Here is a 70,266-nt window from a genome sequence, read left to right on the forward strand (position 1 = left end):
AAGTAAACCAGTCAGCCTGACTCCCTATGGAGAGCTTTACCTATTCGGGGACTGGGCTGCAGTTCAGTGGTAGATGACTTGTTTAGGATTAGTTTGAACCTGAGGGGTGGGAAAGCTGTGTAGTTAGCAGCTAGCTAGCTAGCTTGCTTGCTTGTTGCTTGCTTGCTTGCTTGCTTGCTTGCTTGCTTGCTTGCTTGTTAGCATGCTTGCTGGCTTGCTTCACATGCATGACACCTAAATCCCATTCCAAGTACTAGGCAAAGCAAAGCAGTACAGTCCACCCCTGGAAAAGATACATCTGGCCGATGAGCCCCACTTTGACAAGCCTGTCTCCTGAAGCCAGGCTTCATCTGGGACCAGTTCCTGTCTCTGCAGTGTGGGGAGTATGGGCTGCTGCAGAACAAAAAGAAGGAAATGGTGTCTCAGAGCCAGCAAGCCTGCTGTGCTCTCTTGCCTTCTTGGTCTTGGGGGGAGCTTAACATGGATTTTGGAGTCAGAATCATTCAAACCACAGCACCACCCCAAGGGTGAAGGAGCTAACATTAGGAGCCCTGTCCAACTTAGCTGAGCTCCTGGCTGGCCATGGCTAAGGCTGGCTGCCTCTGCCAGACAGGCCTTGATGACTTGAGGAAAAACAAACAAACGTTTACTTCTTCATCTACAGAATGGAAGTCACAGCAATGCCTGCCTCTTAGGGGTGTTCTCAGGAGGACTTCGTGCACTCAAATATGTTAAGCAGAGTGATTCTATTTAAAAGATTTTACAGTGTGTCCATCGTCTTCAAGCCAATGACTCTGGAGACTGTCTATTGGCTGATGTTATGTCATGTGCTCGATTCTCCCCTCTGCCCTGAGGTGGACATGTGACCAGTACTTAAACCAGCCAGCTCTCTACCCAAGACTGGCTCAAGATGGAATGCAGGGAATATAAGCAGGCCGTGCTCTGCTTAAGAGTGTGGGACAAACCCTCTCTCTTGTCCCAGTGGGATATGTACAAAGAAGCCTCAACACCCCCTGAAGATGCTAATGCTGGCTCACAGCAAGGGCTGACCCTTGGCGAACACAGTAGAGAAACAGAAAAGGGGTCTTGATGGTATTCTTTGATTTCTGAAGGAAGCCTCCCTGTGGATTTGCCTGGGCCCCACAGTCTTGCTGCTAATTTAAGGTAATTATGCTGTTATTATCTGAAGCCACGTCTCTTGAAGCACAAAAGGAATCTGGGAGTAGCCAGAAGCACTCTCGGTCCCGGGGAGGTCATGGGTGAAGTGTAGGGTATCAGAATTGAGTATTGCGTACCCTCTGCCCTTCCCCAGTCCAGCTGCAGTACTGACCTGGGCAGCTCCAGCTACCCGGCTCCTCCAGGAGTTCCAGAACGAACAGCCCTGTAGAGTAGTTCCAGGTTGAACCAAGAAGCATGGAGCTTTGACTCTTGTGCCATCACTTGGAGACAGAGGTGGCATACTTTGGGAGATTGGTTCTTAACAGATGAGGGACTGCAGTATACTGCTGTGAATAGCTCTGTACATAGCCTGAGATCGGGCCATATCCCTGTGTGTTTGAGGAAGGAGCAAGGCAATGCCAGAAGAGAAATGGCCATCAACCCCGGAGATCCAGAAAGCTCACAGGTGAAGGAATCCCAAGGAGTCTCTCTTCTGCTTTGGGCACTGGCCCCAACTGCTCTAGGCTCCCAACTGGTAGGGACGCTAAGCTCCCACTGGACCAGGGGGAAGCCATGGAGATGAGGGGAGGCAGCTACAGCACTTCTCCTGGATGCCATCAGCACAGCAGTCTAACCCTGATCCTAAGTCAAAGGCTACTGCCATGACATATCCAGGAAAACCTATGGGAGCCCCATAGACTAGCACCAAGCAAATACAAACACAGCTTTATTGGCACCAAGGAACAAGCAGGCTGGACTGGGAACTCCTGCCTAGTCCAAGCAGCAAGGGAGAGGGGTAGAAGAGAGGGCTGTGGGTCAGATTTGTAACAGAGGTACCATCTTGTAAGTCACCAGCTGAAACCCCCAGTGCTGGGAAGAGAGGAGGGAGAAGAGGGGGCAACACTGCCGTCTAGAAGGGGAATGACTCCTGCACAGGAATGTTGAGCTCAACAGCCATGTCTGGGGTGCACCTGGCAGGAAGCAGAAAAGAAGACTGTGAGGGGTCAACCAGGGACACCAGGATTAGGGGCAGAGGGGACACACCTCCAGTTTCATTACAATACTGGTGTTGCCGGGTGTGGTGGCGCACGCCTTTAATCCCAGCACTTGGGAGGCAGAGGCAGGTGGATTTCTGAGTTCGAGGCCAGCCTGGTCTACAAAGTGAGTTCCAGGACAGCCAGGGCTATACAGAGAAACCCTGTCTCGAAAAACAAAACAAAACAAACAAAAAAAAAAAAAAACAATACTGGTGTTTACTAGGGAGGCATCATTCTAAAACACAGCCTGCAGCCACCTGGACAAACATGTGCAGGTGTGCACACACACGCGCACACATGCACACACACACACAAACATAAACACAGACGCATACACACATGCACGCACACACACACAGACACATACACACACACATGCACACACATAAACACACATATACACACACAGAGGTCAAAATAGGAAGGGAACTTGACAAAAAGAGGGAACAGGAACTCATGTCAATGTCACGTCCTCAGGGAGTTGGTCCTTCTTGACTGCCCCTACCCACTGCCCTGGAACAGGCTCTTCTGGACTCATGGGCCTCTCAGCAGCTCCATGCTCAGAACTCAGTATCTCCTACTATCTTCTCCTCCTCTTGGCTCCGTGGTGACAGAGTCGAGGGTCGCTCTCACTCATGGGCTCCCTGGTATTTCATAAACTCAAAAGGAAAAGGAAGAGGAAAGAAGAAGGGAGGCGGGAAAGGGTGCCATGGAAACAGCCAACCAGCAAGGAGCACTGGGCACAGGTCCAGGACCATCCTCTAAGCCAAGCTGCCACCATCTTCTTCTGTTTGACTGTGCTGGCCTGTAGACACCAGCACCTCTGTGGACTGATGATGTCGACCGATGACATTCCCTCAGAGAACGAGGGAGGTGGGAGGGTCATGGGGCCGACAATTGAGTACCTGGCCACTCCTCCCAACCAGTCACATATGTCTTAGGGAGAAGCCAGACTTCATAGATTGAGGAAGACTAGAGAAAGAGGGCCTTATCGACACACCACACCCACGGCAAGCTATCACCCACTCTGCATGCAGGCTTTCCAGTGTGGCTACTTTGGGTTCACACATAATCCTGTCAGTGACCCCTCATCCAGGCTCTGTGAGGAAGCCCAATCAACCCATTGGTTTCCTGGGAGGAACTTTGGTGGAATCAAACATCAGTTTGCTTAACACCCCCTCCCTCCTGGAAGGAAAGTCTCTAAACACATGGTAATCCCAGCGCTCAGGAGACCTAAGCAGGAGGATCAATAATTGAAGCCAGTCTAGGCTACAAAGCATGACTCTGTCTCAAAGTACAAAGTGAGGATAGGACACAAGAGAAGGCCTGGGAGACAGGGAGACAAACGGGAAAAAGTCTATAGTTTGCAAATGCTGGGCTCTGCCACCATACAAGGTCCTGAGGCAGCAACGTGAAGAGCCTAGCCTGTTCCCACCTTACCATCTGGCCCTACCACAGAGCCATTAATCCTGGGGAAAGCAGGCCAAGTTAATTTTGAAAGGAAAGACACTCTTCCTTTGGGGCACAGAAACCTGCCAGGCAGAAAAGATGCCCTTTTCCACCCCTGCCCCTGTGTCTTCCCTGGACCTAACCACCTGGTTCAGCTACACCAGAAATGGGAGGAAAGCTACATCTAGGCTAGCGGTAGAGCGTGGCATACCCAGGCCTCCTCCCCAAATTGGCATTCTTAGGCCCTGGTCTGCTCAGCCCAGCACGGCAGCCTAAGCTACATACTTGGGTCTCTGAAGCAGAACATCCTTATAGACGGCCTCTCTCGGGTTCCAGAGCTCTGCACACATCTGCTCCACCTCTGAGAGTAGGATGGGAATCTCTTCTTTCATCTGTTCAATAAGCTGAGGGAAAGACACAGAAAGGAAGTATGAATCGAAGCCTGGGGAAGATGGGACACCACTGTGGAAGGAGGGTGTCTGGGGAGATGGGATGTGTCCTGTTACTAAAATGCACTGCAGCAAGAGTGAACACACACACACACACACACACACACACACACGTATAGTGAGGGGAATGCGCCTCTCAGATGAGAGGAAGGAACAGTGAAGAATGGAGACCAGTTACAAAAGGGTAGGACACACATTGAGAGAAACAAGGTGACACAGATGGGGACTTAGACTTGAAAACTGGCAATGGTGCCAAGACAATGCCATTCACTCCACAAAGGGTGGGACCTTGTCCCCTAACTCTGATCATGGTGAAGTGTAGCATGTAGTTTTGTGTATACTGCTTTGAGTTCCTGGTGAGTCACATGCACATACCTGCCCAGGGGCTATCTCAGATCCACAGATAAAAGACACACACACACACACACACACACACACACGTTCGCTCATTTTGAACCTGCCTTATGGCTCAGTGGCTGAGCTCTTCTAAGCCTCCCAAGGCTAATGTGTCCTTCCCTCTACTCAGCACCCTAAATCTCCCCTTAGCTTAGTTGTGTTTCTGATCTCCAGCATGCTACGCCAGGCCCAATCAGGGAAGCAGCCAATGGCCACTCCACCCAATATCTCACATGGCTGGTGGCTCTCTCTCCTTCCAACGCATCTCCTCTCCTCCCACTCCTCCTGCAGAAACCTGGAAGTCCCCACCTCTTCTGCCTAACCACTGGCATCTTTATTGATCGATCAAAAACCAATTGGGGATCAGTATGTTCAGCGTTTACATGAAGAGTCTAGATTAGGTCAAAGCATTAGGAGGAAAGGATCAAAGATTAGAGCAAAGTGGAGGGCAGTGGTTAGCGCAGAGGATGATGCTAATGGGTCATGGCCAGCAGTGGTGGCCACGAGGAAGGGCGGGACCGGCATGCATCCCCTTTGAGGTGAATTATGAGTGACAGCAACGGCTCAGTCAAGGAAGCAGGCCAATGCTGGAGAAAGGCCCCTCCTGAGGACCAGGTCAGCAGAAGGCAAGGCCCACCTGCTCAGTCCCAGAGGCCGTGACCTTCCTGCTGTCCTCACCTCTCTGAACAAGACCATGCACCTCTGCAGTCGCCGGCCGTCCCGGGTCTTCAGCAGCAGTATGTTCTCATGGGGTTTCTGGGTATTCTATGGAAAAAAGAGAAGTCAGTGTCTAAGTACACTAGGCAGGGGTGCATAGGAGATTGACGGGGCACCAGAAGCAGAGGACAGGGAAGCTAGGAGGGCCAGGCTAGCACTCACCACGACCAGACACTTCAGGATTTTCTTCTTCTTCTCTTGAATTAGGTTGGAAAAAAGTGCCAGGATGGTTTCCCGCATCTCCCTAAGGTTGTCCAGCTCGTCCTGGGGGCAGCAGAAAGGACTCGTCTACCACTCTACCTTCCATGTAGTTCAGGTATCAGGGCCAAGGACTCCCTTACCTGCTGGTTGTCCTTTGCCTGCTGCACCTGGCGTATGTGGCTGGAGATCTGAACCAACCTGACGGGATACTCGTGATCCATGTAGGTGCTCAGGAAATTCACCTCCTCGCTGGCCTTCTGGATCTCGGAGTTCAGCTGATCCACCTCCCTCTGAAGGCCTGGGGAGAGACAGTATGGGGGAAAGAGGCAGTTAAAAGGGCAGATGTCTGGGGCTTCTTTCAGAGAACCTTTCCAGGAGACCCCAAAAACCCAGCCTCCCCTGACCAATGGGCTGGGATCAGGGCTGAGGTATGCCCACATGAGTTAGGAGGTGGTGAAAACTGAAGCTGCTAGTGTCTGAGGCCTCAGAAAAGAGAAACAAAAAGGTGTAAAATCCCTGGACCAGGCCAGCTCTGCTGACTGCTAAGTGGTCCTCACCAAGAGCATCCCTAACTAGCTCTCAGCATCTTCAGACACGTGCTCCTGAGGAAGCAAGACCAGAGACAACACTGGTCTCTGATCAACACGTGATCCTTGGCAGGATTAAGACAAAATCTAGCAGATATGATGGTTCATACCTATAATCCCAGCACCAAAGAGGCTAAAAGAGACTGCTGAGAATTCAAGGCAAACCTGGGCTACAAAGTGAGTTGCAAGTCAGCCTGAGCTGATTTTTTATTTTTGTCTCAAAAATGCAAACAAATAAAAGATAATATCTAGTCTTCCTTCCTCCATGGAGGGGATCCCCAGTGTCTTAGACTGCCTGGCACAAGCCCTCTGACATACACACACACACACACACACATACACACACACACACACATACACACACACACACACACACACACACTCACTATCCATCCTGCTCAGGGAAGGGGAAAAAAAACCCATTCTAGAGCAATGGAAGCCAGAAAACCTGGGTGCCAGTTGCCCCCTCCAGACAAACCTGATGGGAAGCCAGACTTGGCCTAGATTCCAACTCCTAGCCACAAAGCCTACAGCAGGTACTTCCTCTCACTCAGCTTCAAGACTTCTCATCAGTAAAGTGTGAGAAAAGTCCCCGCACCCCAGGTGAGTGTACAGTCGCAGTGCGTGAACACAGGTCTGGGAAACACTGGGTGCTCTTTTTTTTTTTTTTTTTTTTTTTTTTTTGTACTCGCTCTAAATCTCAACAACAGGCTCTGCCTAAAAGGCAGCACAGGAACTTAGTAGCGCCAGGAAGGTGGTAGAAGGAGCTGCCCCACCCCGAAGCTCACGGGTGAGGCCCAGGAGGTCCCCCTTACTGTTTGTCTTGCTCTCCTCCTTCTCTTTCCACTCCTGGAGCTCAGACCTCAGCTGCTGCACCCGCTTCTTGTTTGAATATTCCAAGATGTCGATGATATTCTACGGGAGGGTACAGTCAGCTCACCCCCAGCCTCTGCTGGCTCTCCAGCTCACAGTGCACTTCCACATCCGCACTCCCAGGTCCAGCCATCTATCACCTCCTATTCCAATTGTCAGTGGACCCCTTACCATGGCTGAAGGACCTTTTACTCTCTGGCCTGAGGCAGACTTATGTTCCCGGTCCCTCATCACACCTTGCTGTCTAACCCTCTATAGCAACTGTAGCTTCCTTATGTCTCCTTCACTCCTTCATACCCCATGTCCGGGGCACCTGTTTCCACTGCCTGCAGTACCTACCCATCCAACCTCTACCAGGTCACACCTCTGCAGACTTCAGCTCAAGCATGGCTTTCCCCAGGAAGTCTTCCTGGTGCTCCCATGTCTGAGTCAGAGGTCCCCTTGGGGATCCCCAAATCTCCTCATCTCCAGTACTGCACATGCCCAATACTAGCTGCAACTTACTGTGACCCCACTAGAGGGAAGGCTTCATGTAGACAAGGTGTCACATAATGGCTGTTCCCAAGGGCCCATAGGTGTGCCCAGGACAGTCTAATCCCCAGTACCCATGGCACAAAGCCTGGAGAGATGTTGTGGGTTTATAATTCCAGTACTGGGGATGTAGAACAGGCAGATCCCTGAAGCACACTAGCCAGCCAACCTAGCATAATATGCAAACCTTGGGTTCCAGGGAGAGACAGACAAGTCCTGATGAACACCACTACCTAATGGCTTCCACATGCAAGAGGGTGTGAGTGTGTATGTACAAGAAGTTTCCATGAAAGCCAGGCAGTGGTGCCGCACGCCTTTAATCCCAGCACTTGGGAGGCAGAGGCAGGCGGATTTCTGAGTTTGAGGCCAGCCTGGTCTACAGAGTGAGTTCCAGGACAGCCAGGACTACACAGAAAAACCCTGTCTCGAAAAACAAACAAAAAGAAGAAGGAGGAGGAGGAGGAGGAGGAGGAGGAGGAGAAGGAGAAGAAGAAGAAGAAGAAGAAGAAGAAGAAGAAGAAGAAGAAGAAGAAGAAGAAGAAGAAGAAGTAGTAGTAGTAGTTTCCATGAGTTAAAGAACTGTGTGGCTTTGGTCTCTATTAAAAATGGACTGTGGGGCTGGTGAGATGGCTCAGTGGGTAAGAGCACCCGACTGCTCTTCCGAAGGTCCAGAGTTCAAATCCCAGCAACCACATTGTGGCTCACAACCATCCGCAACGATATCTGGCGCCCTCTTCTGGAATGTCTGAAGACAGCTACAGTGTACTTACATATAATAAATAAATAAATAAATCTTTAAAAAAAAATAAAAAATAAAAATGGACTGTGTCCACCAAAGCTTCTTAGGTGTAACTGCTTTCTGGAGCTAGGGACCGTCCCCTTAGGGAGGCAAATAAGAGGTGACAGGACAGGACCTTAGCCTCTCGAGAGGACCGACGTGCCCCCACAAGACAGCATTACTCTCCATGCACACAGAGAAAAGGCACATAAGGACAGGGGAAGAAGATGGCCATCTTCAAAACAGGAGAACTTCATATTAGCAGAGCAGTCTCTAGACAGTGCCCTAGGTACTCCCCCAGCAAGGCAACAGTGGATTCAATCAACTGTGCTTCCTAAAAACAAATGATACCAAGGCAAGAAAGCAGAAAACCTGGGGAAAGACTGTCTGGGCTCAAGTCCCAACTCTTGCTCTCTGTGTGGCCTGGAGCAAGTTCCCTGGCCTTCTGCTTTCTGTTTCTTAATCTGTAAAATGAGGGCAAGAATAGTGCCGGCCCTGTCAGGCTGTTGTGAGATATACATACATATGCATATGGACACACAGGACCATACAAAAACATTTGGTGTCTCACTATGGACACCTGGCAGGCAGTGGTGGTGGTAGTGACAGTATCAAATATTTTCTACTGCACAAGTGTCAGCTATGACGGCTACAACTTCCCTTCTGAGGTGAGTGTTACTGTGACTCGCTCCACCAAGCTCCAATACACAGGAAAGCCCTGGTAAGCCCGAGAAAGGAGATATGGCATTCTCTCAGATGAGGCAGAGAGTGCAGAGGTTGAAAGAAGCCAGCAGAGGGCGCGCCTGCGCAGGAAGAAGGCGGGCAGAAGGGCTGCGACAGCTTACCCCGAGGATGCTCTGCTGCTGTAGCATTTCACGCACGCTCAAGGCCACGCTCTCCTCAGTGTCCAGGATGGCTTTGGTCAGCTCCTTGTTGAGCTTGGTGAGGTAGCCTTCGTGGCTGTAGAGCTCCTGGAGCGAGGTCCGCTGGTTTCGAAGCATCGACTACGGATACAGGGCAAGGGCAGGGAGTAAAGTCACCCAAACCTGCTGGGGACTAAAGATCCTTGGGGAGGGTGGGGGGGACCGGGGCCCTACGACCTCCCATAGTAAATGTTGCCTAGGGGGCGGCTCTTCCCCATCTGTAAGTCAGAGCACCTAAATTTGGAGCTGCTATTACCTTTGACCCACTAAGCTTCTACACACCCTCACCCTCCCCACTCCATGTCATATCATTGAGATGAGAATGCTTCCTACAGTTGGTGGCTCATCACCACCTAATTAACTGACAGTCAGTAGAAAAGGATATGCCCAATCTCCAAAGACCTCTTAGAATCAATGAAAACCACAAGAAAATATACAAGATAATGGTCCAGTTTAGGTAAGAAGCCAGCAGAGGTAGCAGGCTAGGTCTGGGCTAGAAGCAGGGAAGGGGAGAGGGGAGAACACCCACAATTTCTTATCATATTTAGCCCCAGGGAAAGTGAGTCCTAAGGAGCAAATGAAATCTTGCCCAAGGTTACCCCCAGTGGGACATAAGATCATTCATGTTAATAGTTAATATTGAATAATAGTAATAACAACAAATAGCCTACTGGACATGAGGGCGGGCAAGTGCTGTGATGTGCTCTTCAGAGGACACATGGAGTCAGAGAGGTTAGACAGCACGGTTCAGCATTAACCTGAACAAGTTAATTAGCATCCAGTAACTCATTGGTACTCATTCAAAGCAGCTAATAGCTAATTGCTGCTTCAGAGAGCTGCCACTTAGAAATAAGATAAAATCTTAACACAGCCACCGGGGCAATGCTGGCAAGCTCGGCGAGTACCCAGCGAGCAGCAGCTGAGGTTGCTTTCTTTGGCTCTAGCCCCCTACCCCCATTTCCATCCTGCATGCTCTCTTCTCTCTTCCTCTGGTCACCTGATTCCTACATCTGCCCTGGCCTTCAGCTCCCGTATTCTGTACTTGATAACAAGACCTGTGCAAGTGCATTGTGGCTGCTGTGTGCTGGCGCCGTGACCTGCACTTGCATTACCTCATAGCATCCAGGGAGACAGGAACTATTATTAGTCTCACTTTATACAAGTTCAGCTTCCATAGCAGACGCAAGGTCATGCAGAGCAGAGCTGTTGTCTGTGGCACTAGACACTCTAGGTTTTGTCCCCACATTTCCAGACCCCTGAATACAGAAATACCTTGTTTTAAAAACAAATGCCACTCTCACATCCCTGGGGACACTAAGTCTGAACACACATTGTCACCCTACACACACACACACACATCACTCCTAGTGACTCTGAGAAATAGGATTTTATGACCTCTGCTCTAGAAATTGACTTGTCTACTGGCAGATCTAAAGTGTCTCCTGCCTGACCATGACCTCAATATGTAACCATGCAATTACAACGTGTAGCTGTGTCTCCTTTCCCGACCTACTTCCCTTTAGGACTCCCATCCCACAGGAGGCCCTTCCCTATCAACTTGCTAGTCTCCTTCCAGCAGCAAATCACAGCAGGAGGGCAGACTGCTTCTGTGCTCTCATGTGGTGTCACTGGCACAGGGACAGCCTGTGGAGCTCTGAGAGTAGATGCTAGATCAATTAAGATTCTTCTATGGGAGCTTTTAATTCACCGTTCTGTGTCTCAAGTGAAGTTCAAGCCCTGTATCTATTTGTACCCTGTCCATGGCTGCATATCCACCACCCCATACATACCATCCACTGCCCTGCACCACGCACAAACAAGTTGTTAACCCCACTCCCACAGCTGTCTCCCACCCTATGTCTTCACTCCTTGGCCGGCCTATCTAAAATGGCCTCCTGCACTTCCCCCTGGGCCCCTTCAGCCTCCCAACCTTCCTCTTGGTCTCCTCATACCTTTATTATCGGGCGCTCCCTTGATATTGCTATTATAATCTTGGGGGCGTGTTTGATTTGGTTTGCGGTTGTTGTTGTTTGAGACAGGTTCTCATTCTGTAATCTAAGCCAGCCTTGAACTCACTATGCTGTGAGGCTGTCCTCCTGCCTCCAAAAGCTGGGATTACAAGCATGAGCCACCACAGCCTCTGGCTTATCACTTCACACTTTATCTATAATCACTTGTCTCCCCCAGGCCAGATCCCAGCCCTATTTATCTCTCAGAACAGGGCCTGACACTTAGCAGGTGTTCAGTCAGGACCTGCTGACTGACTGAACGCTTACAAAAGACAGCCGGAAGAACTGCCGAGGGGTGCGGTTTACTGCCACAATGCTCATGTCCACAAGTGTATCAAACAATGCCACAGAAACTCTCCTACAGTCAGGATAAAACAAATATCAGAAACAGGTCTTTCCACAGATGACCGACCCATTGAAACCACCTGGCGAAATGATGGGTTAAAGAGAAAAGCAATTTCAAAGCAAAGATGTTTTCCCTCTTTATTTTCTTTTTACATTTTATTTATTTATTTATTTATTTATTTATTTATTTATTTATTTATTTATTGTGTATGAGTACAGTATAGCTGTCTTCAGACATACCAGCTGTCTTCATTCCATTACCAACGGTTGTGAGCCACCATGTGGTTGCTGGGAGTTGAACTCAGGACCTCAGAAGAGCAGCCAATGCTCTTAACTGCTGAACCATCTCTCCGGCCCCTTCTGTATTTTTATTTTTGAGACAGATTCTCATCATTTGACCCTTCCTGGTCTGGAACTCACTATGTCACCCTCTACTATCTATATAGTTAGTTAAGGCAAGGTAGGCTTCACGAGACTAGTTTGGTTTTTTGTTTGTTTAGTTGGTTGGTTGGTTTTTTTTTTTTTTAACCTTTAAAATGTGGTTCAAATGATTACAGAAGCCATAAAAACAATGTATAAGAAGGCTGGGCATAGTGGCACACACCTGCACTCCAGCACTCTGGAGGCAGAGATAGGAGGACTGTTGAGTTCAAGGCCAGCCTGGGTTACTCAGTGAGACCTGGCCTCAGTAAGTTAGATAGATAAATAAATAAATAAATAAATAAATAAATAAATAAATAAAAGCATAAGAACTTAGAGTTGGCTACAGTGGTATCACTGGCGTGGAGGTTTTGAAGCAAGCTTCCCAGGCACTGCCCCCAAACGAGTGGGGCTCCTTGAGAGACAAAGCACTGCCAGCACTAAGACAAGCTCCAGAGAAGAAGGAAAGTCTAATTCTTTCGTCTAAACACAACAGCCCAAACTTAACTGCTTTGACCCCCACACCACTGATTTCTGGATGTGTGACCTGGGTCAAGTGATTTCTTTCCCAAAATAAGAATGGTTAAGTGTGTCCGTGGGCTGGCTGTATGGCGGGAATAGACTGGTGCTACCCTCAGTGGTGCCTCAGTCAGCGAAGCTGCGGACTGTCTCCTGTCCCGTGCTTCTTACCCTCATCAGCCGGACCTTGGCCTGCACTTTCCCGTGGTGCGTTTGGTCCCTTCTTCGAAGTCCTCCTGAAATCTTTGTTGAGTTTGCCATCTCTACAGAGACCTGGGACTGTACTGCTGAGGACACAGGGGAAAGGGTAGAAAGCAGGTGAGGGTGGATACAGGCCTGGGGCCAGGGCCCAGAGAGGCCCCCTCATTACAGATTTACCATGTGACCCTGACAAAGGATGAAACTGCTGCCCTCAAAGAAACCCCTAGCCACAGTCTGGGCCTCCAGACAGGGAAGGACAAGGCCAGGAAGGCAGTGATGTGGAGAAGTGACAGGGAGGGCCAGCAAGGGCAGACAGATGGCCAGGAACGGGACTTCTCCCCCAGGCCAACCACTCTCTCAACCATAAAGGAAGTCAAGAACACTACAGCCGCCATCATCCCAACCATAGCCAGGCATGGTAGTACTTTCCTTTAATCCCACCTGGGAGGCAGAGACAGGAAGACCTCTGTGAGTCGAGGGCAGTCGGGACTAGGAAGAGAGACCAATAAAATAAAGACCACCACTCCCACCATTCTCCCAGCCTCATACCATGGATAGGGGCGGCAAGAGCAAGTGGAGGATAGGGTGTCAGATAAACCCAGATGCTTGCTCTCCCCACCTGGCTGGCGGAAAGATCAAGGTGAGGCGAGAAGGAAGGACTTTCTAGTAGCTCTGTCATCTGGAAGGCAGTCTCCTGTCCCTTAGTCTCTCCTATAGGATGTGACAGTCATGCCTGCCTCATAAGTGGGTCATGAAGGTTGGGTGTCACTTTGCCCTAAGGTGCCTGACATGGGACCTGCCATGCCTTCAAGGCTGGATACGTACTCCTAGTTACTATGACAGCGAGTGACCACTACAGCTATGCAGAACTCCAACCAGCCATCTCTGTGATACTACAGAGGCATTTCAGACAGGGGGGAGAGCAGAGGCTCATTAGAACCTTGCTGGGGATATAGCTCAATTGGTGCAGTGCTGGCTCGGTGCACACAGAGCCATGAATTTAATCCTTAGTACTGTATAAACTGGGCATGGTGGTCCCAGCGCTCAGGTGGTAGAGGCTGGAGGATCAACAAATTAAAGGACAACTTAGGCTGCAAAGTAAGGAAGGGAGGGAGTGGGGGAGGGAGAAACCACGCTTCCTTTCAGAAGGCCGACTCTGTACCAACCGCAGCCAACTGCTTGTCTCCAGCCTCAGTCAACAGACACCATCCCTACTCCATATGCAACCGTACTAAGTTTTTAACAGATCAAGATCCTTAATTCTGGGAGATTTTAGTATTAAGTGCTGAAAGATATGAGATAATAATATTATATATATGCTAACTACAGGAATTGTTTTCCTTTCTTTCTGTGTGTGTGTGTGTGTGTGTGTGTGTGTGTGTGTGTGTGTGTGTGCACGCGCGCGTGTGTGTAGATTTTTGAGACAGGGTCTTGGACAAGCTACATAGCAATACATAACTTTCTCCTAATCCCCTGGCAGGATTAGGATCTGCCTCTCAAGTACTGGGATTACAGACATGTGTTAAACTAAACTATTGGGACTTTAGAAGAATACACAATTACTCACATGTACAAGTCTGGTGTCAGATACTCAGAATTATTGCATTTTTGTTTTGTACTTTTTCGGATTTTTTTTTTCATGTGCAGCTGTGTTGGCATGTGTGGGGGTGGGTGTATGTGCAGGTGCATGTGTGTGAGCATGCATGAAGAGGCCGAGGTTGACATCAAGTGTTATCCTCATTAGCTTCCCCACCTTATTATAGTGAGACACATCCTCTCAGCTGAACCCAGAGCTCACCAATCCAGCCAGTCTAGCTAGCCAGCTACAGAGATAGGCAGACCACTGGGGCTCGCTGGCTTCCAGCCTAGTTGAGAAAACTTGTTCCCCAGGTTCAAGGAGAGACCCTGCTTCAGAGGAGTGGGCGGAGTGTGATAGAGGACACTTAGCACACACTTCTCCATGTTTGCACACAGCTGTACGCATCTGCCCACACATTCATGCACAAAAAAAATATTAAATCATCTTCTGTAGGGAAAGACACTGAGTTGTGTGGGAGCGTCACATGTAAATCATCATTTGAGTGAGATGTCGTCTTTCTAAAAACCACCAGCAATGTATGGCTGTCCCAGTTTTTCTTTACCAGCATTGGGTGTTGTAGGACTCTCCCTTGGGGCATATGAACAAACAGCTATTCATCCCACATAGGCACGGACGGCAAACCAAAGGAATGATTCTGCCCAATTCTAGCTGAGGAACCAGTGAGTTTCTTGGGGCCACTTACAGGAGTGTGGGGATGGGGGTCACAGGAACATAACTCAAAGCCCACCCCAGCGTGGGTGACAGCTCATGAACGCTGCATACCATAGCCTATGTGTGAGGTCAGGGGACCCTGACAACCGTCTGAAGATGCTTCTCTCCTTGTACCACGTTGGGCTGAGGGACGGAACTCAGGTCACCAAGCTTCTTAGCAAGCACCTCGACTGGTTGAGCCGTCTCGCTAGGCGCCCCCCGCCCCAGATTGTTTTATTTTAATGGATTCTGTTATACCTATTTTTCCTCCCTGGATTGAGCTGATGGCGTAACATGTAACAAATTCCACACTTAGTCATAGGCCTTGTGGTGGTTTGAATCTGCTTGCCCCATGAGAGGTGGCACTGTTAGGAAGTGTGTTCCTGTATAGGTGGGTTTTGAGGTTTCCTGGTGGCCCAGCTCTATCCAGGATGGAAGAGAGTCTCCTCTGAGGAAGACAGCCTCCTCCTGGCTGCTTTCAGATCAAGATGTAGAACTCTCAGCTCTTCCAGCTCCAAGTCTGCCTGCACGGTGCCATGCTTCCCACTATGACGATAATGGACTGGACCTCTGAAACTGTAAGCCAGATCCAATTAAAAGTTTGCCTTTATAAGAGTTGCCTTGGTCACGATGTCTCTTCACAGCAATGGAAACCCTAACCAAGACAGGCCCCAAAGATATTTTTCTATTCTGCCTTTTTCTAAAAGTTGTACGAATTTGTGTTTCATTTTCTCTCACTTTATGCTTTTATTTTTAGTTAATTTTTCTTCATTTATATTACTTGTATGTGTGTGTGCCTGATTATCTGTCTTTGTACCACACATATGCCATGTATCAGGAGGCCAGAAGATAGTGTCAGATACCCTGGAACTAAAGTTACAACTGAAGTTACAAGTGGCTGTGAGTTGTCTATTGTGTGTGCTGGGAACCAGGTCCAGGCCCTCTGGAAGAGCAGCAAATGTTCTTAACCGCTGGGACACCTCTTTGGCCTCTCTCTCTTTGCTTTGTATTTTAAGATTGAGTCTTGCTAAGTTGCCCTGGAAAGCCTAACTGACTGTCTTCCTACAAATTCTCAGGTAGTTAGGATTAGAGGGCTGTGCCACAGTCTAGCTTGGGCTACTGACTTTTTAAATATACATTTAATATTTCTCATCTACTCTGAGAAATGCATAATGTGTTTCTATCATGTCCACTCCCTCCTCCTCCCCACAACTGCTTCCAGATACTTTCTATGTCCTCCCAACTTCAACTTCATGTCTTTATAATTACTAATTACTGCTACCCATATATGCATGGGTGTGGGCCCATCCACTGAGGCACAAACAACCTCCAAGGGTACCAGGCATGCAAGTGGTCCATAGACAGACATGCAGGCAAAACATCAATACACATACAATAAAAATAATAAAAAAAAAAAAATCAAAGAGATGGTATGGGATGTAGCTCGGTATCTATCGACCTATGTTACCATGCCCATTTTCATATGGGTACTGGTGATCTGACCTCAGGTCCTAATGCTTCCATAGCAAATACAAAACCCACTCACCCCACTCCGACCCCAGCACTTCTTCAAATAAGGAATTTTCCAATATCTGTTATTTCGTCTAGACTTGGTGTCAGAGGAAGGAGGATTTCTCTGAGTTTGAGACCAGCTTGAGGCTTTTCCTCTGTGTGTGTGTGTGTGTGTGTGTGTGTGTGTGTGTATGTGTGTGTGGTACTTGGGGCAGACAGGGTATAGTATGACTTTTCCTAGGGAGGTGTGAACATTTAGACAGGTCACCAAGCAACAAACCAGACACATTATTCCAACCAAGTCTAGCCACTAAACCAATGTTTTCTAGGGTTACTTGAAGGAGTAGTAGTTAAGGGTTACTTACAGTGGCATAGATGGCATAGATGACGCATAGGCAGCTGTATCCCCCAAAGCCTACCCAAGCGTGAGTGAAAATTCACAAAAGCTGTGTTCCTGGAGCTCCTTGTTTGCAAACAGCTCTTCCATTTCACTGGGAAGCCAGAGGAGGGAGGGCCTGACAGCTTGTGTTTAGGGGAGATCCTGAGCCTGAGAACTCCTCTCCTTCCTGAGCCCTGTGACTTTCCTTTCCTTCTCCCTCCCTGCTTCTATTAGAAGGAAACAGCTACACAACCCAGAGCTTTGAAGCTCAAGCTGCCCCCTTCAACTCATTATCTACTGCCTCAGCCCCTTGAATCCTAGAAGGATTACACATGTGCACCACCTTGCCTAGCCCACAGTTCTTTTTCACAGTGAAGATGTTTAAGGCTCAGAAAGATGAAGGACTTTTCCAAAAGTGAGTGAGCAGCACTGCCAAGATGCAAACCTACATTTGCCTGAGCTAAGACCTCAGAATTTCCCTGGAAAGGTTAAAAATGATGTGCTAAAGATGATTCTATACATTCCCCCAGACTGTTTGCTCCCCTCCTGGACATAGAGCCAGACAGTTCCCAGCTTCCCAGTCAAGGATGGTCATGTGATGGGAGTTACAGCTCCTGGAAGGAATACAAGTGGTGTCACTTCAGGTCTGGATCCTCTTGTCCTTGCTTTCTCTTCCATCTCTGCCAGCAGAGGACCTCAAGGACTTACCAAACATTAGATCTATGGGGTGCAAGGAGCCTACATTCCTAAATCACTGAATAAAGCAGACCACACTTCTACAAAGGCATTGCTGGGAAATGAATTTCCATATACTGATACCTGAAAATTGAAGGCTATTTGTCATAGCAGTAAGCCTACCGTAATATGAATGGTGTGCCAAGGGCCAAAAGCAGCCACTATAGCTTATCCCCAGCATCCACAAACTCTCCCAAGAGCTCTGCCCACCTGGCTGGATTTTACTCAGGTTCTTCGTCTTGCTTTTGTTGCGGCCTCTGACTTGTCGGAGGGGAGGCAGGGTAGATGGCTTCAAGTTCTTCTCTGGTCCCTGGCAGGGAACACAGTGCCACCATACATAATGCAGTGAGTCACAGGGTTGATGGGTTCAGCTCTGACTTGCCCTTTCAGGGGATCTGTATCCTAAAGTGACCTGAACTCTAATGTGAACCTCCTAACACAACCTAACTCCCTGAGTTGGTGCAAGAATTCTGAGAAGGATTTGTAAAGGCTTCAGTGGTCTGTGAGTACTAACCATCACTTTTGTCTGTTTTTATCAGCCAGTCAGAACCAAGGCTGCAAGGCACTAAAGAAGCTGAAGAAACAGAAAGCAAGAACCACCCTTCTGCAACCTGAGTCACAGTGAGCAAGCAGCCTGATTGACCCTTATGTTCTGATCAGGGAAGGAGTGGCCTTAAGTGAGGCTCGATGGGCTTGGCATTCAATCCCAGAGTGCATCATGCAGTTATCACCATGGGAGTTGAAGGCAGGTAGAACATAGGGTCGTGGAGACCCTCAACCACCACCACTCACCCACCCAAACAACAGTCTGTTCTAACCTTTCCCGAACTCACCAATCTCACAGGTACTTGAAACTTGTTCCCTGAGAATTGAGGTCTCGAGGTTTGTCTGGAAAGAGTTGAGGGTGGGTGGGAGAACTTCCATTATTCCCCAGCCCAAGCAGGGATCCAGCAGCCCCACTTTACCAAAGCACACCAGGAGCTGGAGCCTGGAAAGCAACGGTTGAGGGATGGAGCCCACACATGCGCTCCCCCCTCCTTAACCCCCATGCTCTCTGCATACTTCTGTGCCATTGGGGAAAAGAATCCAGGTCCTCTGGGTATAGACTGTCTCCAGATACCGCTGAGGCTTCTGCCACCTCTTGTCTAAGAACGGATCCCAGGGAGACTACACGCACTTTCCGCTGGCAGCGCCTGGTCTCCAAGGAAACGGCAACCTTGGAACGCAGAGAGAGACTAACCTAGCCAGGCAAAACTGCAGAGGCCCCACGGAGTTCCAACATATTTTCAAACGTCTTCTCTTTACCTCCACTTTCATTCAACTTCCATCACTTGTTTCTCGTCCTCACTCCTGACTTTGCTTCCTATTTCATCGAATATATCCTGGAGATTAGAAAACATGACATGTTCGGCTCAGGAACACCCCCCCCCCCATCCTCCGTCCCCACCCCCACCCCGACGACTCTCCCACATACACTTGTATCATGGTATCCATAGATCACTCACCACACAGGACCAGTTCCTAAACTTCCACTCCAAATCCCATACACTCCCACTCTCTCAAAGATATCAGGATTTATACTGAATTGTCATCAATCAGTCCTACCAGATGGATTTCAGCATTTAAACCTGGAGACTTTTCGTGTCTTAAATTAGGATGTTTGTCCAGTAATAAAATATAGAACCTAAAAAATTTAAAAAAAAAGATATCTGACCAGAACGAAATCAAGTTAGCCCACTTTCCATCATGGATTGCAGGGGAGATCCCAGAGTGAAGGGAGGAGATGGAAGGGAGAGGTGGGGGTACATATATATGATCTCGGTACATTCTGTGCATCTATGAAGCCTCAAAGGATAAATTTGGGAGGGGGGAACTACACACACACACACACATATATATATATATATAGAAAGAGAGACAGAGACAGACAGACAGAGACAGACAGACAGACAGATAGAGATAGTAGGGTTCTTACTGTGTAACTCTGGCTTATTTGAAACTCACTGTGTTAGGGTTGCCTAGAACTCACAAAGATCCTCTGCCCTGCTATTATTATAGGCTATGGTCCAACTAATTCAACAATACCTGGTGCGAGCAAAAAGTCCATGAATCTAGAAGTTGCTGGGTCCATAATGTTGGATGTCTCAGCTGGTGCTAGAATCCCACCAGCATTATTGCCAGTGAAAGAAGGAACAGACTTGCTAGCAAGGGGCCAGCAAGCAATGAGCAAAGGCTCCCTCCTCCTCTGGGCTGCCGGCAGAAGGGGTGGCCCAGATTAAAGGTGTGTCTTCTTCCCTCCTCAAAACCCAGAGTAGACCTGGATCTTGCTACTTCAAATTAAGAAAAGGGGAAAGAAAAAAAAAAGGAAAGAAAAAGAAAAATCCTCACTGGTGTGTCCTCCATTTTTGGATTTTAGTTAATTTTAGATGTAATCAAACTCAGAAAAACAATTTTAAAACAACTATAAAAGAACAAATGAGCCGGGCGTGGTGGCGCACGCCTTTAATCCCAGCACTCGGGAGGCAGAGGCAGGCGGATATCTGAGTTTGAGGCCAGCCTGGTCTACAAAGTGAGTGCCAGGACAGCCAGGGCTACACAGAGAAACCCTGTCTCGAAAAACCAAAAAAAAAAAAAAAGAACAAATGATATAAAAATCTCCAAAACGCCAACAGAAGGACGTTACTGTAGAACACTAGGGGAAAGCTCCTAACTCTTTCCACCCTCTGTACATCATAGGTGCTAGCCGGACTGTTGGGGTCTGGGAGTTGCTACACAAACCATGCATACATCAATCTCAAAGAAGAATAATTTGTTGAATACACACCATAATACTGGACATCCAGGCCCACAAGAAGGGAAAACCCTAATTGTGCACCAACCTGTCCTCGGGGCACGCTTTTTATATGAAAAACCAGGTGCAAAAGTTCCGAGGCAAGCCGTGAAGTGGTACAACATTTTTGTCTATCTAGACAAGTATTATCAGCTAACCTTTAAGCTGATTGGTCCTGTGTAAGGTACAAGGGATGGTGGACAGTTGGTAAACGGGGATTTCAGAACACTGAGATAACAGTAGTACGAGGGATTCAACCATGATTTTTGGCTTATTAGTAGCATTCTTCAGTATCAGCTTTTGATAATTACTTCTGGGAAGTGGAGTCTAAGAGCCTGAACTTAATTTTGCCTCATGAGCCAAATGGAGACTGAATATAAACTGGCTGCAGTTATGTTAAAAGGAGCAGGTCTCAACAAGGCCATGGCAGCACTCGCCTGTAGCCCCAGCACTCCACAGAGAGGGGCAGGTAACCCCAGCACTCCACAGAGAGGGGCAGGTAACCCCAGCACTCCACAGAGAGGGGCAGGAGGATTAAGGAGTTTAAGATCATCTTTATCTACAGAGCTGAGCTATGTGACCAAGTGAGATCCAGTCTCAGAGGGAAGAGAGAGAGAATGTTTTCAATGGCATACTCACCATGGTAGACAAAAGATACTGTTAGAGACAGTGGGAAAAAAATGAACCTGGTGTCCTAAATATCAAGGTATGCCTCAGAGCTCCTAGAGAAATTAAGGGATCACTATGCCAAGTGTATCCGTTCCATTTATAAGGCCTACTGTACCACAGGAGCTCACCAGTGCAAATAAGTTACTATCTAATAAACCAGACAAGAGGCTGGTGCAGTCTGCAGTCTGTAAAGTTGCTTGTCATCAAGTCTGACGACCTGAGTTCTATCCCAGGACTCATAAGGTAGAATGAGAAAACCAACTCCCAGAAGTTGTCCTCTGACCATCACATATGTAAAGTCACACACACACACACACACACACACACACACACACACTGGCCAAGGAGAAAAGATCTATTTATAGTTAAGGGAAAAGCTGTAAACACTTTTTTGAAAAAAACATTATAGAACAAGCACAGTCATACATACCTGTGATTTCAGTGGTTAGACAGCTGTGACAGGTGCCAAGTTGTAGTGGGACACACCCTTAAATCCCAGCAGAGGGCTGGCAAGATGGCTCAGCTGTAAGAGCACCAACTGCTCTTCCGAAGGTCCTGAGTTCAAATCCCAGCAACCACATGGTGGCTCACAACCATCTGTAATGGGGTCTGACACCCTCTTCTGGTGCATCTGAAGACAGCTACAGTGTATTTATGTATAATAATAAATAAATCTTAAAAAAAAAAAAATTCCCAGCAGAGGCAGTTAGATCTTTGAGTTCGAGGCCAGCCTGATCTACAGAGTGAGTTCCAGGACAGCTAGGGCTACACAGAGAAACACTGTCTTGAAAACAAACAGAGCTAAGAAAAAAAGCAAAAGAAAGCTGAGGCAGGAAGCTAGAGATGGCTCCAGGCCTCTTGCAGAGGACTCGGGTTTGATTTCCAGCATCCACATAGTGAGTAACAACAATCTTTAATCCTAGAATTCCTGTCCCAGGAGACATCATCTGACCTCTGCAAGTACAAGCATGCACATGATGCCCATACTTACACACCAGCAAAACACCTATATACATAAAATAAAAACAAATATTTAAGAGAGAAAGAAAGCTGAAGCAGGAGAATGAAGTTTCAGGCCGGCCTCAAAAAAAATAAAATAAAATAAAATAAATCAAAATAAATAGCTATGCATGGTGAAGAATGCCTGTAAGTTCCAAAACGTGGGAGGCAAATGAAGGAAGGAGGGTTAGGAGTTCAAAATCACCCTGAACTATAAGAGAATTTGAGACCACCATGGGACTCTGTGTGTGTGTGTGTGTGTGTGTGTGTGTGTGTGTGTGTGTGTGTATGTATGTGTGTGTGTGTATATATATATATATATATATATATATATATATATAATTAATACATTTTAAAATCTACTGCAGAGGGTAGGGGTAGACCAGTGCCCTAATATACACAGACCCTGATCTCAATCTTTAAGCATTACAAAAATGAAAAAAACAAAACAGCCGGGCATGGTGGCACAAGCCTTTAATCCCAGCACTCGGGAGGCAGAGGCAGGTGGATTTCTGAATTCAAGGCCAGCCTGGTCTACAGAGTGAGTTCCAGGACAGCCAGGGCTATAAAGAGAAACCCTGTAAAAACAAAACAAGAAAAAAGAAACAAAAAACAAAACAAAACAAAACAAAAGAACGCAGAACATTTCCATGTTGTCAGGAACAGAGGAAGTCTCAAGTGCCTATGTGTCCCAGGCTGGCCTAGAACTCAAGAGATCTGCTTGCCTCAATCTCCTGGGATTAAAAGCTATGACTTCCAGCCTCAAGATCTGCACCACAGATGTGCCCTCCATTTCTGGAATGTAGTTAATTCCAGATATAGTCAAGTTGACAACCATGGAGAGCCATCACATCCATGTAAGTGGCAAATGTATGTACAAGACAGTCAAACAATAGTACAACAAGCTTAAATTTCTATCAATACTCAATAATTAAACAAAAACCTTACATTTCTATCAGTATACAATAATTAAGCAAAACTACTTTAAATCTGTTGTTTTGGTTTTTGAGACAGGGATTCTCTGTGTGGCCCAGGCTGGCCTCAAACTCAGAAATCTGCCTGCCTCTGCCTCCCGAGTGCTGGGATTAAAGGCATGTGCCACCACTGCCCAGTGACTTTAATTTTTTGTTGTTTTGTTTTGTTTTTCGAGACAGGGTTCCTCTGTATAGCCCTGGCTGTCCTGGAACTCACTTTGTAGACCAGGTTGGCCTTGATCTGCCTCCTGAGTGCTGGGATCAAGGGCATGTGATACCACTGCCTGGTGACTTTAAATTTTTATCAGTCCCTGAACATGACCAATAACAGTCTTCCACTCTAGATGATAACAACCATTAACAGATCAAGTGCCAAATTTACCCACCCCAACTTAAGGGATCAGGACAATGCTCTTCTTCTAGAGTCTTACAGCACAGGTGAATTCCATGAGCTGGTAAACTCATATCTGTTGAGTCTCCAGCTGATCTTGTACCAGTTGTTCAAGTGCCTGCAATTTTTCTTTTACTATTGGCCACTGCTCTTGCCATACAGGTCTGTAAGATAACCATTTTAGGGGCAAGGATGTTGGTATGTCAGCAGTGCCCCCTTTTAAAATGTGGAATTCAATCCCTGTGGTGTCCTGTTTTGGACCATGGACACATGCAGTAGTTTGAATATGCTTTGGCCATGGGAGTCTCTTCACAACAATGGAAACCCTGAAACAGAAGTTGGCACCATAATACTGGGGTATTGCTGTGAGAGGCCTGGTTATGGTTTTGTTTGGAGGAATGTGGATTTGGGAAGCAGGAGAATCCTTTACGTGGGAATGGGCCATCTTCGTAGGAATATGGAAGGCAGTGGTGCTGAGGGTGATTTGAACTGTGCAGACCTGGTCCAAGAGGGTTCAGTGGAAAACAGTGTTAGTGTGTGACTGAGAGTTTCTTGTGATATTTTGGTGAAAAAAAATATGACTACTTTTTGCCATTGTTCAAAGAGTCTGCTTGAGGCTAAGGTAAAGAGGTTTAGATTAATTGCTTTGACAAAGGAAGTCTCAAAACAGCCTGCTATAAACGTTATTGTATGTTGGAGATGGGGTCGAAGGAATGGGATGAGGGAACTGTCAGAGGGTGGACTGTAAAAAAAAGATGAAATAATAATAATAATAATCATGATTTTTGTATTGTGGTTACTAAAGTTCACTCTTTATGAAGAACATTTTAATGAAAAAGCAAGCTAAAAAAGGAAAAATACAAAATGTGTGACTATTCCTGGTTATCAAACTTGACTACATCTGGAGTGAACTACAATCCAGAAATGGAGGGCACACCTGTGATCCAGATCTTGAAGCTGGAAGACACAGGCTTCTGACCAGAATCTTGACATGGACATCTTGAGTCATAATGGCCATGAAAAGCTTAGGCCCAGGCAAGGTAGTACATACCTGGACCGCCTCCTGCTCTCTCCATCCCTGACCTGACAGAGAAAGTCTGTGGAGCCAGGCAGGGTGGTAGTTTACCATCCAGCCTAGTTTGCTTCCTTCCCTCCATCATGCAGTGAATTCCTGGTCTCCGACACTAAGCCTGAATGAACCCTGTTGTTCTCACACTGGCTCTCTTTGCTTCCCAAGCACTTCAACCTCTCATACTCTCTGTGTGCAGAGCCAACTCTGCAGTCCTTTCTAACACAAGAAAATTGCGTGAACCTTCTGAGTTTTCAGCTTTCACCCCATTCTTTTTCAAAATGGTATGCATGAAGACTACAAAACAAAACCAGACATCTCCCTCCAGGGACAAGGTAGGAAGCCACGCAGACGCAGTGGCTGTTTTGCCAACTTTCTCAAACAACATGCTAACCCCTCACAATTTGCCTTTTTGTCTACTACATTAGAAGCAGAGATATCCATCTTGCCTAAGCCACATTGGGCACCACCTATAGGCTTAGTTTTGTTTTTTGTTTTTTTTTCAAAACCTACTTTTAATGGGTTCTTTAATGCTTCAACCTCCCTTCTAACCTCCCACACCAACCAGAGGTAGTACAAAATAAACCTTAAAAGGGAAAAAGGAGCATGTGGACCTGTTTAGAAATAGTTCTTTGGGGTGGTTCCAATCATCTTTGTCCGTTTATCAGTAGTTCAGTCCACTAACAAACCACCACACATGAATCAGCAGCAGCAGTGCAGCCCACTGGATGAACACCACACATGAATCAGCAGCAGCAGTGCAGCCCACTGGATGAACACCACACATGAATCAGTAGCAGCAGCTCAAACCTCAAGGCTCCACCGAATCAGCACAAGCTACAATGGTTCCTCCAAACCAGGCTGCTAATTTAGTCCTCTTAAGGTACATGTGGGTCTTGTCTGTGAAGTTGACTCTAAATTACAGAGTCCGATTCTTCAGCCCGCTATGTTTTCCACATGGCCCTGGCTCTTGCAACATAACCCCCACCCCCAAACACACACACACACACACACACACACACACACACTCCTCCTTTCAGCTTGCCTGAGCCCCTGTGAAGCACCAGCACCCCACCCCCATCCTGCTAACCTCCCTTGTCTCTTCGCCCACCAGGCAAGGCCATGCTCACTCCCATGTCAACCCAGCCTACTCTGCACAGTCCAGCCTGGCCTGGCAGGGAGGCCTCAATGCCCATGTACTGAGCACATCAGCCTCTCCACCACTCCTTGACAACTGTCACTCTTGTCCCTCTAAACCATCCCACTGCAAACCCTCTCCCCCACAAGACCCCTCACCCTTCCCACCCCAACCCCCCCGTTGCTGCCATGGTTCCCCAAACTTTTTTTTTTTTTAAGTTTTATTTATTGAATGTATGTGAGTACTCAGTACACTGTCACTTTCTTCAGACACACCAGAAGAGGGCGTCGGATCCCATTACAGATGGTTGTGAGCCACCATGTGGTTGCTGGGAATTGAGCTCAGGTCCTCTGGAAGAGCAGTCAGTGCTCTTAACTGCTGAGCCATCTCTCCAGCCCCCATGGGTCCCAGACCTTGTTCCAACTGTACCATGCCAACAACCCCACCTCTTCCTCACTGATATGGCTCCAAAAAAGCCCAATGCATTGTTCCCCTCCCTTCCTAGAGCTAAATTCTACATTGGTGATAACCAAATAAGCTTCAGTACAATTTATGACCTGTGATAACAGTTCCCTCAGCCAAGGTTCCCTTAGCCTAAAAGCCAAAAAAATTGTCATTTTCCCAACCTATTAACCCTTTCCTGTCCTAACACTACCTTCAGCTTAAATATATCATATAAACACTTATCATAAACTGTTAAACATAACTAAAACTTACAATTAATGATTACCTCATAATTATATTCTTTAATATGTTCCTAACTATACTTATAGTCATGATTATTTACCAAAATAAGCTTTATTTAGCCTCCTATATATGTTTTCAAAGTTAAACAAAAACTAAAGAGCCAAAAACCAAATAACATTGTTATATATACTGTAGATAAATGGTCCTCAAACATGTCAAAGATTTACAGACTATGGGGCTGGTGAGATGGCTCAGTAGGTAGGAGCACCCGACTGCTCTTCCGAAGGTCTGAAGTTCAAATCCCAGCAACCACATGGTGGCTCACAACCACCCGTAATGAGATCTGATGCCCTCTTCTGGTACATCTGAAGACAGCTACAGTGTACTTACATATAATAAATAAAATAAATCTTTAAAAAAAAAAAAAAAAGATTTACAGACTATGACATTGATAATGTTTAATAAAAAAGCTTTTTGTAATAGAGACACACTGGCTCCTGACAGAATTCCTGATTTCCTCCAAAGAAGATGGACACAGAAGCGCCTTCACTAAAGCTTCCTTAAATGTGGCAAAGCTGGAGTCTGGGCTATAAACTGCCCTTTGCCTCAAATGTGTCTGACAGCACACTGTCCAAACTGTGGATGGGCAAAACACTGGGAAGTTGACTGACTGGCGTTCGTTCCCTAATAAGGTAAGACAGTCCTTCACAGTCCTGCTTCACAGAAAAGTCTGGAAGATCTTCTGGGCCCGATGGCCACCAGGGATGCCCCACCGACCAGAGGAACCTTGGATGATTGACTCTCCAGGTAGCTGGCAAGTCCGTGCCATTTTTAATAGACTTGGAAGCTACTTGCTCTGCACCTGCTGCTTACTCAGATAAAATTTATCCTTCTAGGGGTTCTGACAGGTTTGAGGATCAGCTTAACAACAAAAACCAAGGCTTCCGTTGCCTTCTCAGTCTTCTTCATGTGTAAAAGTCAGGCCTCACGCCTCTCCCTCCTAGAGCTGCTAGTACTAGGTTTACACACAATTTTCCTCACTATTAGATTAAAAAACATTCTATAGAACTTTTTTTTTTTAAAGATTTATTTATTATATGTAAGTACACTGTAGCTGTCTTCAGACACTCTAGAAGAGGGAGTCAGATCTTGTTATGGATGGTTGTGAGCCACCATGTGGTTACTGGGATTTGAACTCCTGACCTTTGGAAGAGCAGTCGGGTGCTCTTACCCACTGAGCCATCTCACCAGCCCTCTATAGAACTTCTTGATATTTCTTTATCTAAAAGAATATACTTTGCAATAACTGCTCTCAATGATCAGCCATCTATGTCTCATAAATAGCTGGATTAAAAGAGATGAAATTTATATGGGGTCTGAGGATATATAAAAGCTTAAATTCTAAGTATCTAAACAAAAGCTGTTTTAGAGTCTTAGGGTTTTACTACTGTGAACAGACACCACAACCAAAGCAACACTTAATTGAGGCTGGCTTACAGGTTCAGAGGTTCAGTCCATTATCATCAAGGCAGGAACATAGGATCCTCTAGACAGGAGTGCTGCAAGAGGAACAGAGGTTCTACATCTTTGTCTGAAGGCTACTAGCAGAATACTGACTTCCAGCCAGCTAGGATGAGGATCTTAAGCCCATGCCCACAGTGACACAGCTACTCCAGTAGGGACACAGCTCCAAATAGTGCCAATCCCTGGGCCAAGCATATTCAAACCATGACAGAGTCTAAAAAGATGTTTTAAAGTTGATATATACAAATTATAAAAGTTAAAAGATGTAAAAGCTTAAATGAAAAAAAATATTTAGGGGCTGGTGAGATGGCTCAGCAGGTAAGAGCACCCGACTGCTCTTCCAAATGTCCTTAGTTCAAATCCCAGCAACCACATGGTGGCTCACAACCATCCTTAACAAGATCTGACTCCCTCTTCTGGTGTGTCTGAAGACAGCTGCAGTGTACTTACATGTAATGAATAAATAAATCTTTAAAAAAAAAAAAAAGAAAAAAAATATTTAAAAATGTTTCAGATTCTCCCTCTTGCTGTGTAACTATTGTATGAAAACTTCAAAGTTAGCCGGGCATGGTGGTGCATGCCTTTAATTCCAGCACTCAGGAGGCAGGGGCAGGTGGATTTCTGAGTTTGAGGCCAGCCTGGTCTGCTGAGTGAGTTCCAGGACAGCCAGAGATACACAGAGAAACCCTGTCTCGGAAAAAACAAACAAACAAACAAACAAAAACAGTTCAGAGCTTTAGTACTAATCAGATTTTAATTGTTTTCCGAGTATAAGTCTACTACCTTTTCTACAATATGGGTTTCAGTACAAATTACAACAATAGTGCTAACTGAATAAGATTCTTTTAGTTTCAATGGCCCTACAAAACTAGAGGGCCCTTAACATCCTCATGACTAGTGAGGGTGACACCTGCACGTTCCTGGGGAAAAGGATGCTACTATTAATTACATCAATGAGTTTGGCCTGGTGAAGACCCAGATCTAGTCACTCCATAAATGGTCTAAAGAACTGTGTCAATACAACCAGGACACACCTCCATTCTTTCTAACACATTCCATTCTTTCTAACAGTCTTCTGCCAAGGACCAGCCTCAGCTTGCATAGGGGGTCCAGAGGAAGGGGTATTTGGGAGGAGCAGAAGGAAGGACTCCGCGTCAGTGATGGGTGCAAGCTGGTAGCTCTGTAGTTGGCTTGAGATAGCTCTCTGCTTAAGACAGCTCTTGGGTTTTCTGACTTTGGTCAGAAAACCTGCTAGAAACAATTCAAAAAGAGCTGCAATAGCTCTCCAGATAGCTTTGGGTTTCCTGACAGAAGACAGAAAACCACCAAAAAAAAAAAAAAACAAAAAAAAAAAAAACAAAAAAACGCCGGGCGTGGTGGCACACGCCTTTAATCCCAGCACTCGGGAGGCAGAGGCAGGCGGATTTCTGAGTTCGAGGCCAGCCTGGTCTACAAAGTGAGTTCCAGGACAGCCAGGGCTATACAGAGAAACCCTGTCTCGAAAAACCAAAAAAAAAAAAAAAAAAAAAAAGAAGACAGAAAACCTGTTAGAAAACATTGCCAGAGAGCTGTAACAGCTCTCTCAGTAGCTTTCCCTTGCAGACCAAAGCCCAGTATTTTATTTGCATATTGATTCAATCATTTACCACAGGTTCCCTTTTCATTATCCCACAAATCAGCATTTTATGACTCTTAGGAATATAGAATACATTCAAGACAAATGAACCAGACAACTTTGTTTAACATAGCTAGTCCTGTGCAAGTCACTGGGTATAGTACTTGTGGTTGAATTATCTAGACATAGAGGCTATTTTTTTTTTAAAGATTTACTTATTTATATGTGTGAGTGCATTGTCACTGTCTTCAGACACACCAGAAGAAGGCATAAAATCCCATTACAGATGGCTCAGAACCACCATGTGGTTGGTGGGAATTGAACTCAGGACCTTTGGAAGAGCAGTCAGTACCCAATCACTGAAACATCTCTCCAGCCCCATAAAGGCTATTTTAGGTGAGAAAGTTAGCTTTTTGTTTTCCAGTTCCTTCAATGCCTAAATTTGGCTGTCCTGGAACTTGCTCTGTAAACAGACCTTGAGCTCAGAGATCAACCTGCCTTTGTAAACACAAACAATAAGCTTAGCTGGGTGGGATCCTGCCCTGAGATCACCACTCTTTACTCCCTGCTTCCTCTACCATTCATTTCCCATTACTGACTCATTAGGGCAGTTGGCCCTGTTCTTTCAGGTCCGTGAAGCCCCTCGTACAATTCATATTGCATCCTTTTTTTTTTTTTTTTTTTTGCATAGTTGAAAAATCCTGTTGATGTATTCTTGAACTCGTGTTCTCAGAGTTCTTTCCCACAGCTTCAAGGGCTGTCCAGAAGGTCTCAGCATTTACCATTTTTGTTGAGGAACACAGAATATAGTCTCTCCTCTTGGACTCATACTGTTTCTAACTATCACAGTCATTACCCTTAGCAGGGAGAGCGTTTCCCCTAAAGGGGGACATGAAAACATGTAATTATTATACAAAGAAGCCTCCCACCTGCACCAACTGTCAACACTTGTGAAGGCCCACACCCTGCTGGCTCCACTCCTGGAGTGGAAACCCTGTCCTACCGTCCCTTCTGAAGCTAGTCTTCACTCTTCACATGGCTACCAGCCCTGTTCATAGGGCAAATGATACTAATTTTGTTTTTTTTCTGTTAGCACCATTTTTTTTCCTCTTCCTCCAGGAAGAGATTCATAGAATTTCCCAAGTAACAGTCAACCAAATGTTCCCACACTCTTACCTCCCCATGAGTAGGACCCCACCGACGCTGGACTCTCCCACCCCAGGCTGCCCCTTTTCAGCAGGAAGTAGCCAGATCTGAATCGTTGCCCCTATACTCAAAGAGGTCGGGATGTTAGGCTGGAACCCCTCATTTCCTGAGCAAGCAGGAAAACTCAGTCTGCCCTCCTTCTTCCAACCTCTCCTCCCTTGAAGAAAACTCCTGCTAACATATCACTCTTCTTCCCAGCTATCATTCTTCTCCCAGCAACCCACCCAAAAGTGCCTGGCCAGGGACTTAGTTTTTGACCATGTATGGATACCATTCTGGCTCCTAGTTGGGACTTCATCATTCCTCCCCTAAACTCTATAAAACCCCCTTGCTTTAGCCCAGATGTGTGACTTCGCTGACCTCCACCTGTGAGATCGGTGAACCCACGTGAGAACTGTCTCCAAATAAACCTGCCTTTACCTACTTTTAATCGGGTCTAATCTGGCTTATTATGTGTGCCGCTAAGAGGGAGAAAATGCCTATCATGTACATTGGAAAGTGTTGATAACCTAAAATTAGTGGGTTAAAAAAATGTGATGAGATCTGGGGGGCCGCCATTTCTTTTGCTATTTCACAGAAGGCCACTCAAAAGAGGAGCGAGATTGTAGCGGAGCCCTCACAGTGCGCGCAGAAAGCACTGCTCCTGGAATGCAGTTGAAGCCTGCTTGAGAAATGCCAAACCCTCGAGAGCGGTAGGGCGGGCGCCGCCATCCGCAGAGGGGAGGCGAGCCGGGGCCAAGGCGAGCCGTCTCCGGCCGGCACGAATTCCGGCACGCAAGACTTCCAAGAGGGCGGAAGCCAGAAGCGTCGGGTTTCAGAGCGGGGGCGGGGAGTCGCCCACGCCGCCCGCGGCCCTCATCCCTCATCCCTCATCCCGAGCGGGAGCGCGCCATGAGCACCTCGGACCGCGGGAACGAGTGGAGGATGCTGGGAAAGAGGTAACATGGCCACCGGCAGCGGAGCGGAGGAGGAGTCACAGCGGGGCCGGCCTCAGCTCCCGCTCCCCGCGCGCCCCGTGGCCCGCGTCGAGGAACCCGAGGGCGTCCGCGAGAAGATGGGCTGGGCCCAGGTGGTCAAGAACCTGGCGGAGAAGAAGGGCGACTTCCGCGAGCCGCGGCGGCGCGACGAAGCTGGCAGCGGTGTGAGTAGCGGGCTCGGCAGCTCCGGGGGCCTGGCCGCCCCGAACCCCGGCGACTTCCCACCCGCCGCTCGCGGGGACCCAAAGGGCCGCCGCAGAGACCCTACGGGTGAGGCGTCAGACGCTTACAGGAAGAAGGGCGCGAGCGGCGCGGGAGACCCGAGTAGAAGGAAGAAGGCCGAGGTGACGGCGGCCATGGCGACCCCCGCCAGGCCCGGCACGACCGAAGATGCCACCGAGCGACCGCTCCAGGACGAACCACCGGCTGCGGGCCCGGGTAAGGGCCGCTTCCTCGTGCGCATCTGTTTCCAGGGAGACGAAAGTGCCTGTCCGACCCGGGACTTCGTGGTGGGCGCGCTCATCCTGCGCTCCATCGGCATGGACCCTGACGACATCTACGCGGTCATTCAGATCCCCGGCAGCCGCGAGTTCGACGTGAGTTTCCGATCCGCCGAAAAGCTAGCCCTGTTTCTCCGCGTCTACGAGGAGAAGCGAGAGCTGGAGGACTGCTGGGAGAACTTTGTGGTTTTGGGGCGGAGCAGGTCCAGCTTGAAGACCCTCTTCATCCTCTTCCGGAACGAGACCGTGGACGTGGAGGACATCGTGACCTGGCTCAAGCGCCACTGCGACGTGCTGGCCGTGCCCGTGAAAGTGACCGACAGGTTCGGGATCTGGACCGGGGAGTACAAGTGCGAGATCGAGCTGCGCCAGGGGGAGGGGGGAGTGAGGCACCTGCCCGGGGCCTTCTTCTTGGGAGCGGAGAGGGGCTACAGCTGGTACAAGGGGCAGCCCAAGACGTGCTTTAAGTGTGGTTCGCGGACCCACATGAGCGGCACCTGCACGCAGGACAGGTGTTTCAGGTGCGGGGAAGAGGGGCACCTGAGCCCTTACTGCCGGAAGGTCATCGTGTGCAACCTCTGTGGCAAAAGAGGACACGCCTTTGCCCAGTGTCCCAAAGCAGTTCACAATTCCGTGACAGCTCAGCTCACCAGCGTGGCGGGGCACTGAAGGCGCGACTGCCTGCCAGGGTGAACACACTGCCAGCTTACCCCTCCCTTAAGTGCCAAAACTTTTTTTTTTTAACCATTTTTTAATCGTTTTGGATGGAGATATTTCTAAAACCTACCAGAGACGTTCTCTCTATGCCTTTTTTAAACCGCGTGTGCTCCTTTTTGGCATGTTTGAAATGGTGAATTTTTGCCAGTAAGAACTATTCAGAACCATTGCATACAGATATATTTTTTTTCTCTCATTTTGTATTTTTTTTTTTTTTGGTACTTTCGTCTACTCCCCTCCCCCCTTTACTTTTTATTTTACTACCTCCCTCCTCGTACATTTACTCCTTAAAAGGTTTTTGCCCTTTGAGCCGCCTTGGTCATCATTATGCCTCCAGCCCAGGGTACTGGGCCCAACGCGGGATAGACACTCTTACCAAGTCTTTCGTTGAAACAAAACGGTATCGACTGGCTTCTGTCGAGTGTCTACGTTTTGCATCTCTCTGCTGGGCCCTTTTCATTTGCTGCTTCTGTGTGGTATCAGACTTTGTGAAAACAGTGTTGCTAGAAGTGTGTACTCTGAATAAGCTCTGAATGGTGGCCAAGGGCCTCTCAAAAAAAAAAGTCCCTCCATTGTGACAGCTCCATGTGGTGGCTAAGAAGCCGCGTTTCTACAGGATCACGGAGCCTAGGCTTCCCTGCTGGAAAAGACCCAAGAGGTGGTTTTGAGTTTGGGAGGGGTGTTGCTTTCGGTTCTGTGTTTTGAGACAGGGTCTCAGTGCGTCTCCCATTGGCCGGCTTGGACCGGCTGCATTCAGAGAACAGGCTAGCTGCAAACGTGCAGTAACCCTCCCAACTCTTGCCTTTGCTTCCCCGGACGGTGTTTTAAACTAACCTTTTGGTTTTCCAGCAGATAAAGTGAACCCAGAGAAGTTAAATTACTGGGACAAAGTACACAGCGCGGTGCCTCAGATAGCCCACAGTAGAGTCCCCTGACCCCAAGCCCGGTGCTCATCCCACTACCTCTCACACTTCACAACAATCTCCACACTGGTGGGCCCAAAGTCCGCTCTCCACCGTGAGGAGCCCAGCAGTGTCGAGATATCATCCCGAAAGAGCCGAGAAAGCTCGCCCTGCTGCTTGGGAGCTAGGGAAGGAAGGGGCCAGGAGCACTCCAGGCTGTTTGCATCAGCCCTTGGAGTACCACATCTTGAATGTTCCGGGGCCATCCCTTTCCACTATCACTGTCACCAGTGAGAAACGGTTCCCCTCAGTAAAGAAACTTACCAGACGTTTACATTTGCACCTCTGCCTCAGCCACTAGGAACCCTAGAGAAGCTCATCCACAGCCTTTAACCTCTGACCCTCAGGAGAAAGGTGGTTCTAACTCAGAATCACGAGTGAGCTGCAAACCAGAAAGTGTTCTTGGGGAAAACAGACCAGGACAGGGTCTGGGTCAATGAAATGTCACCAAGTTAGCTTGAGAAACGGTAAACTGCTTTTCTTCAGCTGTTGTCTTCTCTTTGCTGTTTTGCTATTTCCTCGTGGCTTAGAATGTAAAATCAATTGTTAAGATTTGTTCTGAATAAATATTTATCTTTCGTATTACTGTGTATTTTTTTTCTCTGAAGTGTTAGATGAAGTTGCAGACCTCGAGTTCAAAACCCTTCCCTACTTGCTATTTCTCTAACCTGCAGGCCTTCTACAGTTAGTTAAACCCAGCGCAGTGCTCACTCAGCTCACTAGTCTCACTAGTTTGTGTGCTTTTCAGGTTTGGGGGTGGGGGGGGGTGGGGCTTTGTTTATTTGAGCCAGGGTTTCTGTGGAGTCCTGGCTGGCCTGGAACTCTCAGTCCAGCCTAGACCTCCCGGGTGCGCTGAGATTATTGGGGACAGATGTGTGTCTTTGTGTGCACGCAGAACACAACTGGAAATACGTGAGGGTGAGGTTGGCATGTAGGCAAAGTAGATGCTAGGTCTCTGGACCCATATCTGGTTCCCTGCTGCTGCTAAAGGCTTGGAGGACTTCCACCATTTAGGTGTTCTGAAGATCTGATGCTAGAAGGATAAAGTTTCCAGCGTAGGAGTCTCAAGACTTGACGACGATGGTTTTGCAGAACTGACCAAAAGCAGGGGCCTGGGAAATCCTTGGGAACGTGCTTTCTTAACCAGCTCAAATGCTTCTCCTTCCTCGGATGGAAAGCCATCAGATTCACCCCTCTAGAGTAACTCCCTCCCCTTCTTTCTCTTCCCTGTATTCTTCCCTCTGACAAGGCTAGCGGCCTCCCAGAGAAAGCGGGCTTTCAGCACGCTCCCCACCCCCTTCCTCCCAGCAGGCTGTGTGCCTAGGAGCTGGTGTTTGAAGGAGTCTTCGCTCTCGACGCCCCTCCCCCACCCCTGGAACCCCGAGAAAGAAACAGCTTCTCTACCCATCCCCCTCGGAATGCACGCCAGGGCCTCCAGCGGGCGGTCCAGGCTCAGGCTGGAACACACCAAACCTCCCCCCCAGCTTCCTCTCCCGGTCAGAGCGCAGCCCCCGAACTGCAATTCCTCTGGGAGGCTGCCTGACCAGTGAATTTATTTGTTCAGCTTTCCAGAGGCTGTCCCTGCAGCAAACAGGCCTAGCGTGGCATTCTGTAGAGCCGCCATCTGCTAGATAGGGCTACGGTGGAGATGGGCACAGGTAACCAAGCCAACAGGCAGCTCGAACAGTCGCATCCAGTATCTTAAGATACTTCATGTGGCAATCAAAACAAACCCACCTCCCCAGAACTATCTAAAGCAAGGGTCTTTCCTAGAAGAGGCAAGGTCTTGTCTGAGACCCACCATACAAGGAAGACAAGGGCTTGGGAAGCAGACATCTTAGGAGCAGAGAGCACACAGTTCAAGATAGAGTGCCTGCCTACCACAATATACCCGAGGTACAGAATGGATTCAGGCCAGCTGAGGGTTGCATATGTGGCTAGAGACAAGGCTAGGAGATGATGGGGCTAGAAGGCCATATCTAAGGACAATGCTTTTTGTTTCAGAGCTTCCGGTCAGACCTCTGTCCTGTCCACTTCAACATTTGTAAAGCAAGGGCTTTTTGAAAGCATTTGGAACTCAGCAGTAATCCAGTCACACATACATGCAAGGGTGAAGTCTCTAGATCAAGGAAAGCTGGTTCAGACTCCGGTCAGAGAAAGCTTCCCACAGAAAATACCTGAAGTAGGCTGTGGTAGGGGCCCATATCTTTAATCCCAGCACTTGGGGAAACAGGCCATCCTGGTCTACACATAGTGAGTTCCAGGACAGCAAGACTACATGTGAGACACTGTCATCAAAACAAAGCAAAACCCTTACCTGACTTGGAAAGGACAAGAAGGGAGGGAGGTGTACTGTGAGAAAGCAAGAGTACAGCTGACCTAGGCAAATCAGAGAGCAAGGTTCTAGAAACTTCTGTGAAACCCTGTGCACTGGCTCAGGTGTGTGTACACGCCGCTCTAGGTATTAAAAATGGATGGACTCTGAGCTGGGTGGTTGACAGTGCCTTCTAGATCACCACAGAGCTGAGCTGCCAGGACTGCTACCAGTTCTCAAGAGACAGGCAGCCACCCCTGGAAGTCTGAGGTCACACTGCTGAAGCTAATGCTCAAGGAAGGACAGGCGGCTGCGATGAAGCACCCACTGCCAATACCACCGGTAAGATGTCGGAAGTGTGGCTCCATCTTTGTCACATGTGAGGGTCAGAGCCTGAGCCCTGGAGCCTAGAACAAGCCAGGGTCAGCCAAAAATCCATCGTAGGGCAGTTTAACAAACAACAGTGAAAAGCAGAGAGAAGAGATATATTCAATGTGGCCACTCTGGGAAGAGAACCTCTGTAGGTCAGATCCATCTTTGGGGTCCTAACAAGTTCAAATAGAGGTGAACATAACCGAGCAGTCCTAGCCACACTGTGCTGTCACAGTGCTCCAACAGGTCTCATGAGATGCTCCGGGGAGTCATTGGGACTTCGAGGTCTCTGTCCTGAAGACAAGCTCCCCTTCTGGCTGGCATGACTGGCTGGCCAATCATTTCCTTTTCCCAGCATGAGACTCCTGAGGACTTCTTGGGTTTCACCATATAGATAACCTCCTAGCCGAAGGAAGATCACAAGTATCGAAGGGAGATCACAAGTATTTCTTTAGGAGACCTTTATTCCCACCAGGTGGGGTCCCAGGTGTCATGGTCCAGGTGATGCACACCTGGAATCCTAGCACTTGCACCTGGGAGGCTGTGGCAGGAAAACTGCACATTTGAGGCTAACCTCAAAATTTTTATACATAATGAGATCAAGCCCAGCCTGGGCAACAGAGCCAATATCAAGGTGGCTCATGCCTGTCATTCTAGCAGCCCCACCCTTGCCCTCCAACCCCACTAAGCTAAAGTGAGAGGATGGCAAGTTTTAAGGGGGCCTGAGCTACATACAAAGCAAGACCAGCGAGAGAGGCAGGAGGAGGAGGAGAGGGAGAACGAACAGAACAAATCTACGTCTAAAAATGATGCATCAGTCACAGGAGAATTTTTAAGAAGGGAAATAATGTAATATATGGTACCTTCTTTTTTTAAGATTTTTAAAAGATTTATTTATTTATGTATATGAGTACACTATAGCTATATTCAGACACATCAGAAGAGGGCATCAGACCTTTGGTGAGCCACCATGTGGTTACTGGGAATTGAACTCAGGAGCCCTGGAAGAGCAGTCAAGTGCTCTTAACCACTTAGCCATCTCTCCAGCCCCCATAGGGTACATTCTTGTTTGGGATATTTTTATTTAGAGTCTTGAGGCTTGAACATACAGATAAAGCAGGCCCTCCACCTCTGTACTGGCTGGTTTTGTGTCAAACTGACACAGACTGGAGTTATCACAGAGAAAGGAGCTTCAGTTGGGGAAAGGCCTCCATGAGATCCAGCTGTAAGGCATTTTCTCTCTCTCTCTCTCTCTCTTTTTTTTTTTTTTTTTTTGGTTTTTCGAAACAGGGTTTCTCTTTATAGCCCTGGCTGTCCTGGAACTCACTTTGTAGACCAGGCTGGCCTTGAACTCAGAAATCCCCCTGCCTCTGCCTCCCGATTGCTGGGATTAAAGGCATTCGCCACCAGCCAGGCTAAGGCATTTTCTCATTAGTGATCAAGGGGGGAGATCCCCTTGTGGGTGGTGCCATCTCTGGGCTGGTAGTCTTGGGTTCTATAAGAGAGCAGGCTGAGCAAGCCAGGGGAAGCAAGCCAGTAAAGAGCATCCCTCCATGGCTCTGCATCAGCTCCTGCTTCCTGGCCTGCTTGACTTCCAGTCCTGGTGATGAACAGCAGTATGGAAGTGTAAACCGAATAAACCCTTTCCTCCCCATCTTGCTTCTTGGTCATGATGTTTGTGCAAGAATAGAAACCCTGACTAAGACAACCTCTGAGCTACAACTCCAAACCCAGCGATGAGTTTCTAAGGTATCTAGTAAAGAGAAGAAAAGAAAGAAAAAAAAAAAAAAAAGAAAGAAAAGGAAAGAAAGAAAGATCCCAACTAGAAGCTGCACACAGTCCACCTGGTGGGAAACAGTGCCTTGAATCTGGAAGGAGGGGGTAAACAGAGAGCAGCAAGGTTAAAAAGTGCTTGCCATACAAGCATAACAACCTGCATCCCATCAGCAGGGCCCGTGTAAAATATAAAATAGCCAAGTATGGTGCCCAGCACTGGGGAGGGGGAGACAGGCAGATGCCCGAGGTGCAGAGCCAGCCAGGAGTAAATACTTAACCAATCTGGTAAGCTGTGAGCAGTAGGCCAGTGAGAATGACACTGTCTCAAAATCAAACCTCAGATCTAGGATCAAAACCCAGTGTTATACTACAGCTTCCATGCGACTGTACATGCACATCCACAGTCAAGAGAGATTAGGAACCTGGATGTAGGAAACTATAATCTCAACGTGTTTGTAAGCCCAACAGTTTGAAGGCTGACGCAGGAGAACTGCTAAAAGTTTGAGCTAGCCTGGACTAAGTGTGAGGCTGTCTCAGAAAAAAACCCTTCATAGCAGTCTCTCTGCCTCTGGCCACAGCTGGGCAGTCTGCTTTGTCTATGCTGCCCTGCCCACTATGATGAACCAAAACTGTGAGCTAAAATAAAGTTCCCATCCTCCGGTTTACAGCAGGAATGCTGTCTCAGTGTAGATGGGTGTCTAAGAGATGTGGAGTGCCTAGGTGAGTAGCACTTCCCTCAACCTCCCAGGTTCTGGGAGAGTTCTGAGCCTGAGAAATAAAACAGGAGCCACACAGCAGTGGCTATTAAACTTCCACACTCACACATCCATTCTTCTTTCTACACCATTGAATGTGTGTATTTATCCAAGGCTGTCATAACCCTGGCGCTAGGAGTCCACAGGGCAAGTGCCGGCTTCCCACCAGATCTTGCTGCCTTCATCTTCAGGATCCTCTTCTCTTGGCAGGCTCTGGGGTTCAAAATGACGCCAACCGAGGAGGCCTGGAGAGGGTTGAATTACAGGTCAGTTTTCTTTCTTTGAGGATAGTTTGTACACACACATCCACCCAACCCTCCACTCTAGGTGGCAGTTCGTGTCCCTAGGGGAGGAGGAGCGGTACTCTCTTGCAGGGCGCCCTGCCCCCCAGCGCAGGGACCTGGGGGCGGCACCCGCCTGAGTTACCCTTCCAGGCCTTGGTTGCCAAGGGAACGGCGGCGCGGGGGCCCCACGCTTTAGCGACTCAGCCAATGGGCAACAAGTTCCATAGCGCCGCTCACCAATCGGCAGGCTCCCACGACTGAGTGCTCGGCCTTCTGCCCAGGCACGCCACCAATGAACAGTGTTCCTGACAGCCTGATGGTTTCTCTGGAACGGGACTGAAATTTTTAAAAAAGGAATTCAAAATAGAAGGAACCAGAGAAAGGCCTCTCTGCCAGTTGCAGCCTGAGTGCTCTTCGGTCTCATCTTGTATTAGATCAAACAATACATGCTGATCGCTACTAAAGCAGTTTCAAGCAGTGATCAGGTTTTTTGTTTTTGTTTGTTTTTTTGCAAATGATCAAGAAATTCGTCATCCTTTGGCATTTTGAGACAGGATCTCTCTGTGCAGCTCACGGTGGCCATAACTTCGCAGCGATCCTCTTAGCTTCGCCTATCGTGTGCTAAGTTACAGGTCAACATCACCTGTCCCTCCTCCTTGATATTTTATATACAAATTGCAAGCTGTCTATGACAGTGAAAGACTCCTCCCAGTTCTTGGGAGGTGAAGGCAGGAAGATCAGGAGATGAAGAGTCTCTGTTGTAGGCCAGCTTTCACTAACATGTGACGAGCGCATTTACCGCATAACCATCCTGAGGTCCAATGCTGAACTTTTGATATTGAATTCATGAGGTGTTGGTCTGATTAACAGGTGACTTTTATTGAGCTCAGCCTAACTCCCAAATCCCAAACATTAAAACTAAAGGATAAATCATTTTCCCGATTAACTTACGTATTTATTCACTTTACATCCGATCACAACGCCCCTTTCCTCACAGCCCCCTTCACACAGCCCCTCCCCAACCGTGTCCCCCTCTCCTCTGAGAAAGGGGAGATCCCCCCTGGGTACCAACACACCTTGGCACCTCTAGGCACATCCTTTCCCACTGAGGCCAGACAAGGCAACCCAATTAGGACAACAGGGTCCATAGACAGTTAACAGAGTCAGGTAAGTTCCTGTGCCTTCTCCTGCGCCTGTCTTGCCTCGGCCCTTGCCTGTCTCAGCTCACCTCACTTTGCCAATCAGCCCAAGTCCACCGAAGTGTCAAGAAAATGCAGCACACCACCAGAAGTTTTTTGGTACGTTTCTCTCCATGGAGTCCTGACAAATGCAGCTCAACTATGTAATGTGGACCATACACGCATGTTTTTAGCAAAGAGTCCTTCATCACGTGTCCTTTCACATGCTTGCTCTAGTAGAACATCCTCTCTCCTGTGTCTGCTTCAGCTAAACTTTACTTCATTAGTCTTCTTCTTTTACCTGTGTCCACTTCAGGGAAACACTCCTTCACGATTTTGCACCAGCAAAACATCACCCAACACAACTCACAACTGACTTCCTAAAGAACCCTTAAGTTTCCACTTCACTCCCACCACCCAGCTCAAGAAATTTAGATTTTTTTTCTTACTTTTAATTTCATTTTTTCTTCCCTTGTTTATTTAAGTCTTGGTTGTTTTTTTTTTTTTTTTTTTTTTTTTTTGGTTTTTGGTTTTTTCGAGACAGGGTTTCTCTGTGTAGCCCTGGGTGTCCTGGAACTCACTCTGTAAACCAGGCTGGCCTCAAACTCAGAAATTCTCCTGCCTCTGCTTCCCAAGTGCTGGGATTAAAGGCATGCACCACCACGCCCAGCAAGTCTTGTTATCTTTTGAGTCGGGTTCTCACTTTGGCTCAGGCTGAGCCCAGACTGACCTCAAACCTATTGCCAACCACTGCCTCGGCTTCCCAAGCACTAGGATTACAGGCAAGAGCCACCAGGACCAGTAAGTCATTCTAATTTTAAATCAAGCCACATAAATGTTTTGACACTCTAAAGCAGTTCTCAACCTTTTAGGATCATGTCTAAAAGTAAGGTATGGAGCCACAGAGGACAACATCTGATATGGGCCTCTGGCCACCACATGTACACACATTTACACTATATAACCTTGTGACACACATATACTATTATAATCTGAGGGTTATATGTCTGTTTGAAGATAAGTCTCTCTATTATGTAGCTCTGGCTAACCTGGAACTTACTATGTAGACCAGCCTGGTCTTAAACTCACAGAGATCCACCAGCCTCTGGCTCCTGTGTACTGGGATTAAAGGCATGCATCACCATGTCATAATATCCGAGTTTTAAAGAATGTAATTGCATGTATGTATGATACTTGGACAAAAGTATCACAGTGTGTCTTCGTTATGTATTCCACTGCTATGAAGAGACATCATGACCACGGCAACTCTTACAACAAACAATTTAATTGGGGCTGGCTTACAGGTTCAGAAGTCCAGTCCATTATCATTATGGCAGGAAGCATGGCAGCATCCAGGCAGGCATGGTGAGGGAGGAGCTGAGAGTTCTGCATCTTGATCCAAGGCAAACAGGAGAAGACTGGCTCTCACATAGTTAGGAAGAGGGTCTCAAAGCCCACCCTCACAGTGACACACTTCTTCCAACAAGGCCACACCTCTTTTTTTTTTTTTAAGATTTATTTAGTATTATATCTAAGTACACTGTAGCTCTCTTCAGACACACCAGAAGAGGGCATCAGATCTCATTACAGATGGTTGTGAGCCACCATGTGGTTGCTGGGATTTGAACTCAGGACCTTCGGAAGAGCAGTCCGTGCTCTTAACCACTGAGCCATCTCTCCAGCCCCAAGGCCACACCTCTTAATAGTGCCACTCCCTATGGGCCAAGCACACTCTGGGCAACTGGTTCTTTCTTTTCACCTTTATGTGAGGTCAGGGATCAAACCCAGGCCATCATGTTTCTATCCTCAGATAGTAAGCACCTTTACCCTTGCTGGCCTTTTTGTTTTGTTTTTTGTTTTTCAAGACAGGGTTTCTCTGTGTAGCCCCTGGCTGTCCTAGAACTCATTCTGTAGACCAGGCTGGCCTCAAACTCAGAAATCCACCTACCTCTGCCTCCCAAATGCTGGGATTAAAGGCGTGTGCCACCTCGCCCGGCCAAAAAAGAAATTTTTTTTTTTTTAAGAGAAAGAAAGAGAGAGAGAGAGAGAGAGCAAACCAGTCAAACCATGTCTTTTATTTATTATATGTAAGTACACTGTAGCTGTCTTCAGACACTCCAGAAGAGGGCGCCAGATCTCGTTACGGATGGTTGTGAGCCACCATGTGGTTGCTGGGATTTGAACTCTGGACCTTCGGAAGAGCAGTCGGGTGCTCTTACCCACTGAGCCATCTCACCAGCCCCAAAAAAGAAATTTTAAGTGAAGAAATTTATTCAAGGGCCAGGTATGATGGTGAATGCCTTTAAGGCCAGCTCAGGAGGCAGAGGCCAGTGGATGTCTAAGTGGATGGCCTGGTTCATATAATAAGTAGTTCCAGGATAGTCAGGACTCCATTGTGAATCCACTCACTTGTCTTGACTTCCTGAATGTACCAGACAGCTACCCTAGGCTGGAAGATGGGTGCTTGGGAGCCACACAGTTGGTGTAAGTCTAGCACAGTCATGCCCATGCTGGTTGACTGCACCTTCCTTCCCTGAACACACAGTAGGCACGTACAGTATGTGTAGTTCTGCTAGGTGCTTGGAATATACCATAGTGAGAACAGAAAGCCAGATGTATCTACCCTTCAATTTCTTGGAGCTTTCGGGGCACACGGAAGGATACAATTCAGAAATGCTCTGCAGTGGGGTACCAATTAACTGTGTGGGTAATGGGTACACTGCAGAGAACTCAGAAAATAATAAAGTTGATTCAAGGACAGGAGAGATGGCTTAGTAGCTAAGGCACTGACTGGTCTTCCAGAGGATCCAGGTTCAATTCCCAGGACCCACATGGTTGTTCACAACTCTCTGTAGCTCCTGTTCTTCTAGCTTCTTTGAGTACCAGGCACACATGTTGTACAGACATATATGCAGGCAAAACATTCATACACATAAAATAACATTGAAACACAGTCTTCTTTTTATACACACCCTGCAACCTCAGCTCTTGAAGCACGCCAGAAGTAATCTCTCTTAAAAGAATGAGTAGATGGACTAGCTTGAGTTTTAGCAGCACATTTGTAAGCTCTAAATTGCTTATAGACTGTTACAGGTAAGAGTTTACAAGCAAAGTGATTCAAAGCACTCCAGACACACAGTCAGTCCCAGCACCCCAGAAGCCAGAGGTAGCTACACGAATTAGTTTTAAGGAAAATTCCTCCCTGCACACATTTGATTCCTGTACAGACATGTCTCCCTCTGTTAGCAAAAGAGTCTGCATTTACACAGCAGATTCAGAATAAACAGTAACACGTCGTCGGCTCTGAAACCAAAGGGTCTGATTCTGTATTTTCATATGGCCATTTCAGGCATTTTTATTTATGTATTTATGTATTTATTTATTGAGACTGGGTTTCTCTGTATAGCCCTGGCTGTCCTGGAACTTACTCTGTAGACCAAGCTGGCCTCGAACTCAGAAATCTGCCTGCCTCTACCTCCCAAGTGCTGGGATAAAAGGCGTGCGCCACCACTGCCCAGCTGTATTTAATTTTTTTTTTTTTATTTTTTTTATTTTTTTGGTTTTTCGAGACAGGGTTTCTCTGTGTAGCCCTGGCTGTCCTGGCACTCACTTTGTAGACCAGGCTGGCCTCGAACTCAGAAATCCGCCTGCCTCTGCCTCCCGAGTGCTGGGATTAAAGGCGTGCGCCACCACGCCCGGCTAATTTTTAAAAAAAGATTTGTTTATTTACTTTATGTATGTACATACACTGTAGTTGTCCTCAAGGCACACTGGAAGAGGTCATCAGATTCCCTTACAGAGGGGTGTGAGCTACCATGTGGGTGCTGGAACTGAACTCAGGACCTCTGGAAGAGCAGTCAGTGCTCTCAACCACTGAGCCATTTCTCCAGGCCCCGTACTTAATTTTTTTTAAAGTTTTTTTTTTTAATTACATTTATTTATTTTGGGGAGGAAAGAAGGTTCATGGCACTATGCCTGTCTAGAGGGAGGTCACAGAACATCTCGTAAGAGTTGGCTCTCCCTCCTGCCACCATGATGGTACCAGGAATTGAACTCAGATCCTCAGACTTGATGGCAAGTGCCTTTATTCACTGACCTGACTTGCTGATCCCCAGCTGAAAATTTAAAAGACTAAAAAAGCAAATAAACTGCACAATGTATAATTTAGTGAAATTCTATTTCGACTGTTTAGTAAAATGTCATTTTACCCAATTTGAATACTTAATACTGAAATTGGCTTTCATGTATTTACTGAGAACTTTTTTCCAGGCTTGGAAAAAAGTGCTGGGGGAGGAAACCTGGGGCTGTGCTTTGTGCATTAGACAAGCCCCAGAATCACAGAGCCCCAGCCCGAGCCAGCTCTTGGTTCTATTTCATTTGTAAAGATAGGGTCTCAAGCCAGGCGTGGTGGGGCACGCCTTTAATCCCAGCATTTGGGAGGCAGAGGCAGGCGGATTTCTGAGTTTGAGGCCAGCCTGGTCTACAAAGTGAGTTCCAGGACAGCCAGGGCTACACAGAGAAACCCTGTCTCGAAAAACAAAAACAGAAAAACAACAACAACAAAAGATAGAGGGTCTCAATACGTAGCCCCGACTGGCCTGAACCTCAATATGGAGACAAGGCTAACCTTTATGTCTGGGCACCACTTGTGTGGCTGGTGTTCACACCACTTGTGGCCTGGAGGTCAGATGAGAATGTTGGAGCTCCTAAAAACTGGAGTTACAGATCTTTGTGAGCCGATCAAACGTGGGTCCTCTGGAAAAGCATCAAATGCCCGTAGCTGCTGAGCCACCTCTCTAGCCCCTTTGCTCTACCTCTTGTTTCTGGATGTTACATTTACTCTGACTGAGATAATTACATATACAAACTTCAAAGATAGTTTCCCTACCTATGTTTTTGTTGTTCTTTGGTTAAATTTTTATTTTGGTTTGTTTCCCAGAGACAGAGTTTCTCTGAGTAGCTCTGCCTGTCCTGGAACTCTATCTATAGATGAAGCTGGCCTTGACACCATAGAGATCTGTTTGCCACTACCTCTGGTCTGTTGGGATTAAAGTCATGTACCACCACTGCTGGCTTTTTGTTGTTGTTGTTGTTTTCTTTTCTTTTCTTTTTTTTTTTTTTTTTTTTTTTTTTTTGGTTTTTCGAGACAGGGTTTCTCTGTGTAGCCCTGGTTGTCCTGGAACTCACTCTGTAGACCAGGCTGGCCTCAAACTCAGAAATCTGCCTGCCTCTGCCTCCCAAGTGTTGGGACTAAAGGCGTGCACCACCACCCGATTACTGCTGGCTTTAAAAAAAAATATTCTCTGTATTTCTTTTTCTGGCCATTATCTTATTAGTAGTAGTCGTATTCATTTTGTTTTATAACAGCTACTTGAAAATACCACTTAAACATAGTGACTGTTTAAAAGTTGTTGGCCCCGGGTGTCAGCGAGAACACTAAGGAAAAGAAAGGCAGAGGGCTGGAGAGATGGCTCAGCAGCTAAGAACACCGACTGCTCATAGATCACCTGGTGGCAGGGGGGGCAGAAGGGGGGATTCTGCTGCTCTGTTACAGCTGTTAACATGGGATTTCCATGGAGAGAAATGTTATCACTACGCCCAGCTGCTGGGGTCCTTTATTAAGGAGCAATTGGAGGAACAGAAAGAAAAAAATGGAAAACCGCTGGGAGTGGTGGTGATCTATGCAGCATCCATTACAGGGCCTACCTAGTAACTGGTGGATGAGCACGTGTGTGGAAGGACAGAGGGGAAGGGTGGTGGAATAGCTGATGTGTTTTTTTGTTCTTTTGAGAAGAGTGAAGCAACCGGACCAAATTAATCTGACCAAGAACATGGTTCAGAATGGTCCTTAAGGCACTGACCCGAGGGCATTTGCAGCTACAAGGTCAAAAAATGGTTGGAGACAGGTTTGAAACAATGAAAGAAACGTTCTGCTAGCAATCTTTAATGACACTTTAAAACATGTATTTATCTATTTTGTGTCTGTGTAGGGGAGAGAGACAGACACGGAGAACGAATGAGAGCTAGAGAGGCCCATGTCACATGGCAACTTATAAGGGTCTGTTCTCTACTTCAATTTGTGGGATCCAGATTCTAACTCAGGCAAGTGACTATAACTGCTAAGCTATCTCCCTGGCTCCTTCCTCACTTTAAATACTCTGTCTAGTAAATTGCAAAAGTACTAATTTTTAAGAAAAGATCTCGGATATTAGCCAAGGCTAGCCTCAACCGGAAGGTAAGTAATCCTGTCAGTCTGACTGCTGCTGGGATTGTAAGTATGAGAGAATGCGCTAAAATATCTGCCTACGACATTTCAATGAACACACACCATGATTACCGTTCTGATGCCTTTTTTTTGAAATGTGAAACACATCCCAAACTCACTAGATGTTTTTCTCATTAAGTTGGTATCTGTGCATTGCTGGCGACCTAGGAAAATCTAATTCCCGACAACTTGTAGTTTTTATTAAGCATCAAGGTCGTGTTTGCAAGCATTATCCCACTTAATCCATAAGGCCACTGAGCCAAGGAGAAACTGCTTTATCTGCACTTGAAGATAAGCAAAAGGAGGGACTGGGAAGTGAGCACAGGAAGGCAGCCTCCACCGAACAAAGAACCACCCAGGCCTCAGTTGGAAGGATTAAAATGCAGCGATTTCCAGCTTCCAATGAGAAGGGACCCTGGGCAGGAGCAGAGCCAGAGCCTTTCCAGCATCAGAGCCTTTTAGAATTGCTCCCTCCATCCATCCTCCCGCCCGCCTGCCTTCCAGATCACTCACTATCCTGCATCTACACTTCGGCCCGCGCTCACTCCACCTCGCATTCAGTCCTCGCTGCGCCTGGAGTTGAGTGAGGTCTACTATTCCTTGCCTACACGGAACCATGCCCACTCCACTGCAGAAGAGGTCACTTTCCAGATACTGACCCGACCCCTCCCAGTATGGGTATAGAGGGGCGAGGCCCTCACAGCCCCTCCCATCGCCAAGCCCAGGCGCCATGAAGGTGACCTCCCCCTAGGGCTGCACGCGCCGGGCGGTGCTACAACTGGCTCACACGTGGTGAGCCTGGAGAGCGAGGCCCCTCCCCGCCACGCGCGGCCCGCAGTCCTCTCGGTCACGCCCCTAGGAAGACTCCGCCCAGGGCGGGGCGAGGTGCTCAGCCGCCCCCAGTGGACTGGCTGCGCGCGCTGGGCGAGTTCCAGGACGCGCCCGGGGTGCAAGAACTGTACAAGGCGACTCCGCTCCGGGCGCACGGTGGCCCAGCCCCTAGGTGCTCTAGGGAGCGAGCTAGGACCCCCAGACTAGCTAGAATGGCAGCGCGCGTCCTGCGGCTTGTCTTTGGAAAGCAGGCGTTCTAGTCCCTTAGGGATTCCTTTAGCGCCCCAAGGGATAAAAAAGAACAAAAATAAAAACCATTATTGGGCCTAAAAGCATTTGTTAAGCATTCTGTGGCTGGACACTGTGTGTAGCAGGGAGGGGCTCCAACTACAAGGTGAGTCAGTCTCCTTAAAAACCTTTTCCGAGTCTCCGTCCCTCTACCAATTCTCTGTAGCAGGGAGTCCATCAGTGTCCCAGTAAGAGACCGGGAAGAAGTCCTACCTGGCGGCAGGTGTCATTGAATAAATGTGCAAGGCGAAGAAAGGAAAACCTTGGAGGACAGATGGGCAGTGCTCCACGTCCCGCCCCCCAACTTCACTCCAGCCCGGATCCTAAGAAAAGAAACCTATCTCATCCGTCCCCCCAGCCCCCATCCCAGGCGCGAGACCGCCCGCCCAAGCAACCAGCGATTGGGAGATGCAAATGCTGAGTTCTCTGCCCAGCAACGGATGACGCGCAGCGAGCGCGAGGCGTGGCCCGGCCGCTGCCCGAGCGGGCACCTCGGTGTTTACACGGGGCGGCCCCGCGCGCGCCGCAGCGGCCCGCAGACGGCGAGGGGGAGGGGAGCGCGCGCGCCTCCGGGGCCGCGCGGGGAGAAAGACACTGGAAGGCGGCGGCGGGCGGGCGGGCAAGCGCGCGCGGTGCCGCGGAGAGCCAGGCCGCGACCGGAGCCCGCGGGAGCCCACGAGGCTCGAGTCCTTGGCCCTGCAAAACAATGCGCGGCGCGCGGAGGAGCTCTACTGGCCCGGGGCGGCGGGGACGCGCCGAGCCCTCTTGAGCCCGCGCCACTGACCTCCCCCTCGCACAGACGGCCGGAGCGCCGGCTGCCGCGCTCCCAGCTCGCGGGGGCCGGGCCGAGCCGCGGGGCGGGGCCGCCCCTCCGTCGCCTCTGCCTCCTCCCCCACCGCCGCCGCGGAGGATGCGGACGGCCCCCGGCGGCGTCTAGCGGCCCGGGCCCGGCACGATGGTGCAGCAGCGGGGCGCGCGGGCCAAGCGGGACGGCGGGCCGCCGCCCCCGGGGCCCGGGCCGGCCGCCGAGGGGGCGCGCGAGCCAGGCTGGTGCAAGACCCCGAGCGGCCACATCAAGCGGCCGATGAACGCGTTCATGGTGTGGTCGCAGCACGAGCGGAGAAAAATCATGGACCAGTGGCCCGACATGCACAACGCTGAGATCTCCAAGCGCCTGGGCCGCCGCTGGCAGCTGCTGCAGGACTCGGAGAAGATCCCGTTCGTGCGGGAGGCGGAGCGGCTGCGCCTCAAGCACATGGCGGACTACCCGGACTACAAGTACCGGCCTCGCAAGAAGAGCAAGGGGGCGCCCGCCAAGGCGCGGCCCCGCCCCCCCGGAGGCGGCGGTGGTGGCAGTCGGCTGAAACCCGGGCCACAGCTGCCGGGCCGCGGGGGCCGCCGAGCGTCGGGAGGACCTCTGGGGGGCGGCGCGGCGGCGCCGGAGGACGACGACGAAGACGAAGAGGAGGAGCTGCTGGAAGTACGCCTGCTGGAGACCCCCGGGCGCGAGCTGTGGAGGATGGTCCCGGCGGGGCGCGCCGCCCGCGGACCCGCGGAGCGCGCGCAGGGGCCATCCGGCGAGGGGGCGGCCGCCAGCGCCGCCTCTCCGACCCTGTCGGAGGACGAGGAGCTGGAGGAAGAGGAGGAGGAGGCGGCTACAGCAGAGGAGGGCGAAGAGGAGACGGTGGTATCTGGGGAGGAGCCGCTGGGCTTTCTGTCCAGGATGCCCCCGGGCCCCGCCGGCCTGGACTGCAGTGCCCTGGACCGTGATCCGGACCTGCTGCCCCCTTCGGGCACGTCACATTTCGAATTCCCGGACTACTGCACCCCCGAGGTTACCGAGATGATCGCAGGGGACTGGCGCCCGTCTAGTATCGCCGACCTGGTTTTCACCTACTGAGCCCACCGTCAGCGGGGCGCGCACGCCCCCAAACCAGCTGTTTACATACAGGAATCAGGTATTGGGGCCCCTCGGAGGCCGAGGCTGGCACCCCATCTCCCGCGCAGCCTCCCCCCTCCTAGTTGTGCCCATCCCCCCACAAATCCAGACATACCCCTCCCCCGCAGACACACCCCAAGGCAGCCCAACCCCCACTTTCTCCCTGACATCTAAGCCCCTCCCCATTCAGTCCTGTCCCGCGTAGCCACCAGCAGCCAGCCCCCCTCGGATACACCTCTCGTTCCTCCTACATACCTTAGCCCCTCCCTCTCACTTTGCACACGCCCCTCCTCGTGTCCGGACGGCACGCCCCTTCGCTCCAGAATCCCTCCGCCCTCGCCTGGGCATGCCTTGGTAGTTAAGGGGGCGCTGCAGGCTGGCTGTTCAGCGCTCCTCCCAGTCCCCTCCTCTTCTGGGGGGAAGGGAGCCATCCCTTCCCCCCTGGATCTCAAGGCCCCACCCCTCAGCTTGAACCATCCCTCCCCCCCTTCTTGCGCATGCTTGATGCTTCTTGGAGGGGGCAGGTCCCAGTTAAGCTGCAGGCCTCTGTTGCCAACTCCGAAAGGGAGGGGGCGACTATAGAGTGATCTAAGAAATCCTTTGATCCCGAAGCCTGTAGCTTACTCTCAACCCAAAGGGGCGTCACTGCCTTAATGGGAGGCGCACTCAAAGGGAGAGATAGAAACTAGCTAGCCCTAAACTCTGCAAGTGTCAACCCCTTTTCTATGAAGGGGTCACCCACGCCCACCACCACCCTCCACCGCGTGACTGCCTTTACAGCCCATCTTGGTCGCCGGAAACTTGATTTCCCCAAGTGGGAATTTAGAATTCGGTCTTTGGAAATCCACCAAGATGGGATTGTCCAAGAGAACTCAGAACCAAGACACCTACCAGTCTGGGGACAGAGTTCCTGCTGCCCCCTCAATCCCCCTCCTCGGGAAGCGCCCTATCAGCTCAGGGCATCCTCTCTGCCTGGGCTCCTCCCTAAGTCCATCACCCCTTCCTATCACTCAAATCCAGTCTCAGCAACCACAGCTGCAGGATTCAGTGGGAGAAACTGAAGCACGTTGTTGCTAGGGTTTAGGACAGGCATACCAGCAGACGGGTGGCAAGAATGAGGACCGTGTCTACACAAACTTGGCTTGAGGAGAGACCAGGCCAGGGGACGGTGGCTGAGCTAGTAGCAGACTTGGGTGCTTTGCACCTCTGTCTGCCCTTGTGAGAAATGGGGTGGCGCTGCTGTAGTTATTAGGAAGCTGTGTTGAGATTAGGTTGCCCTCCGGAGCCCTGCCCGGTTGCCAAGTCTGCTCCACTGGTCTCCCGCTCCAGCCCCGCCCCTCCAGCCTCCCCATCCTCCCTCTGCCCTCACTACCTGTATCTCACCGGCGTGTGTCCACCCTCTGGGTGGTTCACACACACTCATTCACACACACACAAATCTCAGGAACAAACGGTCCCAGAGTCCTCCTCGACCCCTGCCCTGGGTCTCTGCAGGTCTCTGCCCCACGCGTTCCCTTCGCTGACAACGCCACCAGCTGCCTCCTCTAAAGCTTGGTGCTCCGGCTCTGGGCCTTTCTTGCGCTCTTTCTCTATTTCTCTTTCTGTTTTCTTCCTTTTTTTTTTTTTTTTTTCCTTTTTTAAGAAAACAACAAAAAAAAAAGACAATGAAAAAAAAAAACGGAAAACGTCATGTGAGTGAAGAGATGTCACTGTCTGTGGTCTTTGGAGAACTAGTCTCGTAGCTGAGGGGAGGGGATTCCCTCCTCTGGGGCGCTGGCACCCACAGCAGGACTCGCCAGTCTGATGCCAGGACTGAATAAAGTGTATTTGCCCCGACCTTGCCCTGTGGTTCTGCATGTGTGTACTTCTCACCCCTGGCCAGCTTCAAAGTGCCTAGAGTATGAGCTGGTGCAGGGAGAGCGGGTTCTCTTTAGGCCTCTGTTATCCTCTATCTCAGGAATCCCTGCCTTCATTAAGATTGGCAAACTCATCTTTACAGTGGCTAAGCAGGCATCGTAACTGGGAGGACTGGGGTGGGCGCTGATGTCACAGTGCAAGGGTGCAAGCCTCTGTAGGCAGCCATATTTTCCAAGAGATGCAGGAAACCAGTCATTGTGCTTGCTAAGGTCAGAGGAGACAAGCAGGCAGGCAGGACTGATCCTCCGGGGTCAATTCGACTGTTTAATAAAGGATTGGGAAGCAAAATTGGTAGCTTTGCTCAGAGCCTATGTCCTGAGCAGCTCTACAGTGTGCGTCTTCTAAGGATCAGCATGGTATTTTCAGTGGGAAACCATGCTTGAGGTAAGCAGCAGTTAAGGTGGTGTGCTCCATAAATTGTGTTGCTTCATTTCCAGAGTAGGAAGCTGGGGAGAGGGGTCCCCATCAAGCAGCCATGGCTAGAAGTATTCTGAGGTATCCCTCAAGTGTGTCGTCCCATGCTGAGAGACGGCCTAGGACCTGACATGCAAGGGCCTGCAGTGTAAGCCTACCATAGGACCAGAGGGCAACAGACCGAGAGTTTTCTCCTGAGGTTCTAACTCAGTTCTTCCTCGGCGCGTTCGTTGTACCTTTCTCCCCGGTGCGTTGCCTTGTCCAGTGAATGTCACTGCTCAAGAAAAGCCCATTTTCCCAATAAGCCAGGACTGGGTGTGGATCTCTTCAGGGCATCTTCTCTGCTTCTGGTTGGAAGCAAACTGGGAGGAAATCATGAGTAGATAACACTGAGAAAGGGAGGACAGGGTCTGTGCCAAACAGAATCCGTTCAAGGAAGGGTTTCTTTCCTAGGCCATAGGAAACAGGGTCAATGAATAACCTCCAGCAAGGTCAGCCCCTGAAGTCAGTCTGCCCAAGGCCACACCCTTCCCCCTGGTAGGCCTGCCCCAGTGTCTAAGCTAGGTTGTTTTAGTGCTTTGTGGGGCAAACTGTCAAGCATTTCTTCCACCAGACACCCCTGTGGTCCCTGTGCAGGGACCGGCCAGGGCTTTGTCGTGCCTTCATGCCCAACGCTGCCTTTTTTCCACAGGTGTTTATCCTAATAAACGTCTTAACACCCAAACTCAGGCTTGGTGTTGTGTCTGCTTCCGGAAGAGCTTTCTACTGTGGAGGGGTTAAAAGTTGACAAAGGGAATGTGCTCACTGACTTAGTGGCAGTGAGGGCACCTCAGATGCTCCATCTAACTGCCTCCAAAGACATCTTCCTTCACCAGACCCTCTCCTCCACCCCCAACCCGGAGGCCGGCCCTTTCTAAGCCTGCTCGCCAAGCTGTGGACGCCTGCCCGTCCTGAGTCAAGGCTCAAAAAAAGGTGTGGTCGTCGGTGAATGTCCTTAACATCTGGAACAGGTCCGTAGACTTGAGTATCCCACACTGAGGGTGGTGGGGGCTGGATTAGAAGGGAGACATCTTGCATTTCAGATGCTGATGTGAAGAGAGGGGAAGACTAGGTTCACAGGGACTCTGGGGACATCTAGTGATTGAGGAGTAGAGAGCAGGCTTGGTTGGTGGAGGTCAAGTCTCCAAGGAACCGAGCTCAAGTGTCCTCGGGATTTCTGGGGTCCTGTCTCACATCGAACATTTGAGCCACACTGCTCCCAAGGTGGCTTTTCTACCTCCACATTTTCCCTTTGTTTTTGTTTAATGGACTGTCCTTTGAGTTGGGTTTTGGTTGGTTTGGTTTTGATACAGGGCCTTTGTAAGCCCTGACTAGCGTGGAGCAGATCAGATCAGCCTCCAACTGCCTGCTTCCAGTTTTGCCTGCTTCTGTTTCCAGAGTGTGCTGATTAAAGGCAGTGTCACAATACCTAGCTCCCTTTTGCTTTGGGGAGGACAGGGTTGGTCTCTAACCTGGGCTGGCCTCCTGAGCTGGTATTGTCCTATAGACCATCATGCTGGCCTCCTGAGCTGGTATTGTTCTATAGACCATCATGCTGGCCTCCTGAGCTGGTATTGTCCTATAGACCATCATGCTGGCCTCCTGAGCTGGTATTGTCCTATAGACCATCATGCTGGCCTCCTGAGCTGGTATTGTCCTATAGACCATCATGCTGGGTTGGTGTAGTGCTGAGGCTTGAACTGAAGACTCCATCATGCTAGGCATACGCTCTAGCAACTGGAGTTTATCCCAGTCCCAACACTTCTTTTTTTTTTTCTTAAATTTATTTATTATTATATGTAATAAGTACACTGTAGCTGTCTTCAGACACACCAGAAGAGGTCATCAGATCTCACTATGGATGGTTGTGAGCCACCATGTGGTTGCTGGTGCTGGGATTTGAACTCAAGACCTTCAGAAGAACAGTCAGTGCTCTTAACCACTGAGCCATCTCTCCAGCCCCATCTCAACACTTCCTAAGAGTGTGCTTTAGCCAGATGAGTCTCGGTCTTCCCTGAGCCCATGGATCTAAACAGACATAAACCCAGGCCTGAGAATATTCAGATGACAATAAATGAGTTTGTAAAGCAGAACCGGGGTAGATCACTCTCAGGTCACTTAACCCTGTGACCTTAAAGTGCAGTAGATGGTGACTTTCTAGAGTATGGTGACAGATTCTGACAGTCTCCCTTGAGTTTCCCTGTTAAGACTGGCTTTTGAAATCCCCTGGTAAGCAACAGGATGTAACAGAATGTTGCAGAGTTCTAAAATAAGGTCGCTATGAGCTACCATGTTGAAAGGCCAATATTGAGGCTGTCATGCGATCCACAGTTGGAAGATCGAGGCCTGGCACTGGATGTACAAACGCAGAAGCTGGGGCGTGTGTGTGTGTGTGTGTGTGTGTGTGTGTGTGTGTGTGGCAGTTCCAGTGCCGAGTCATTTGTGTCCCTGCCAGCTTTTGGAGGCCCTGACATCTCAGCCATCATGAGACTGGGTCAAGCCACTCCGCCATGACCTATCGGAATCCAGTGTAGTGAAATAGCCCTTCATACTGAGGATTCAGGCAGTTCATCAGCAAGCAGGGCCTGGAGCAGTAGAAGAGGCAGTCATGCCCAGGAAAAAACTCCACACAAAGGAAAGGGGAGGGCCCAACAGGAAAGGGGAGGGCCCAACAGAAAAGGGGAGGGCCCAACAGGAAAGGGGCGGGCCCAACAGGAAAGGGGAGGGCCCAACAGGAATGGCTGACCCAGAAATGGCTGCAGGAGGTGGTGTGGGGCAGATGGGGCCAACTGACAGGTAGGAAGGGTCTTGAGGTGTCTGGATATTACCAGAGGTCTCCACACTGCAGAGCAAGGGCCTCTGGAAAATATAGACAATGGTCAGCATGGAAAACCTTCCAGACTCCCCATTGTTCACAGGAAACAGTCCCCAAGTTCTTGGCTTTAGTTCAAGGCCTTTTTATGATTGGCTCCTTCACTCTTGTAGACTCTTCTAAAGCCATTAACTCTACTTCCAAACTGCCTCCGCCACGCCTGGCCACCCCCTGGTTATACACCGCCAGGCCCTTTGCCACTTATTCTTGCTGAGAGTGTTGGAGACTTGAGTTTCCTTAGCTGTGCACTTAGGCGGATAGACTAGATGAGATGTCTCTGAAAAGCATACCCAGCCTGGCAGTCTAGGAGTCTGTAAAAGGGAGAGAGAGGTGTTTGCAGGGAAACCTGCCTATCTGGGCTCTTCTGGATTGCTTAGCTGTGAATGCCAAGCCTCTTCCCCATCCTTAAGAGGTTTCTTAGCAGCCTTAGAGATTTCTGGCCCTCAGCTGTTTCTGGCCTCCTTTTAACTAAATGTCAAGTTCTTTTCTTCTGCTCAAAAAAAAAAAAAAAAAAAAAAAAAAAAAAGCCCAAGACCAAGGGTCTCTGTAAAAACCAGGATCCACACTTAGTGGGAAGAGGCCTGGGCTGGAGATCAGTGTGATGTTTGCTGTGTCACCTAAAAGAGCCACCTAGGGATGGAGAGATGGCTCAGTGGTTAAGAGCACCAACTGTGCCGGGTGTGGTGGCACACGCCTTTAATCCCAGCACTCGGGAGGCAGAGGCAGGCGGATTTCTGAGTTCGAGGCCAGCCTGGTCTACAAAGTGAGCTCCAGGACAGCCAGGGCTATACAGAGAAACCCTGTCTCGAAAAAACCAAAAAAAAAAAAAAAAAAAAAAAAAAAATGGCCGGGCGTGGTGGCGCACGCCTTTAATCCCAGCACTTGGGAGGCAGAGGCAGGCGGATTTCTGAGTTCGAGGCCAGCCTGGGCTACAGAGTGAGTTCCAGGACAGCCACGACTACACAGAGAAACCCTGTCTCGAAAAACCAAAAAAAAAAAAAAAGAGCACCAACTGCTCTTCCAAAGATCCTGAGTTCAAATCCCAGCAACTTCGTGGTGGCTCACAACCATCTGTAATGAGGTCAGATGCTCTCTTCTGGTGTGACTGAAGAGAGTGACAGTGTATTCATATACATAAAATAGATAAATAAATCTTAAAAAAAAAAAAGCCACCTAGCCTCTCTGGCTCTTCTGACAGATTATGCTTACCTGACACCTGCTCCTTTGGGCTGTCACTTCTCTTGTGTGTGTTTGAGTAAACTGACAGATTTATTCATATTATGACAAACTTTTGTGTTACTTTTATATTATTAAGTTACATTTTACTTGGGAGATGGCAGCACATGCCTTTGATCACAGCTCTCAAGAGGCAAAGGCAGGCGACTCACTCTGAGTTCAAGGCCAGCATGATCTACAGAATGAGTTCCAGGACAGCTTAGCCCTGTGTAGCCCTCACAGAGAAACCCTGTCTTGAACCTCCCACCCCCCAAAAAAGATACAGAGACGTAAGTAACTCTGGGCCTCTGCAAGAAGGACAATGATTTTTCTTTTTTTTTCTTTTTTCTCTTTCTTTCTTTCTTTTTTTTTTTTTTTTTTTTTTTTTTTTTTCGAGACAGGGTTTCTCTGTGTAGCCCTGGCTGTCCTGGAACTCACTTTGTAGACCAGGCTGACCTCAAACTCAGAAATCCCCCTGCCTCTGCCTCCCAAGTGCTGGGATTAAAGGTGTGTATCACCACCGCCTGGCTAGGGCAATGATTTGTAACTATTGAGCCATCTCTCCTGGCCCCTGTTGCAGCAAACTTTGATGGCAGCCACTATATGCCAGGATCATCTTCTTCTTCTTCTTCTTCTTCTTCTTCTTCTTCTTCTTCTTCTTCTTCTTCTTCTTCTTCTTCTTCTTCTTCTTCTTCTTCTTCTTCTTCTTCTTCTTCTTCTTCTTCTTCTTCTTCTTCTTTTTCTTCTTCTTCTTCTTTTTCTTCTTCTTCTTCTTCTTCTTCTTCTTCTTCTTCTTCTTCTTCTTCTTCTTCTTCTTCTTCTTCTTCTTCTTCTTCTTCTTCCTCCTCCTCCTCCTCCTCCTCCTCCCTCTCTCCTCTTCCTCCTCCCTCCCTCCCTCCCTCTCCCTCCCTTCTCTTCCTTCCTCTTCCCTCCTTCTGTTTTTCCAGGCATAGTTTCTCTGTGTAGCTCTTGCTGTCCTGGAACTCACTCTGTAGATCAGGCTGACCTCGAACTCAGAGATCCACCTGCCTCTGCCTCTGAGTGCTGGGACTAAAGGTATGTGCCATCCCTACCCAGTTTACCAGGCACAGTCTTAAGGCTAGAAGATGCATCAGGGAAGAACTCATAGTCCCTGCCTCACAGTGCTTGCACACACAAATGGATGGAAAACCAAAATAATAGGGTCCAGTGATAGATTAAACACATGAGGTAATTAATCAAGTGAGGAAAGCCAGAGCAGGTAGAGACCCAAATCTGCAGTTACTCTGGGGCTCACTCTCATGTGTACTCCTCAGAGGCTGAGATAAGCTGGAGCTGCTGAGATGAGCTAACAGCTCTACAGAGGAGGAAACAAGTGAGGTATCGCTGAGAGGCAATGGGGTTGAGAGCCATTGTGGGGAACAAGATTTTTTTGTTTACCTCCTACCTGCAGACAATTGGGGACCCTAGGATCACTTTTCTAAGTACCAAAGACTCTTACAAATTTGGTAAAAATGTATGTAACAAAAATTACCATCTTAACCCTCCTTCAGGGCAACTTAATGGCATTAAGTGCACCATGCTTTTGCAGTGTCTCCTGAACCACTCCCCTTGAGGGCCGGCCCATGAGCTGAACCCACTGTCTGGTTCTCCTCCTTTCTGTCCTCTTGCCTCAGTTTCCTCACTATTGCCGGAGCTTGCAGTCACTCACACATCAGCAATACATCCAGACTCCAGCAGCCATACCATTTTTTTTTTTTTTTTTTTTTTTTTTTTGGTTTTTTGAGACAGGGTTTCTCTGTATAGCTCTGGCTGTCCTGGAACTCACTCTGTAGACCAGGCTGGCCTAGAACTCAGAAATCCGCCTGCCTCTGCCTCCCAAGTGCTGGGATTAAAGGCATGCGCCACCATGCCCGGCTACCATTTTCCTTTTGTATGTGTGTAATTTATTACTAATGAGTGTGCGTGATTTGTTGCTTTTGTATGTGTTTGTATGTATGTTGTGTGTGTTCTCAAGCCGTGGCGTGCATGTGGAGGTCAGAGGACAACTTGCGGAGTCTTCTCTCTCTTGCTACCTTTACCTGGGTCTTAAGAATCTATGCCAGGTCACCTGGCTTTCATGGCAAATGACTTTATCTGCTAAGCCACCTCCCTGGCCCACGATACCCAGTTTTATAAATAATAATAAATAATAAAATAAAGAAAGAACAGAAATACAAAACTGACTCCTGAAAGTTGTCCCCTGTGCACACCATGGTACATGAGCACACAAAATAAAAACATAAATAAGTGTAATAGAAAATGATGCGCGCCGGGCGTTGGTGGCGCATGCCTTTAATCCCAGCACTGGGGAGGCAGAGGCAGGCGGATTTCTGAGTTCGAGGCCAGCCTGGTCTACAGAGTGAGTTCCAGGACAGCCAGGGCTACACAGAGAAACCCTGTCTCGAAAAACCAAAAAAAAAAAAAAAAAAAAAAAAGAAAATGATGCCAATGCTTTAAAACAAAACTAGGTTGTCACTAAGTAAGTAGCCCAGGCTGGCCCTGAGATTCTCCTGCTTTAGCTTCCAAAGTATCTCACAATACAGGCCGGTGACAATAGGCCTGGCCCGCTATTGTGTTTTTCCATAGTGTCAATACCATGTTCACTGTTTCTTGTTTGTTTGTTTGTTTGTTTTGTTTTGTTTTTCGAGACAGGGTTTCTCTGTGTATCCTTGGCTATCCTGGAACTCACTCTGTAGACCAGGCTGGCCTCGAACTCAGAAATCCACCTGCCTCTGCCTCTCAAGTGCTGGGATTAAAGGCGTGTGCCACCACTCCCAGCCCATTTTCTTTTTTTTTTTTTTAATTTTTAATATTTTTATTACATATTTTCCTCAATTACATTTCCAATGCTGTCCCAAAAGTCCCCCATAGCGCCCCCCACTTCCCTACCCACCCATTCCCATTCTTTTGGCCCTGGCATTCCCCTATATTGGGGCATATAAAGTTTGCAAGTCCAATGGGCCTCTCTTTCCAGTGATGGCCGACTAGGCCATCTTTCGATACATATGCAGCTAGAGACAAGAGCTCCGGGGTTCTGGTTAGTACATCATGTTGTTCCAACAATATGGTTGCAGATCCCTTTAGCTCCTTGGGTACTTTCTCTAGCTTCTCCATTGGGAGCCCTGTGATACATCCAATAGCTGACTGTGAACATCCACTCCTGTGTTTGCTAGGCCCCGGCATCGTCTCACAAGAGACAGCTATATTTGGGTCCTTTCAGCAAAATCTTGCTAGTGTATGCAATGGTGTCAGCGTTTAGAAGCTGATTATGGGATGGATCCCTGGATACGGTAGTCTCCAAATGGTCCATCCTTTCATCACAGCTACGAACTTTGTCTCTGTAACTCCTTCCCTGGGTGTTTTGTTCCCAATTCTAAGAAGGGGCACAGTGTCCACACTTTGGTCTTCATTCTTCTTGAGTTTCATGCGTTTAGCAAATTGTATCTTATATCTTGGGTATCCTAAGTTTTGGGCTAATATCCACTTATCAGTGAATACATATTGTGTGAGTTCTTTTGTGATTGTGTTACTTCACTCAAGATGATGCCCTCCTCCAGCCCATTTTCACTGTTAACCAACAATTTAAACCAACAATCCCATCACACAGTTACTTTTTTTCCTTATGATTCTTTTGTCTTCTATTGTTTGCTCGTTTCAGACAATGGGATGCACCCCAGTCTAGCCATAACTTGATATGTAGCAGAGAACGACCCTGACCTTTGCCTCTGGAGTGCTGGGGTTAAAGGCATGTGCTACCTTGCCTAGCTTTATGTGATACTGAGGATGGAACCCTGAGTATAAGGTACACCAGGCGCGCCTTCTACCAACTAAACTACACCCTCAATCCTGTTACAGTTCCAGAGAAATGACTCCTGAATTGTCCTCTGACCTCCACGTGCCATGGCACACATACACACATACACAAATGCATTTTTTATAAGTGTTACATGCTGGTGAGATGAGATGTTCAAAAATGCTAAAGGCTCTCAGCACCAATCTAAAGACTCATGTTTCACTCCTGGGACCCACATGTTGGAAAAAGAGGACTGACTCTGCTGCCCATTGACCTCCATAAATATACATGCTTGCTTGCCCACACATATTCACAAGCCACACGCAAAATAATAAAATGTAATTTAAAAAATTGTTGGTTTTTGAGACAGGGTCCTGGCTGTCCTGGAACTTGCTCTGGAGACAAGAACTCAGAAATCTGCCTGCCTCTGTCTCCCAAGTGCTGGGATTAAAGTCATGCGCCACTATACCTAGCCAACAAAATAAATTTAAAGTGGACTCAAAAGGCAATTCAAGAACAATTTTATTCAAGTTTGAGGAAACACAGAAGCCGTGGAATATGACCCTTGATCCTCTTTAGGCCATTTATATAACATACATGCTTTCCCCAAGAGTACATATAGATAGCTTTTCTCTCACATGTTGTTCCTTAAAAGGACTCCTGGTCAGCTATAAACAGACTCCTTGGGTTTTTAGTCCATGCTGTGATTCCTGTTAGGACCTAGGTAAAAATGTTAAGGCCTAGGTGACCTTTACGTCGCTAGCCTGCCATTGGAAGGAGACTCTCTCATGTCTCTGCTATTACTGGGACATTTTCTAATGCCAAGGTTGATTACATAGTCTGTGCCCTTGGAAACCAATCATGCTAAAAGTCAGTAGAACTGTTTTGTATAGTTACCCACAATAAGCCTGGACCCGAACCAACCACCCAGCAGCACTCCCTGCAGGTGTGTATAAGCTTTTATGGCATTTGCCATTATAAGCTGCCCTGAGGGATGGACCCCTAACATAAGAAAGATACCTGTACCAATGTATTTGGATTTATTTATTTTTTTTTTTATTTTTTATTTTTTTTTGGTTTTTGAGACAGGGTTTCTCTGTGTAGCCCTGGCTGTCCTGGAACTCACTTTGTAGACCAGGCTGGCCTTGAACTCAGAAATCCGCCTGCCTCTGCCTCCCGAGTGCTGGGATTAAAGGCGTGTGCCACCACGCCCAGCTTTTTGTTTTTGTTTTTTTGTTTGTTTTGTTTTGTTTTGTTTTTGACCAATGTATTTGGAATAAGACTTCCATTGTGAGTAGTGGTCTAGTAAAATTTAATTCCTAAGACCTCCCTGGGAACTGACATCCTACTCAGCAGAAAGGTGCTGACATCCTGGTTGGCAAGTTAAGACATGAGTGTTTGACAAGTCCCTCATCCTGGTAGACAAGTTAAAACATGAATATTAGACAAAGCAAATTCTTGCCACAGTTGAATGCCCCAACCAATGGGAGCAGGAAGACCTGTCCCCAAGGAAGTCCCCTATCACTAAATCCTGATTAGTGAAATTACGTGGCACAAATGTTTGTGGATTTTGGGCTTAAAAATCCTGTAGAATCTTAACTCAATGTCCTGATTCAGTTCCCAAATCTGGACCATGCATGGCCCTAGTCAACCAGTCCTGGGGTATATATACTCAATAAACTATCCCTGTCTAACTGAGAGCAGTGTTTGTGTGGTTTGTGCAGCGATTCATGTATCTTAACATGATCTAAGTAACCAGCTGGCTCCAAGTCCCTCTTCTCCATACCCCCCCCCCCCATCAAACTATCTATAAAACCCAGTTCAGCCTTGAACTTGTGATTCTCCTACCTTAGCCTTCTCAGTATCTAGGATTACAAGCCTCTAGGTCTAGCTGGGTGTGTGTGTGTGTGTGTGTGTGTGTGTGTCCCTTCCTTCCTGTCTGCCTTCTTTCTTTCTTTCTTTCTTTCTTTCTTTCTTTCTTTCTTTCTTTCTTTCTTTCTTTCTTTCTTTCTTTCTTTCTTTCTTCTTCCTTCCTTCCTTCCTTCCTTCCTTCCTTCCTTCCTCTCTCTCTCTCTCTCTCTCTCTCTCTCTCTCTCTCTCTCTTTCTTTCTCTCTTTCTTATTTTTTTCCTTTCTTGTTTGAGACATAGTTATGTTGTTGTGTGACAAAACTTTTCCTGGGGAGATGCAACATATACATCTGCTTGCCCTAGACAGGAACCCACAACAGACACCACCAAAATACAGATACTACCAAAGTCCAACTTGAGTGACCCATAAATTTTATTGGGATTCCTTACCAAAGTATAGATGAGGAATTACAGAAGGAATGATTCAATGACAGCTGTATCACCAAAGCGTACCCCAACATGGGTGACAGCTCACAAAGGTGGGAACCTGGAGCACACTGCACAGCCTACAGACAGCTCAATAGGTTGAAATGTACGTCAGTTGATCTGAACCTCTTCCAGGCAGCTCAGCTGGGTTTTGTTTCTTACAAGCAGCTGGTTTAGTCTCAGCTTCTTCTTTGCAGCTGTCTGCACGTCTTTTTTGTAGCTCAGCTTCATTCCTCTGAGGACTCTCAGGCTTTATTGCTGACTTTGGCAGGGAGGGGCCTAATAAGTCTGATCAGTTTCAGGGACTTCCTGAAGATATACTGAGTAAGCTACACCCTAGCCACTGCCTCCTCCTCTTCTTCCTTATTTTGAGACAGGGTATCTGTGGTAGTTTGATATGTTTGGCCCAGGGAGTGGCACTATGAGGAAGTGTGGCCTTGTTGGAGTAGGTGTGACCTTATTGCAGGAAGTGTGGCACTGTGGGGGATGGGCAATGAGATCCTCCTCCTAGCTGCTTGGGAGACAGTCTTCTCCTGTTTGCCTTTAGAACAAGATGTAGAACTCTCAGCTCCTCCAGCTCCGTACCTACCTGGATGATCTGGTACTTCCCACCTTGATGGCAATAGACTGAATGGCTGAACTTGTAAGCCAGCCCCAGTTAAACATTGTCCTTTATAAGATTCACCTTGGTCATGGTATGGGGTCTCTTCACAGCATAGAAACCTTAGGTAAGAGAGAAGTTGGTATCAGGAACTGAGGTATTGCTGTGATGGGCCTGACCATAGGAATGTGGATTTGGGGACTTTGGAAAGCAGTGGGATGCTTTATGTAGGGCTTAATGGGTCAACCTACTAAGAATATGGAAGACGTTGGTGCTGAGGGTGATTTGAACTGTGCAGACCTGGCCCAAGAGGGTTCAGTGGAGAAGAATTTCAGTATGTGGCCTAGAGACTGTTTTTGTGTTATTTTGGTGAATAAAATAAAGTATGTGGCTGCTTTTTGTCCTTATCTGAAGAGTCTACCTGAGTCTGAGATAAAGAGATTTATATTAATTGCAATGACAAAGCAAGTCTCAAAAAACACCCAACAGAGACTTTGTTCTCTGATTAAGCCTCATAAAGAGCATTTTGAACAAGTGTAGCAAGCTTAGGAAGGAAAAATATAAAATATATGGTTCAAGTATTAAAGGGGTACCAGGAAGTGAAATGAAGCTGAATCCTGTGTTCAAGGAGATAAACAGATTAAGAAAATGGTGATCTCTGGACAAGATCCCAGCCAGCTAAGCTTAGTCCTTGTTTTTCAGTTGAACAAGGAATAGTTATATCATGTTAGGTGTTATTACCTGGTTATTGTTTTCCTTTGAACTTTTAGTATAAAGTGAACTACAATCCAGAAATGTATGACACAGGCTTTTGAGCTGGATCTTGAGGAATTGTGACCATGAAAAGCTTAAGCTCAGGCATAGTGATATAACACCTTACATCCCAGGAGACAGAGGCAAGAAGATCTCTGAGTTCAAGGCCAGTCTGGGTCAGAGCAAGTTCCAAGTAGAAAAAAACTTATAGCCGGGCGTGGTGGCGCACGCCTTTAATCCCAGCACTCGGGAGGCAGAGGCAGGCGGATTTCTGAGTTCGAGGCCAGCCTGGTCTACAAAGTGAGTTCCAGGACAGCCAGGGCTATACAGAGAAACCCTGTCTCGAAAAACCAAAAAAAAAAAAAAAAAAGAAAAAAACTTATGTCCAGGCATGGTGGTACATGCCTTTAATCCCAGAACTCAGGATACAGAGTCATACAGATCTAAGATAAAGGGCATCTTACAGAGCAAGTTTCTGAACAGCCAAGCTTAGGCAATGAAGGATGTAATAGAAAAGAGGGGCCACGTTCCTGCTCTAGCAAGCGGCAGAACTTAGCAGCTTCAGCCATGTGACTCTGACTTTAGAGTCAAGAATAAAAGGAACTACTGGGATAATTGATGTTGGTTAGCTGAAGCTAAGAAATTAGCAGATTAAGAAGAGACCAGCATCACTGAGGTGAAATCTTCTGGGAAGTGTTTTCTGAGAGCACAGAAGCCGTGTTCCAGAGATAGCCAAGGTTGTACCTCATGCTTCACCTGGACTTGGTAATGTGTAAGAGTCACCCAGGTGGTGCTGGTTTTGAAAGTATGAAGGGGTCATGAGAGCAATTGAGAGACTTGGTACTGTGAGTGCTAGGAAAAGCCATTGGTGAAGGTGTAGCCTTTAGTTGATGGCCCAGAGGGCAGAGCCGGAGAAGTATCACCAGCCCTTCCTTGGGAGGAGCCCAGAAGATCATGTGTGGATCCCAAACATTGAAACAAGAAGCTGTAAAGTTGAAGTTGCCTTGGATACCCCAAGATGTCTGAGATGTCGGAGCCGTGGGATACCTGTGAGGAAAGCTCTAATAGGGAATGGAACCAGCCCAAGAAAATGAAGTTTCTTGCTGCTGAATGCCAGATCCAACAGCAGTCTACAAGGATAAAAGGAGCTGGAGATCTGAAGAGCACTTTGACATCAAAAATGGAGATATGGAGTTTGGAGTTTGCCCAGCTGGTCTTCTGTTTTGCTTTGGTCTAGTATTTCCTCACCATAATGTTTTGAAATGATAACTGATAAGTGATATATAATTAAATGATATATTCTGCATGATGTTGGAGGTATATGATCTGCTTTTTGACTGTTAAATGATTGAATGAATCTCAGAAAAGACTTTGAACTTTGGACTTTTAACATTGTTGAGACTGTTATAGACTATGGGACTTTTGAAATTGAACTAAATGTATTTTTGCATTATGCTATGTCTAGGTACACTCTCCAGAGACTCATGTGTTTGAATAAACCTATGGGGGCCAGGAATGGAATGTGGTGGTTTGAAATTTTTTGTCCCAGGGAGTGGCACTATTAGGAGTAATGGCCTTGTTGGAGTAGGTGTGGCCTTGTTGGAGGAAGTGTGTTGCTGTAGGGGGTGGGCGGGCAATGCGATCCTCGTAATGGCTGTCTGGGAGACATCCTTCTCCTGTTTGCCTTCAGAACAAGATGTAGAACTCTCAGCTCCTCCAGTGCCATGCCTGCCCAGATGCTGCCATGCTCCTGCCTGGATGATAATGGACTGAACCTCTGAACCTATAAGCCAACTCCAATTAAATGTGATCTCTTAGAAGAGTTGCTTTGGTCATGGTGTCTCTTCACAGCAATGGAAACCCTAACTAGGACACTAATTTGCCCAGAGAAGTCATTCTGTAGCCCAGACTGACCTGAACTTTTCATTCTCCTGCCTCAGCCTTCTTAGTGTTTGCTTGTTTATTTTAGAGACAGGGTTTCACAGTGTAGACCAGACTGACCTGGGACCTACACAGATTCCCTTTCCTCTGCCTCCCAAGTGCTGGGATTAAAGGTGTGTGCCATTAAACCTGACTCCCTAGCCTCCTTGGCAGATGGAATTACACCCCTATGCTACCAAACGTGGGTTTAATCAACAAACAAATATTTAAAACAACTTTTGATGGTTTAGGTAGAACTCAGCGACAGAACATTTATTCAGCATGTGTGGAGCTATTTTTACTCCCTAGTGTTATGTTAAAAGAATTAGAACCATTTGCTCAGGTGAGCAGAGATCAGAGGAAAGCAAGACACCATCTACGCAGATACCTGAAAAAGAAGAGCAAGAGCTACAGGAAGAGAAGCAAATGTGTGCAAAGGCTCTAAAGACCTGAGGCAGGAGATTGTCTGGGTGCTTGGCTCATGCAAGCAGTCGAAAAGGGTGGCTGGGGTCCAGTTTGAGTGAAGGATGAGGTCAAAGAAGTTGGGGCAGGAGAGCAAATTCAAGGTCATGAAGACCTGACTGGCTTGGCTTTTTTCCTTTTTTAAGACAGGGTCTCACTTTGTACCCTAGTCTGGCCTTAAACTAATTCTCCTGCCTTAGCTTCTTCAGTGCTAGGGTTACAAGGGGGTGAGCCACTATGCCTGTCTGGCTCTGTATTTCCACTGCCCTCTAATAAACCATCTCACAACCCAGTAGCTGGAGACAACCCCATTTTATTCTCTGCCAAGATTCTGTGGGTTTTGGGGATTTGGCTGGACGGTCCTTGTAATCATGTAGAGTCATGTGAGAACCAGGATCTCTAAGATGACTTCTTCACATGATCCCACCCAGTGCAGTAGCGTAGAGACTGGGGACAAAGAGGGATCTGGAAGCCTCTCACACATGAGTGGCTCAAAAAGGGACAGGAGGGAAACTGCCAAGTTCAGAGCTGGCACAAATGACCTTGGCCATATTATGCTAGCTGAAGTTTTCACAGGGCCAAGTCAGGGGAAGAGGCCCCCCCCCACACACACACAGAAAGGGAGAGGAACAAAAGGCTGGTGGCATCCTTAGTCCTACACAACCTTTTCCGTTTACCTGGAGGAGCTGAGACATCATCAGAGGGCTCACTTTGAGCAAGGGCATCAGAGAATATGCCATGTGCTTTTGTGGGCAGTATAAATTAGGCTGCATTGTGTGCGTGCGTGTGTGTGTGTGTGTGTGTGTGTGTGCGCGTGTGTGTACACATGGGCCATAACACTCATGTGGAAGTCAGAGGACAACTTGCAGTAGTCTTCTTTATTTCCATCGTGTGAATTCCAGGGGTTAAACTCAGGCTGTCAGCCTTAAGAGCGGATTTGTGTGTTGTTTGCCACTGAAAACTCCAGGCCCATGAGCTTTCCTGAGTTCTCCTGTTTCCACCTCTCCTCCCAGCAGGAGTGCCTGGATTCTAGATTCTCTACTTTCCTGTCCCATTTTCCTTGGGTTCTGGGATCTGAAGTCAGGCCCTACTCATGTGGTGAGTGTTTATCCACTAGTCTTCTCTCTAAGCTCCGTTCTCTGGATTGTTTTGTTTTGAGCTCTTCTCCAGGCTATCCTCAAACTTGGAGTGTAATGGAAGGAACCTGGCCTTGAACTCCTGATCCTCCGGTCTCAACCTCTCATACATTGGGATGAGAGGTTGCCACATCTGGCTCATGTTAACCATTTTCACCACATTGCGAACATCATAACTGTTTTCAAGTTCATATCTTACAGGTTATTGAGTTCATATATACCTTATTAACTAGCTGGGAAGTAGAGACAGGAAAATCAGGAGTCCTTGGTTCAAGAGCAGCCAGGGCTGAGTCTGACAAAACCTAAACAAACAAACAAACAAACATACAAAACAAAATCCTTCACCAATAAGTGATGTCCATCACTGTTGTTGTGACTGATCGTCTCAATTATTCACTTGTCCCTTTAAGATATTTATTTTTAAATTGTAAACATTATTTATTTATTTATTTATATTTATATATTTTTAAAAGATTTATTTGTTATTATATCTAAGTACACTGTAGCTGTCTTCAGACACACCCGAAGAGGTCATCAGATCTCATTACAGATGGTTGTGAGCCACCATGAGGTTGCTGGGAATTGAACTCAGGACTTTCAGAAGAGCAGTCAGTGCTCTTAACCGCTGAGCCATCTCTCCAACCCAAGTTATTTATTTTATGTGTATGATATTTTGACTGCAGGTATTGTGCATAACCTGGTGTCCTTAGAAGTCAGAAGAAGGTGTCAGATCACCCAAGACTGGAGTCAAACTCTCTGAGGGGCAAATGCCTCCATTTTATGGACAGAGAACAGCATTCAAAGTGGCACTGCCTCATGAGCTGCAAGGGCCTCCTCGCCTGGCTCGGGCTCCCAGCCTCTCATCTGCCCATCACCCAGGGCCACTTTCCTCCCACAGCGGGCAGAGGATACAGGACAATGGAGCACAGCTTTTGTGTTACTTACTTCACATGTTGCATTGACAGAATACCTAACCTGAGGGGGGAAAAAAAGCAACTTACAGAAGGAAGGGTTTTTTCAGCTTACGATCTTAGAGCATGGTCCTCCCTCACAGGGAAATCAGGGTGGCGGAAGCCTAAGGCGAGGCAGGTGACATGGTGTCCACAATTGGGAAGCAGAGCACAATGAACCATAGGGTTGAATAATCTTTTTCCTTTTTAGTCCAGGGCCCCAGGCCTTGGAATAGTGCTACCCGCACTGAATGTGAGTTCTCCCATTTCAATGAACCTAATCTAGACAATCCCTCACAGACACACCTGCCAGAGACTTGTCTAAATACAGAGGTGATACAAGATCTTGTCAAATACATTTCCTGGCTCAAGGTTGGCCCCACTTCCCAATGCATTTGGTATCTATCACCTCCAGAAGCTCACCCAGTTCAGTATGATAACATCAGCCATTCTCAAATTCCCTCCCTCCTGTTCCCAATGATGGTGCTCCCCAACACATGCACACACACGAGCACACACACACATGCAGGCATACACGCAGGCATGGATGTATACATGCACACAGAGACTTGTGCACACACAGGTGGTTAAGTAAGTACTATAGTGCATACAAAGCCCTTCACACAACATCATTCATTTGTGGCTGTTATTAGCAGGTGCTCAAAAATACTGACACAGGAAGGCACTTCCAGGGAGCTTGGGATACGGAATGGAAGAAGTGTATTGCACAATCATGCGTGTCACACTTATCTCTATATCCCTAGCCTCCAGCACAGGGAGCAACAGATTAGAGACTTTCTTAGTCACTGTTCTATTGCTGTAAAGAGACCACATGACCATGACACCTCTTATAAAATGAATGTATTTAACTGAAAGCTTGTTTACAGTGCCAGAGGTTAGTCTGTTATCATCATGGTGGGGAGCATGACAGAACACATGGTGCTGGAGCAATATCTGAGAACTTTATATCCTGACTCCCAGGCAGGCAGGCAGGCAGGCAGGCAGGCAGGCAGGCAGGCGGGCAGGCAGAGAGCTTGGGCTTGGCATGGGTTTTTGAAACCTCAATGCCCACCCCCAGTGACATGCTTCCTCCAAAGAGACCACAGCCACTCCAACAAGGCCATGCCCCCTAGTCCTTCTAATCCTTTTCAAATAGCACTATTCCCTAATGACTAAACATCCAAATATATATGCACCCACGGGAGCCATAACCACCACAGATGCTCAAAATCCAAAGGTATTTTTGAGCAGTGGTCTCTGAAAAGGCTCAAAGAGGTACTATGATTCCCTTGGGACCACACAGTGAATGTGGGCGCACATGACAAGCTATGAAGCTGACAGTCTTAACAAAGGCCATCATGGATCCCTGGTGGATGTCACTGACAGGCACAGGATTGGAGCTAAACAGGCATGGAGCATAAAAGAGGCTGTGTCATGGACTTCTGAGAGGGGAAGGACATTCTCCAGGGACCTCCTCCTCCCCACCCCGATTCCCACCTCAAGGTAGGGACAGCTAATGCTTAGCTTGAGGTGGAGACTCAAAGAAGAAAGGACATGAAGAAAGAATAAGGATGGTGGACTCTGAGGGGAAGAGGGAGTCAGAGAGATTAGGATCTGATGGTGTTGGGAATGACTCTCTAAGAGGAGTCTGTGAGAGATGTCACTCAAGGATGGCAGCTGCTGAGCCAAAGCCAAGGCCTTGCAGAGAGTGGAGGCCCCGAGAGGACCCCAGGATCTGTAGATTTTCTTATTTTGAGACAGGGTCTTGCTAAGTAGTACAGGTTGGAGCTTCTCCTGCCTCAGTCTTCCTTGTTGGTATGCACCTCTGGGCTGCCTTAAGATGTAGTAGGGTTTGTTGTTATTGGTTTTTTGGGTTTGTTTGTTTGTTTGTTTGTTTGTTTGAGATAGAGTCTCATGTAGCCCAAGCTAGTTTAGAACTAGGTATATAAAACTAAGGACGACCTTTTGATCCTGCTGCCTCTTCCTCTGGAATGCTGGGATTGCAGGCAGGTGCTACCATGCTGCGTTTAGAAGGTCCCGGGATAGAACACGCGGTTCCTGTGTTTCAT

The 70,266-nt window shown here is 48.0% G+C and overlaps 3 protein-coding genes and 1 non-coding gene across 7 annotated transcripts; 2 read left to right on the forward strand and 2 right to left on the reverse strand.

Moving 5' to 3' along the window:
* Positions 1-1,884: 1,884 nt before the first annotated feature.
* On the reverse strand, positions 1,885-18,704 carry CUNH20orf96 (chromosome unknown C20orf96 homolog). Of its 4 annotated transcripts, none has more exons than XM_021155596.2 (11): positions 18,572-18,704; positions 18,343-18,397; positions 17,720-17,819; positions 12,564-12,676; positions 9,022-9,180; positions 6,810-6,909; positions 5,548-5,705; positions 5,369-5,470; positions 5,168-5,254; positions 3,930-4,048; positions 1,885-2,129 (listed from the first exon to the last, which is right to left on the reverse strand). In XM_021155596.2, the coding sequence occupies exons 1-11, from the start codon at positions 18,580-18,582 to the stop codon at positions 2,069-2,071; spliced, it is 1,065 nt and encodes a 354-aa protein (XP_021011255.1). In that variant the 5' UTR covers positions 18,583-18,704; the 3' UTR covers positions 1,885-2,068. The 4 variants fall into 4 exon arrangements, with proteins under 4 accessions (XP_021011255.1, XP_021011254.1, XP_029330548.1 ...); XM_021155595.2 differs by having other exon boundaries at positions 12,564-12,679; XM_029474688.2 differs by lacking the exon at positions 1,885-2,129 and adding an exon at positions 2,541-3,727 and having other exon boundaries at positions 12,564-12,679.
* A 10,306-nt stretch (positions 18,705-29,010) lies between these two features.
* Positions 29,011-29,073, reverse strand: LOC115030449 (U7 small nuclear RNA). Its single transcript, XR_003836046.1, has one exon. It is a non-coding gene; the product is annotated as a U7 small nuclear RNA (small nuclear RNA).
* Positions 29,074-31,202: 2,129 nt separating this feature from the next.
* Positions 31,203-34,343, forward strand: Zcchc3 (zinc finger CCHC-type containing 3). Its single transcript, XM_021156612.3, has one exon. It carries the CDS (start codon positions 31,555-31,557, stop codon positions 32,755-32,757), a length of 1,203 nt encoding a protein of 400 aa, XP_021012271.1. The 5' UTR covers positions 31,203-31,554; the 3' UTR covers positions 32,758-34,343.
* Positions 34,344-48,388: 14,045 nt separating this feature from the next.
* Sox12 (SRY-box transcription factor 12) lies at positions 48,389-51,610 on the forward strand. The gene has a single exon (XM_021156558.3). It carries the CDS (start codon positions 48,786-48,788, stop codon positions 49,728-49,730), a length of 945 nt encoding a protein of 314 aa, XP_021012217.1. The 5' UTR covers positions 48,389-48,785; the 3' UTR covers positions 49,731-51,610.
* Positions 51,611-70,266: the final 18,656 nt, after the last annotated feature.

The sequence above is a fragment of the Mus caroli genome, unplaced genomic scaffold, assembly GCF_978045245.1.
Source record: "Mus caroli unplaced genomic scaffold, Mus_caroli_1 scaffold_2, whole genome shotgun sequence".
NCBI lineage: Eukaryota > Metazoa > Chordata > Mammalia > Rodentia > Muridae > Mus > Mus caroli.

Coding starts and splice junctions, on each gene's coding strand:
- CUNH20orf96 (XM_029474688.2), bottom strand. Junction 17,820..18,342: donor TTCAAGTACCTGTGAGATTG/GTGAGTTCGGGA, acceptor GTTCCCTGCCAG/GGACCAGAGAAGAACTTGAA. Junction 5,255..5,368: donor TCCTGAAGTGTCTGGTCGTG/GTGAGTGCTAGC, acceptor TTTTTTCCATAG/AATACCCAGAAACCCCATGA.
- Zcchc3 (XM_021156612.3), top strand. CDS start 31,555: ATGGCCACCGGCAGCGGAGCGGAGGAGGAGTCACAGCGGGGCCGGCCT.
- Sox12 (XM_021156558.3), top strand. CDS start 48,786: ATGGTGCAGCAGCGGGGCGCGCGGGCCAAGCGGGACGGCGGGCCGCCG.